Below are 72,089 nucleotides of genomic sequence, written 5' to 3' on the forward strand. Positions count from 1 at the left end.
GGTGCAACTTTCCATCAGAGGGATGTCTTTGGGACAAGATAGCTCCAGCTCCAACTTCAGAAGCATCCACCTCGATGAAGAAAGGTAACTCCGGATCAGGATGGCGGAGAACCAAAGCGGAAGTGAAGGCATCCTTCAGGGATTGAAAGGCTTCAATAGCAGACGGGGGGCCACAAGCTGGGTTTACCCCCTTTTCGGATGAGGGCCAGGATAGGAGCAATGCGAGAAGAGAACCCCTTAATGAATTGCCGGTAGTAATTGGCAAAACCAATGAATCTCTGGATTGCCTTAGTGCTCAGCGGTAGGGGCCACTCTTGGATTGCAGACACTTTCACAGGATCCATCTCGAAACCCTCTGGGGAGATGATATAGCCCAGAAAAGGAATCTTGGACACTTCAAACACACATTTCTCCAGTTTGGCAAAGAGAGAGTTCTTCCTCAAACGAGAGAGTACTTCCTTCACCTGGGAGCGATGGCTTGCAAGGTCCTTGGAGAAAATCAGGATGTCATCTAGGTACACGACCACAAACTTTCCCAAGAGATCCCGGAAAATGTCGTTCACGAATTCTTGAAAGACAGCGGGGGCATTGAAGAGACCAAAGGGCATTACGAGGTACTCATAGTGCCCATCACGGGTGTTGAATGCTGTCTTCCATTCGTCACCTTCACGGATGCGGATGAGGTTATACGCCCCACGGAGATCCAACTTAGTGAAGATTTTAGCCCCCTTCAGTTGGTCAAAAAGTTCTGCGATCAGAGGCAAGGGATACCGGTTCTTAACGGTGATTTTATTAAGACCCCGGTAGTCAATACAAGGACGTAGGCCTCCATCCTTCTTCTCCACGAAGAAGAATCCAGCCCCTGCAGGAGAAGTAGAAGGGCGAATAAACCCCCGCTGGAGATTTTCTTGGATATATTCCTTCATGGAAGCGGTCTCTGCTGGGGAGAGAGGATAAGTGCGACCTCTAGGAGGCATGGTTCCAGGCAGGAGTTCAACTGGACAATCGTAGTGACGATGAGGAGGGAGAAATTCTGCAGACTTTTTACAGAAGACATCAGAGAATTCCTTGTAGAAGGAGGGAAGCGTCTTCAAATCTGACGTAGAAATATTCACCCTCTGGATGGGTTCAGCAGGAAGGCAATGCTGTTGGCAGTATGGACTCCAACGGGAAACCTGCCCTGAGGACCAACCAATGATAGGGTTATGCAGGCGTAACCAGGGAAGCCCCAAGACGACTGGAACAGAAGGACAGGAAATAATCAGGAACGATAACTTTTCTTTGTGTAAAGTCCCAACCTGCACAGGCAATTCCCCAGTCGTCATAGAGATAAACTCGGTTCAAGGGGTCGGTCATCAATGGCGGTTACTCGAAGTGGAGGAGTCAATGGAAACAGGGGAACATTCATATGCTTGGCAAAGAGAGCGTCCATGAAATTTCCGGCAGCTCCAGAGTCAATAAAAGCTGAGCCAACAATGGTCTTAGTGGACAGACGGATCTGTAAAGGCAGAAGAAACCTGTGTAGTAACGCCCCCTACATGAGTCTTTCCAAGGTTACCTTGAAGAGAGGAACTCTGAGGCTTCACAGGACAGGAGTTGGCAAAGTGAGATTGACCCCCACAGTGGAGACAAAGTCCAGCCGTACGTCTCCGGAGTTTCTCCTGTTCAGAGAGACGAGCTCTTCCGACTTGCATAGGTTCCTCCGGAGGAATAACAGAAGGCTGCAGGGGGGTAGGAGGTAATAGAGGTCTTTGAAAGCGAGGAGCCAACATGGGTTGAAATTTCTTGACTCGGTCCCTATCAGCTTGATGTTCTCTCTGACGGGTGTCCACCTTGACAGACAAATAGTGATGGGCGAATTTGCAGCGTTTCGCTTCGCCGAAAAATATGCGAATTTCGCGCGAAATTCGCGAAACGGCGAAAAATTCGCGAAACGGTGCCGCCGTCTCGTTTTTGACGCCGGCGCCCGTTTTTCCGACGCCGGCGCCCGTTTTTGACGCCGGCGTCCGTTTTTTGAACAAATTTTTTTGACGCCGGCGAATTTTTTCCGCGAATTTTCGCGGGAGTTTCGCGAATTTATTTGCTGGCGGCGAATCGCGCAAATTCGCGCCTGGCGAATAAATTCGCCCATCACTACAGACAAAGCAATGAGGTCTTCAACCTGCGTGGGTAATTCACGAGAGACCAGGTCATCTTTGAGGCGGATAGAGAGACCATTGTAGAAGGCAGCATGATAGGCATCATTGTTCCAACAAGTCTCTGCAGCGAGAGTACGGAATTCAATGGCATATTCTGCAACACTGCGATTTCCTTGGCGGATCTGGAACAGACGTGAAGCAGCGGTCGCCACCCGACCGGGAGCATCGAACACAGTCCGGAATTCTTGAAGGAAGGCTTTGGAATCATCAATTAAAGGAGACTCCTTCTCCCAGTGCGGAGATGCCCATTCGAGCGCTTTCCCTGCCAGACGAGTGATCACGAAACCAACCTTTGCTCGCTCAGAGTTAAATTCTGCAGGTTGCAGGGCGAACCGAATCTGGCACTGATTCACAAAACCACGACAGGCTTGAGGGTCGCCACTGTAGAGAGGCGGTGCAGGAATACGTGGACCAGAAGTGGAGGACTGTGTAGCCATGTCGGCAGCAACTAGGGATGTCGCGGACTGTTCTGCGGCGAACTTGTTCGCGCGAACATCGGCTGTTCGCGTCCGCCGCAAGTTCGCGAACGTCGCGCGACGTTCGCCAATAGGCGTTCGCGTCAAAATCGTTCGACCATTCGACCATTCGGTCGCTAAAATCGAACGATTTTCGTTCGATTCGAACGAAAATCGTTTGATCGAACGATTAAAATCCTTCGATCGTTCGAATCGAACGATTTTCGGATGTTCGAAGTTCGCGAACTGTTCGCGAACTGTTCGCATTTTTTGCCGGTGTTCGCGAACGGCGTTCGCGAACACATTATCGGCGGTTCGCTACATCCCTAGCAGCAACTAGCGTGGGCGTTGTCGGCGTTGGAGTAGTCGGCGTCAGCATAGATAACTTTTCCAATATCGCCTCCAGCGTGCGTCCGACATAATTTTGCCGAGCTTCATACGCCTCCATGCGAGTATGCAGACCTCGAAAGGCCCTGCCGAAATCTGGCTGAGCTTCCTCAGTGGGATCCATGGCCCAAGAATAATGTCAGGGAGCCAGGAGCTCCCTCCAGGGAGGTAGTCTGGATCAAGGAGGAAGCCCTCTTGAGGGAGCAAGGTCGCGGTATCCAAAGGGTTAAGCAGAATCAGTAGTAGTGGTCACAGGCAGGAGTTAACGAGGGCAGGCAGATCAGATGCAAATATCAAGAGTTCAGGCAGGGGGTCAGAACCAAGGTAGGAGCTAGAAACAGACTGGGAGCAGGATTCAGGCTGGCAGCTGGAAACAGGCTGGAAACAGGCTGGAATAAAGCTGGAATCAGGAATCAGGAAATACAAACAGGAACCCAGGATTAATGGCAGCAAATCCTATTCTTGGGCGCCGTCACAGTGTTTTGGGCGCCCTTTTATGATGAGATCCCGGCACCAGAGATGACATCATCATACAGCGACGCTGCAGCCATGTGTTCAGCATGGGCGCCGCCATCTTGGATCTTCACTGTGACCGCCGGGAATGTAAACAGCGCCGTCGGATACTTCTGGGTCGGGTACGTCTGGCAGTCCTGACACCTATGCACACATGGTAAACAAACTAAAGCATGGACCATAGAAATGAGTGCTAACTAATAAAAACATAAAGAAGGATATTAAGTGCTGTAATTTACAGTGGTTGCATTGTATGTGCCAGAACATAAAGAGTCACAAATGAACGTTCTGAATCCCTGAAACAGAAGATACCTCAGAAATCCAATAAATATTAAATGCACCATACTCTCTTGGAAGCAGAGAAGGGAAAATTTACATCAAGAGGAATTCTCCACTATCACCAACCCAAGGTAGCATCCTTCTACCTCTTGGTGTGATGGGGCATATGGATACCTGGATTTTCCAGAGGCCCAATTCACTCAGAGCCAAGGCATAATCAGTATGGTGGTGGGATATATTGTAGCTGTTATTATAAAACAGCTAGCATGCAGCTAGCTAGCTTGATTCTAATGAATATATTGTAGTGTGTTCATCTTAAAATATCTCTAACTGTAGTTGAAGGTTTTTTATCATATTTATATCACTTTTTATCATTGTTTGCCTCTTAATCTGTTGTGATATCTAATTTATTTTGGCAAATACAGCAGAACCGTTTGGGAGAACACCACTGCAACTCTGTATGTGGTTCAGCACCTTGGACAGTGGCCTTTGAGTTCAGCACCACAAAGTTTAACAACTTATTTCTCCTAAACCAGCAAATATAATACTGACTGAACTAGCAACTTGTAAGGGTTGTCCTCCGTAATATACCTGTGTGATTGTTTTTTTACTTCAGATAGTTTCAGGTGAATAAAAAAGGCAAAATAAAACCCCTAACACTTTGGGGCCCTAACTTAAACCAGGATTTTTAGTCTCTCATTAGGATAGCCCCGCTACTGGGATTCTTGACTTGCTAGCAGAACACATCACTATGCTGATCACACCCCAGGTAAGTATATTCAGGTAAATTAACCATCTCATGACTTCTGTACATGCAGCAACATACAGTATAGTGTATGTCCCTTCAAAGTCTTTTCCAGTTACCAGCATACAGTATCAGCATATCAAGCAAATGTCCATATTATCCTCAAGTGGATCTTATAAATTCATGTTCATTCCCATCTACAGTAACTCTAACATGCAGTAATTTCCTTTGATAATTGGGAAACATGATGAAAGAGCAAGGCAAGTCAAATCTTCCATCTGAAAATTTTTTCAGTCTATAAATCTCTCCCAGAGGCAGGGTTCAGGATTCTCTAAAATGTGATAATCTATCTTGGAAATTTGGAATATCATATGGTAATGTGTTCATGGAAATAACACTTTTTCTTCAAGATCGCAACATCTTACTATACCCATGATTTATAATCCCTGTGACAGTGTATTTAGAAAACCCATTTGTATAGCATGAAAATGTAGAGAAAAACATGCCCTTATGAGCTGTATGATATGGCCTGAAGGGGGTTGCCTACTCCAGATAGGATTAATATTCTCTCCCAATCAAGTAATTAGATGGCAGCTGGGAGCAGAGATGCTACTGCAGGTAAAAGGGTGCTCTTACATACATATGGGCTCTTCCCTGGATGTCTGGAAGAGACACAATCCTGGGTGTTCCTGGAGGGAACCAAGGGGCCCATGGTGCCTGAGACACAGAGAGCATCTGATAAAGAGACACAGAGTGCCTGAGCTTGAGAGAAAGCAAATGCCAAGGGACCTGTGACTGTGCGTGAAGAGAGACTGAGTGTTTTGATGAAAGTGCAGCAGCGAAGCCGACTTGGAACTATGTAACAGGTGCTGACCTTGTAGTAGACTAGAGTCTGGAAGAGGCCCTTGGGTAGTCAGAAAGACTACATTTTCATATATGAGAGACTGCTACATTTTGGTGCTATATTTCCATATGAAGACAAACACCCTTTTAATGTGTTTTTTTGTTTAACAATTAAAGGAAACATCTTTATTGTTCTGCATTTTTGTGTGTCCCTCTCTCTTTCTTTTCAACATTTTTATTGGGTTTTCCAAAACATACAGAATTACTTTTACGCAGCATAAATTGAGTATGATTAAACTATCCCTCTCTCTTCTCTGCACAAGATTCCAATTTGCCTAAGATTACAAAAGCTTATCTTCCCACATCCCCTAAAAAATGTAGGTTCTGGAAATATCAAACTGGAGGAGCTGTTGTTCATCAACCTCTTGGAGGAATATTTAGGTGGGAATGAAAGGTTAAGAAGCTTGAAGGAGAGATTTGTACCAAAGCATTGAGCATATATTAGTTGGTACTGGGTCGTGATGCTAAAAGGAATATCAAAGGTGACGAGATGTGTCTAAAAGCATAATTCATAGTTTTTGATGGCCATAAATTAAGTTGTTACTAAAAAAGAAGATGTACACATCTTAATGGTTCTTGGATATGACATTTAAAAGATTAATAGGCATTAGGAAGCCTTTTTATGTTTAAAAAAATTAGAGGTATTTATGGACAATATTTTAAATAAGGCTGAAAAAGAAAGAGATAGATCAAAGAGGATGATGGTTCATTCCAGAAGTAAAAAGAAATGGCAGAGGTGGGATACATGTTGATGTTACTGCATTTTCAAGTAACTTGCAATAAACAAAACTGACAAGCATTATATTTATAAAGGAAGTGAAAATTAAAATACTCATTCACTTAATATGAAATTTGCAATTATACCTCTACAGTAAACAATTGCAGCTTATCAGCAGGTAATACAGGATGCACACAAGCTTATAATTTAAAATGCCATGAACAAAATAATGTCACCATGCAGGGAACCTTTAGTATTAGCCAGAGGGTAATAAAATGCACCTGGTAACATTTAAAGCAGAAACAAAATAAAGAAAGAAAAAGTTTAGTACTCTCTGAGCATTGTGGGCAAAAACGCTGATCTTAGGAGAGACAGCTGAAAAAAAGCACAGATGTATCCCTAGCACAGCGATTTAGTATCAATAGGCTTCTTACAAACAAAGTTGTTCATGCTAAACAAGAGATGAAGCCAACTCTAACTAGACAAAATTGAATTCAAAATTGGGTAAATCAAGTTTCACAGATGTGCAGAAAGATACAATTAATACTGGGAAAAACTATTCACATCTGTCAAGTCATTTTCTGTTTTTCAAAAAATACAAATTGTGCATATAAAAGATGAGAGACATCTGTGAAGTAATACCAACCATGCAAGGTAATGAAACAGAGAGAAGCCAAGAAAGATCAATTTGCTTATTGTACTATCACTGTTATTATTTGAGATATGCAGAGATCAAGCAACAAAACTAGTCGGAGAAAAGCGGCATGAGGATAAAATCAAACATGAATGTGTTACAGGCCTTTTTGGCCATTTCACTAAGGAACACATTAAAGATGACACTCTATAGCAGTGCTACCCCAAATATATCTTAGTGTTTCCTGTTACATCTGCAGTTATGTTTGGGAATCTAGTTTTGGAGAGCTAGGGGTGCAGAAGAGGTTCTTTTATGTAAGGGTTTTATTGCCTTCAAACATAGCTTTGTCCATTTTAAAGTAGATTACTAGTTTCAACATTCTCTAACATATTGTCAAGGATTAAAGCATGCTGAGAACTAACATCCCAACATTAAGTTTTATTCTTTTAGTAGCACTGGTTCTTCCAAGCTATTGTACAATTGAGTTACTGGTTCTTTGTTTCCATAATCATTGCCAGAGCATTAAAGAGTAGAGTTGCACTTGAGAAAGAATAAAATCCCCCCCAGAGCCCAACTGACTTGGATGGATTCTGTTCTGAAGCTAGCCTTGGTAATTGTACCATGATCTTGAGGAAGAACCATTTCATTGGTTATATACACAGTTCTTTGTTTCCTTGTGTTATAAAGAGGTATTTTTATGATCTCACAATGGTAATGCCCTTTTATGCCAGTAAGTTCTTATGTCATAGGTTCCCAAGTTTATAAAAACTCTATGATTTCTTTGTTTGGGGGTTCTGACTCTTTGTGAGTTCAGAATCCACAAAGCTTACGTCAAATCTGCTTTAACTTTTCACCTCAAGTGGTCTCCAGTATGTGAAATTTCATAACACACTGAATCCACTTTTTTGGGATGCTCCCAAATCCCAAACCGATTCCAAACCCTAATTTGCATATGCATATTAGGTGCTGTAAGGGTTAAAGAGAGCTGGATGTGCAGTTAAAAATGTTCCACTTCCTGGTTTGACACAAAGTCATGTGACTATAATGATTTGGATTTGGTTTGTCAAGTCACTTCGACCACTGAATCTGAATCCTGCAGAAAAAGGCTAAATCAGGGCTAAATCCCAAAATAAATCATGGATTTCTTGCATCCCTATTGAAGAGGTCATTAACATTCCCTAAAAATGGCCATTTGTGCTGTAGTTCTCCAAAGTAAGCATTCCAAATCAAAAATACTTTGCTTGGTATATTAGATGTTAATAAACCATCAGAAAGGGGGACCCAGGGTTGTTTAGGTGTTTTAGCTAATATGTAGAATACAGTAGGAAGGGGCGGGACCCTTAATTTTGGAAGGGGGTCAGCTGGTTGAAGAGAACAGAAAAAAAGCAGAGATTCTGAACTGTGAGGAAACAGTTAATGAAAGCTTCCTTTTTAATAGTCTCAATTATAGTAATGCAACCAATGTTGCATGGTTCACACATGAGGAAATATCCAAAAAGGGTTCCAGTTCTCAGCCTCAAAACTATAGGCCGTTTAGTCTGACATCAGTGGTAGGAAAGCTTTTCATAGGGGTATTAAGGGATAAGTTACTGGACTTCATTGCAAATCATAATACTATGAGTTTGTGCCAGCATGGTTTTTTGAGTAATAGATCTTGCCAGACTAATTTAAGGTGAGCAGGAACCTTGATTCTAAAAAGGCAGTGAATGTGTTCTACTTAGAATTTGCTAAAGCATTAGATACAGTGCCACACAGAACGTTACTAATTAAATTAAGGAATGTTGTAATGTTGGCCTGGGACATAGTATTTGTACCCGGACAGAGAACTGGCTAAAATATACTGTAGATTACAAAGAATGTTTTTAGTGAAGTACCACAGGGCTCTGTCCTTTGCTTTTCAACTTGTTTATAAATGACCTGGAGTTGAGCATTGAAAGTATTGTTTCTATTTTTGCTGATAATATAAAACAGTGCTGAACTATAGGTTCCATGCAGGATGCTGCCACTTTGCAGAGTGATTTGACCAAATTGGAAAACTGGACAGCAAACTGGAAAATGAGGTTCAGTGTTGATAAATGCAAGGTTATGCACTTTGGCAAAAATAATATAAATGCAAGTTATGACAGTGTGGTGGGAGTTTCCTTAACTAAGAAGGATCAAGGATTTTTTTGTAGATAACAAGTTGTCCAATTATGTGGCCACTAAAGCAAATAAAGTACTGTCTTGCATAAAAAAGAGCATAAACTCAAGGGATGAAGGAAGTAGTGTTCTGGCTATTATATTAGACATCCAGTCACTCCAGCCTTTATACATTACATTTTTGGCTAACTAACTATATTAGAAACATTTTTTATTTTGCACAATTATCCATCTTTTATTTTTACACTGAACAATTCCTTTAACAAGTACATTAGGGGACATTATAGACAAATACCAGGGGACCTTTTTACCCATGAAGATGATCACCGCACCAGAGGCCACCCCTTTAGACTAGAGGAAAAGAACTTTCATTTGATGCAGCGTAGTCATTCTTCATAGTGAGAGCAGTGAGGTTGTGGAATGCACTGCCGGGTGATGCTGAGATGGCTGATTCTCTTAATTCTTTTAAGAGTGGATTGGATGATTTCTTGGACAAGCATAATATCCAAGGCTATTGTGATACAAACATATATAGTTAATATAGATATGTGTATATATAGTTTATGTGAATGTATGGAGGAGTCAGTGTGAATGTTGTATATATGGATGCTGGTTTTCATTTGGAGTGGTTGAACTTGATGAATTCGGTATTTTTAAAACCTGTTATAACTATGTAACTATGTAAATATCCTAATTACAGATTTAAGGGGATTCTCCAGCAAAAATCACCCCTTCTAGTGTTACACTGTTATCTGCATATAGAAATGACTGGCTGGTTCTTGGTTGTTAGCATTACATTTCTAGGTTAAACAGATGTGGTAGGATATTCATTGGAGGGTCCTCTTGCATCCACTACACAACTGACCCAAAAGCACTTGGAAAAATATTATAATTCTGTGCTGCTTTTATGATTTTAAAATTCTGTAGTTTCTTGTCTTCCTCATCATCATACTTTTACCCTTGATTATTTACTGGAGGATATAGTACTGCTACTTGTGTGTGCTATGGATAGCACCAACTGCTATGTAGTACTTCTGTGGGTGGTTTATGTCCCATTTAATTACCAATGCCTGAATTTAGCAGTGTTGCTTTATGCAAATATAATTATAATGTGTTTAACTGTTGCTAGGCAATAATACAAAATAAGAAAGCTGTTGGTATTTTCAGGTTCAAAGTAATTTCTTGGATATCAGCACAATACCAAAATCAATCTTTAGGGTAGGCGTGAACTTACGTGCTTCATCGGCTGCTGTCAAAACAGAAAATATTGCATTTATAATCCAAGAACTAAGAATGTCTTGAAGAGTCAGTTTCCAGAACTAATTGAATCAAAAAGGAAGCATTAAATGTGAAGCTAGTTTGCCCAGATTACATAGACAACTAGTCCATTTCTAAAGTAAATAAGAAATAACAGAGTGATTAGGAAATATGCAGAAATCTTTAGTGGGAAAATGAAGAGTCAATTGAATATCAATGAAGCACTAATGCAAGTTGATCAGCAAGTAATGCTTCTTCTACATGAAATTCAGTTTCTGTGTTATTACAGTCTATAGTATATCAGAGTCACTGATGTTTGTACTGAACTAGGGTTTCAGTGGAGACACATAGGGGGTTATTTATCAAAGTCTGAATTTATCTCAATATTTTCTGCTACAAAATTCAATCAAATCCTCTCAGGTTTCTTGCTCGTATTTATTATTACATTTTCCCGAAAATAAGCTTTGCGGGAAAAAAAATTGATTTTCACGATTTTTTCGAATTTTTCATCCAATTTTCATGATTTTTTCGGATTTTTCACCCGAAAACACAGATTTTGCCCAAAAACTTTCCTGGTATTGCACGAAACCCAGCGCACATCAAAAAATCATTGGGACTTCTAACATTGACTTATATGCAACCACGACAAGTCTGAGATGCTGTATTTTCTGATTCAGACTTTTCCAACCTCAGGGTTTAGAAAATTCTGAAAAATTTGCGATTTTTTAAAATTCTGATTTTATAAAAAAAAATCACACATTTCTCGTGATTTTTGCATTCAGAATTTAGAAAATAACCCCCATAATGTATGTATGATTTGTTCTGACTCTACCTTGTGCTCAGTATGCCTTTAACATCCTTCTCTGTATGACCCTGTTTTTTCTTCTGCTGGTTATTTTCTATTTGAACCTGCCATGGCATTATGAATAAATTGTTGGGGTTGCAGCATTCAACTTTTAGCAAAAGTGCAATTATTTTGTACAATTACAAAAAGTACAGTACAAAGTAGAGTTAGTTTGATGCCATTTATAGTAGATTTATGACCTTACACATAGGGGCAGATTTATAAAAGTTCTAGGTAAATTTTCGAAATCAAAAAATTTGCAAAAATTCAAATATCAAAATTTAAATTTGAATTCTAAAATCTAAAACCTGCTGAATTGCTGTTTTAGCCTCCTAGAACCTATTTGGAGTCAATTGATGGACTTTTTGGGAAAACTTCTAATCAAATTCAATTGATTGCACTATTAATGCGAGTCATACGATTCTAATTCGGCTGAATACAGACCAATTCGATCAAAAAACAGATGTATTTGACAAAAAAAAACTTCAACTTAATTTCAGTTGGTCTTTTTGAATTCGAATTTCAAAGTTCTTTCAATTCGAAATTCGACCCTTGATAAATATACCCCATACAGTAACTTTCGATTTCAAAAAATAACTTCAAATGATCAAGAAGCCTGTGTACTGTATCTTTACCTGTAGATAATTCTCTAATTTTACAGAGATGACCTTAAATCTATAATGGTTGTCATTCTGATTGGAAAAGAACACAGGACTTACAGAAAAGGAAAAAGTTACATGGGTAAACTGGGTCTTGCATGAGGTCTGCATAGCTAAACTACCAAAAGATTTTGAACACAAATGCATGCAGTAGTAGTCAAACCAATGCAGTTCATTACTGCAGGGGTCCGCAACCTCAGGTCTGCGGACCAGTGCCGGGCTGTGTTACTCAAAAGTTACTTTATTGCTGTGTCTTTTTCTGCTCTGAATACATTGAAGTCTGTGGACTTTTTTGCTTGGTGACTTTTTTTGTGGCATAATTTTGCAGCGGTTTCATGAAAATATCAGACAATAGCAAAATTAGGAATTTAACCACAAATCCATACCTTGTGAAAATTTGTGTTTCTCATTAAAAAGGGATCATTTATGAATTAAAGTGGAGTGTATATGATCTTTTTTTAATTCTATTTTTTTAAATACAGTATTTAGTGTTTTACTATAGAGAGTGTGGTATATAAGTGACAAAGTTGTAACATACAGGGGGTTATTAATTTAGGCGTGATTTTTTGCGGCATTCGTTTTGACGAAAAAAACTTCTTATTATGCCCTAAATCGTTTCCAAGCCAGAATTCAAAAATACCCGAAATAATCTAATACAGTACCTGTCAAATTCATGTAAAAGTAAATGGCAGATGTCCCCTCAACCAATTGAAGATATTTAAACCCTCAGAAAATGTTCAGAGTTTGATGCTGTTTTTTCTGCAAAAACTAAAATTTTTAGTGGTTTTTGGCCATCAAACTCGAAAAATTAGTTTTTTGCGCGACAATCTAAAGAAGTTGCATTTTTTCCCCATCTGATTTTTTTTTGATAAATAAGGGAAAATCATGGATTCTAATTTGGTTGGTCTTTTTTCAGAAAAATTCCCCCCTAAGGGTCAGATTTGCTAACATTTGGTTCTTTATTTTTTTTCACTAATCGTATTTTTTTTAAAAAAAAAAAATTACGTATTTTTATTTCTCTAAAACTCCAAATTTTTTTGTTCATGATTTATATATTTGAATCTTTAAATAACTTTAATGGCAGTTGTGGTTTTAGAGAAATAGAGTTTAATTGTGGTTTCAAAAACCTCTAAAATTTTACCTTAAGCAAATAGGCCTTTAATAGTTATAATATGGTCACACTTTTAACTTTGATTAATTTAGCAGGAGGAACTTGAGTGTAACTATTTACTAAATCATTTAGCCCAGAAACTATTAATCCATGGATATTATCTGGCAGGTAAAACAAAAGGATTGCTTCAGAGCACCACCTAAGCTAGAAGCTTGCAACAGGACTTCATTAGGGGGCACATTTACTAAGGGTCGAATATCGATGGTTAATTAACCTTCGATATTCGACCATCAAAGTAAAATCCTTTGACTTCGAATATTGAAGTCGAAGGATTTACCGCAAATACTTCAAAGGATTTGAAGGATTTTAATCCATCAATCGAAGGATTTTCCTTTGATCAAAAAAATCCTAGAAACCTTATGGGGAAGGTCTAAAGGTTTAATGTGGCGAAGTAAGTAGTCGAAGTTTTTTTTAAAGAGACGTACTTCGACTATCGAATGGTCGAACGATTTTTAGTTCGAATCGTTCGATTCAAAGTCGTAGTCGAAGGTTGAAGTAGCCTATTCGATGGTCGAAGTACCCCAAAAAAACCTTTGAAATTCAAAGTTTTTTTTACTTCGAATCCATCACCCGAGCTTAGTAAATGTGCCCCTAGGTGTTTAGTTAGTGGAGCACAGAGGAGGAAACTTTGCATCTGTGTGTACATGACTGATAGCCTGAACTGTGAAAATAATTGTGTGCACTAGAGATTGGTTTATAAAAAAATTCAATCTATGGATAATATTTAATTGATTATTTGGGGTATGATGAATCTTGAATGTGAGTCTAGGATGTGTCTAACAGTTCAAGTACACAAACTTCATCCATTTAATTGTATCTGGCCTTGTATTTCAAAAAATAATTGCTTGGTATTGCTGACACAATTTTGACGCCCTTTCAAAACTTCTTCTCAAAATATAACCACACAATTAGAATTGATATCTCTTTTTTCCCAGGTAACTTTCATTTTCCACCAATATCAAAAGTGAGAAATGGTGAGAATTCCAATAGTATAGTCAAGTCAATTGATGTGTAGACATATTATCATTACAGACTGAGTATTGCTCGTATTGAACTTGGTTTGCTACTTTAATACTGTTAAGAAAGATGGGCATATATTGAGCTCCCACATCTATGTTAAGGATGTAAATTGAATAGCCATCAAATTCAAAGCTGGTATTTTATCAAAAAAGCGACACAAAATTGTAGTTCCATTATTGGAGTTGTAAACCTAAAAAAAGGCATTTTACCTAATGAAAGGAACTATAATTCTAAGCTATATACATTCATTACAATTCCAGTAATTTTGCAATTATTTATGAATAAAATCACTATTGCCAGCAGATGGACATTTGCCTGTTTATTGCTATTCTTTACACTTCTAGACTATTTTGAAACATCTGAGCAGAAGCAGATACCCCTTTAATTATATTCATGAAAAAACCCTGAGTGGGTAACATTTAAAAACTACTCTATTAGAATATTATTACCTCTAAATAAAATGTATTTTAATATTATGTACAGGTATGGGATTTTTATTGTCTGGAAATTCATTTTCCAGAAAGCTCAGAATTACAGAAAGGAGCTCTCCCATTAGAATGAAATAATCCAAATTTTTAAATATGATTTTCTTTTTCTCTGAAATACCAAAACAATACTTTGTACACGAAGTAAGATAGAATTAATCCTTATTGGAATCAAAACCAGCTTATTGGTTTTATTTAACGCTTACATGTAGGGGCACATTTACTAAGGGTCGAATTTTGAAGTTAAAAAACTTGATACTTCGAAAATATTTTTTCGATTGAAAATGGCCGTTTTCAATCGAAGTAAAAATCGTTCGATCAATTAAATCATTCGATTTGAATTATTAGATTGATTTTACAAAAAAACTACTTTGACTACTCAAAACTTAGCCAAACACTCAGAAAGGTTATAGGAGGTCCCCTATAGGCTAAAACAGCAATTCGGCAGGTTTTAGATGGCGACTGTTGGTCTAATTTTTAAAGAGACCGTACATGATAAATTTCAATATTCGAATTTTCAATTTTTTTTCAAATTCAAATCGAATTTGGAATATTCCCTAGTCGAAGTACACAAAAAATAGCTTGAAATTAAAAATTTTTCATTAGAAAATTCACCTCGACCTTTGATAAAGCTGCCCCTGTGTTTGAACTGTGCAGAAACGGGTTGTGCGCCTTTGAGTTAACTTTTAGTATGGTGTAAAGATTGATATTCTGAGACAGTCTGCATTTGGTTTTCATTTTTATTATTTGTTGTTTTTGTGCTATTAGTTTGCATTTCAGCAATCTGGTTGCTTGGGTCTAAATCATAGGTATAATAAATTGTATTATAAAATAAATTGTATTTCATTTAGTTATGCAGTGTGGAAATGGGCTTGCCTTCTCCAGTACCCCTATAACATGGTTATTTTCTAGTCTAGTAGAGTTATGGACATCAAATTTCCCATCATTAAAACTGCAATAGAGTCATAAAAGCTAACTGCTAACCTGTTGCTTATGATTACCGGACCAGCAAGCTTTGCCCACGTTACTGCATAACATTCTAAGAAATGACATTATAACAACTATGCTACATATCTCATGCATATACAGAAAGGAACTTCAACCTTCTAAATGCTAGCAGGTCATGCAATTTTCTCATTTAGCCATCAAATTGAAATCACTTTATCAGTATTGTATTTATAAAACTATGTTGATGGCTTAGATTGGCTTTTCACAAGCACACAATTATTTAAAAAAAACTGCAATATTGAGGATTGTCTGCTTTAAAATGAGAAATGCTTAAAAGCTAAAATTACATAATAGCTGTTAATATAAGGTTTCAAAAGAGTAAGGCTGGATGCCGACAGATTGATGTAAATCTGTGAGGAAATGGGTGTTCATCCAACAACATACCTTCCGGACATAAGGGAATAAGCTCCTACGTGTCTTATTGTGGAAGCAGCAAAACACTTTTTTAATACATCATGGGATTTTTTTTTTACCTTTTTTGTGATAAATGTGAAAGGATTAAATGAATATCCCTGCATGCCTGGATAATTGTTTTTAAAAGAGAGCTAGTTGTCAATAATAGCCTGTGGAGTGAAGAGAATCTCATAAGTCGAGTTCCTACAGCGAAACGTCTCATTTTATTCACACAAAAAAAGATTAAACTTGAAGATGAGAAACAGAAAGATTCTAATTCTTTGGATGGAATCAAAAACAAGTTAATTTAGTATCGCTAATAGAAGTTCAGCCTTTCCTCTAGGACTTTTACCCACAAAAAGAGATAAGGGGTCTCTGGGGGGTCAATTATTTTGACCTGGGGTAGAATGCCTTAGTGTTTATTAATGGAGCACTTCTTCGCTGGGTCTTGCTGCATTCTATGCCTTATGCTGGATAAAAAAAAAAATCATACAAGGTTAGTTTTTACCACCTGCCTAGGGCTGCTGCTGCCTGTGCCAATTGCTTCGGAACAGGGGGCATCTGCCAAATGCAGATAGTGTAAGGCAATGTGCGAAGAGTTGTGATGTGCGAATACGTCCCATTTCAAAATTTGAAAACTGTTAACAAATTTGCAAAATGGCAAAAAATTTGCAAAACGCATTGAAGTCAATAGATGACAACATTTTTTTTTATGTGCAACAATTTTATAAGCGATCAATTCTTTTTTTATCACTCCAAATGCATTAAAGTCAATGGGCGTTTTTTCTTATGGTGACTTTTTTTGTCTTGGTGACCTTTTTATGACGGCAAATTTTCTCTGCAGTTTTGTAAAAAAAAATTAGCAGATGGTGAAATACGTAATTTCGTTGCTAATCCAAATTTGGATTGTACTCTTTTTTTGCAATTTTGCACACTGTCTTGTTAATTGGAAGTTACCCCCTAAAAACAACAGCAACATCTATCAGCCATATAATTTATAATCTGAATATATGCTTAATGAATTTGCAGTTTAGCTAAACAATATTCTGAAGTCTTTTTTATAACTTTTATTTGGCAAAGTATTGCATTAGAGGTTTTTGTGGGTTTTACACTAAGGGGTAGATTTATTAAGGTTTGAATTGTAAATTCGAATTTAAATTTTCAAGTTGGATTTTGGGTCAAAACTCTCAAATTTGAATTGGGAATAATCCAAACTGAAATTTGAATTCGGGATTTATCATATCTGGACCCTGGGATCAACTTGAATTCAAGTATTCGCCACCTAAAACCTGCAGAGTTCACATAGAAGTCAATGGCAGAGGTCCAGTGAACCATTTGAAGATGTTAAAAGCCTTCGAGTTTTTTTCAGAGAAAAAACTTGATTCACGTTTAGTCGAATTTGATTCAAATTCGATTCGAGTTTTCAGATCGGGAATATTAGCTTGAGTTTTTGTCTTAAAGGAGATTTAAACCTGTGGTGAAAAACCTGGACCCTCCACCCCAGGTAGACCTCCTTCCCTCCCCCCCCCAGGCTAGCTGCCCCCCCCCCGTGAAATGCCCCACACTTTATAATTACCCCTCGGCGCAGATTCTTCCAGCGAAGTTCCACGCATCCATCTTCTGGCTCCTCTGTAAGCTGACTGGGAGATCGGCAATTTCTGTGTAATTCTGGGCATTCGCAGTTGTCGCAAACCGGCAAACTGCTCCAACTGCGCATGCGCAGAAATACAGATCTCCCAGTCAGCTTGCTGAGGAGCCGTAAGATGGATACATGGAACTCCACTGGAAGAATCTGCGCTAAGGGGTAAGTATAAAGTATGGGGCATTTCCCCGGGGAGGGAGATCTACCTAGGGTGTGGGGTACGGGGTTTTTTTCCCCACAGGTTGAATTCTCCTTTAAATAAAATACTTCATTCAAGGTCATTCGATTTCATTTGATGTAAAAAAAACTCAACATTCGACCTTTGATAAATCAGCCCCGTAATAAATCTCGAATTTTTAGTACTTTTTAGAAATACAGGAAACCACACATTTTTCAAGATTCGTAGAAAAAAAAGGAAATCCGATTGTTAGTAAATGGGCCCCATCGTGTTGCATCTGGAAGTAGGAGATTTTTCCTTTTAAGGCACATTTAACTATTAAAAACACTAATTGATCAACTTCATTTTGTGTTTAACAATAACATTTTCTTATATGTGCATATGCATGTATTCTTGTAAGAATTTAAAATTTTGGAAACTTTAAAAAAAAAAAAACTTCAAAGACATGATCTTGCTTAATAAAATGGTCCAGCCAATTTTCTGTTCAGCAATTTATACCATTATGTATCGCATTAGCATTGATAATTCTGGCAGCTTCGTTTATTAAACACGTCTTTGTTCGCTGAGGCATAGTAAGACATTTATGAAGTCCAGGTACTGTGAAATGCAAAACAGGTCATTGGACACCTCAGATGTATGGCACAAAATAACTTTTGTTGAAAGTAATCAGAAAAAGCAATATATTTCTTGATTCGGTAGTGACTTTCAATGCAAAAATACAATTTACGATGGAATGAAACAGACTTCTGAAAAAGAGACACATGCGGCTCAATTTTCTACTTAAGTATTGTATTGTGATCATGGCAGGAGTGAAACAGGAATATCTTCACTTCAGGTGGTTGTGTAAAATATGTTACTAGCTGGAAAAATAAAAGCACAGATACCGAAATGTTTAATTACATTTATGCATACTTTTTTGCTTTAAAGCTGTTTTGATTCTCAAACCATAGGGAAATATTTCTGCTAATGGCCTGATAAAAGCAAAATGACGTTGAGTGTTATTTCAAAGGCAACTTCAACCTTGATTTATAGGCAGCAGGAAATACAGTATTACAGAATTGGCTATAGTAAAATGTGTTTTTCTCTTCTTTGATTTTAAATGTTCTGAGATAAATGGGAGAAATAAAAAGAAATCAAAGTGAAAAACAGGAATGCTGACATATCCCATTATTAATTATCAGCTAATAATAGAGCAATGTTCTGCCTGGCTGTCACAAAACCATAGGCCATGCAGGAGAGTTTGTGCAAATTCTCTGTGTGTTAAGTGGATGAGGGAAGCGAAGGGTGAGAAGGTGCACTGAAGGGAGAATCACTGCAAGTAATAAATCAATGTGATTGTTGTGCTTAGAGGAAAAGGCTTTGATTGCTGTCATTGGCATAGGATTGTTATATGTTCAAACATTCAGGAGATATACACCTTACTGTTGGGAGTTTAGGCTCTGTCTGAGTTATATCTACCTCCCCGTGATGCCAAATTTCTATTCCCCAGCTGTTCTTTTGCTTGTTTCTATTTTTTAACAAGAACTTCCCCAGCCTGCCCTGCTTCTGTCTCATTTCTGGCAGCTATTCTATTCTCTATTGTTGATGAGACACCATGGATGGCTCTAAGAGGCTGGGAGAAGCATTATGTACCCACCTAACGCAGTCTGAACATCCTGTGCATATTACATCGCAAGAAAGAGCTTTTGTACAGCGAACAATAACTACCAAGAAGGATGTCCTTGTTGGACCAGTGAAAGATATCACAGAGCAGAGATCTAATTTTCTGTAAACACACAGCCGGCAGCTGAAGCTTAGCATGACAGTAAAAAGATTTCAGAGAAAAAAATGGAGATTTCCAGGGCAAGAGCATGCAGTGGTTAGTAAAATTATAACCACACCCAGTAACAGAGAGCAAACTATACAATAATATATAAAGAGAGATGGGTAGAAGGGTGTTAGTGTGTTTGTGCAATGTTAGTAGGTAAGGGTCCAGATTTTAAAATAAATAAATAAATTATCTAGTAAACTTACCAGTAGAATGATCTAGCAAACTTTATTTTTAGTTTAGGATGTACCTCTTTTTTGTTCAGGTTCACATATTAAAGAAAATTGAATATAAAGTAACTATAGGTTCTATAGAATGTTGGTAAATACTGCATCTGTCCCTAGGTTTATGAATATTTCTTTTGCTCTGCCATATTCCACTCTACTCTTCCTTCCATCATAATCTGTTCTCTCTCCTGCCACTTAATTTAGTGCTGTATGTTGGTGTGTCCATGTAATGTACAATGTATTTATTTTTCAGAAGCCTGCTTGCAAGGTCAGTATGAGCCCATGTGATTTGTTGTGGGCCTGAACAGGCATATGGCATAAATAAACATGTGAAATAAAGATTCTGTTTGGTTTAAAGACAAGGAATTAAGTTGACTTCATATAAACTGATGAAAAAGTTACAGTGATAGATTTAAGAGAAAAAAAATAGTTTTTCACATTTAAAAAAAACAAAAGCTAGTTCACATTAAGGGACAGATTTATCAAAAGTCAAGGCGAATTCAAAAAAATTCTAATTTCGAGCAATTTTTTGTGTACTTCGACTAGGGAATAGTCCAAATTCGAATTTGAAAAAAAATAAATAAACGAAAATTTAAATTTATCATGAACTCTTAAAAATTCAACTTTGACCATTCACCATCTAAAACCTGCTGAATTGCTGTTTTAGCCTATGGAAGTTTTTTTGGGAAAATTATATAACGATTACCAGAGCTGGGCCAACCAGGCCAGGCGCCCTAGGCAACCTGGCGGGCCATGTCGCCGGCTCTGTGCGCGCTAGACTGCGCATGCGCGAAATTTGGCTTCACCGCGCATGCGCGAAATTTGACTCCACTGCGCATGCGCAGAAGACCATTATGCGCAAGAAGTCGGGGAGAGACGGGAACGGACACGGGGTAGGCGACAGAGCAGGTACGTGCCTGGCGCCCCCTCAGCTTTGCGCCCTAGGCACGTGCCTACTCTGCCTACCCCTAGTTCCGGCCCTGTCGATTACGATTCGAATTCAGCCGAATACGGACCTATTCGATCGAAAACGGATCTATTCGGAAAATGCTTCATACTAAGGACTTAAGGAAACTTGAAGGTCATCCATGACAAAATACATTCAACCTATGGGCTTTTATACTGGTATATACATAACTCATACCCCACTGTATATGTGGCTAACATCTGACACAAAAAGACAGACTAAGAGAATGCAGGTACTCACATTTATGGCAGATGAAGATACCTCAGTGCATTGATTTTTAATGGAAATAGTATACAAGAATTTCATTCATGCATTCATGCATGGCATATAGTATAGGAGTTATAAAAATCCTTCAGGATGAAAGAATACAGAGGTAGAATATTGATTGTACATAGTCCTTGGGATATAATGTCATGTTGATTAATGCAAGGCTTTATTTTTTTTCTTATAGAGAAAGTGGGCCCCTAAGCAATGTCACAATGTGAAGTAAGAAATCTGAGAATAAAGAATTAAAATCCAATAGCAAAATAGAAAACTCAATTGATACTAAACATGGTCTATGTATATATATAATATAATATATATATATATATATATATATATATATATATATATATATATATATATATATATATATATATATATATCCACAAACCGGTGCACTCAAAAATCCTCGTTGGTCACTGCCCAGGTGCTGGTTAGAAATAATACACAAAGCTGCAAAAGAACCGCACTCACAGGACTTGTCCAAAGTGTACAAAAATAGAAAATCTTTATGTCGACGTTTCGGCTCTAAACTCAAGCAGTCTTCAGGAAGACGGCTTGAGTTTAGAGCCGAAACGTCGAAATAAAGATTTTCTATTTTTGTACACTTTGGACAAGTCCTGTGAGTGCGGTTCTTTTGCAGCTTTGTATATATATATATATATATATATACATGGCAATAATTTAAAAAAGTCTTATTGTAATATCTAAAAGTTGTATGCAAATTAGTATTTTCAATCAACCAACAAGTTCAAAATATAACCCTCTTTTTTGTAAATCTGTATCCAAGATTATGCTATTTAGAGCATGCAACACCAAGCAGTTTATGCATTACATTAATAAATTAGTTATGGCACATTTGATGGAGGCAACATCATTAATCAAGCACCCATTGAGACTGAGCTTTGTTATATTTTAACCCATTAACATACCTATTTGTTTTAGAACTATTAAAAATATTTTTTTTGCTTTAAATGATTGCTTAGTTATCAAAATGAATGCAAAGGGGCACATTTACTAAGGGTCGAATGTGCTAATGTGTTTTGTCTATACAGAGCTGGGGAAATTCATATATACTCTCTAAGGGCTGTTTTCATAACACTGTGTAAAAATTATGTGAAATAAAAGGTGTGCTTTAAAAATGGTTTTATCAAACTTTCAGCTTTTTCCTGAATAGCTAGAACTTTGGGGATTTTTGCCTGAAAAGTCTGATAGAGTCAGATTTTTGGGTTAGTTCCAGCGCACACCACTGAAACTTCCAAATCGGAACTTCTCCCATTGACGTATATACAACCTCCTTAGGTCTGAGATGCCGGATTTTCAGATTCAGACTTATTACATCCTCTGGGTTTTATGAATCTCCAAAAAGACTTTTTAAACTAAAAATTCAGATTTTATAGTAAAAAAATCTTGAATTTTTTGAGATTTTGGCATTCATACCTTAATAAATACCCTTTCCTGGCCCTATAACTTTGTTTCATAATACAGCACTCTAGACTGCTATCCTTCTTTGATTCTTTATTATACTTACTCAACACCTGTTTCTGCTGATTTGCTGCATGCCCTGCCAGTGCCTCACCTTCACTACAGTTTTGCCAAATCCCTTTAGTACCTTGCTATTAGCCTGAAGTCTGCATCTCCCAGTACCCCACTTACTGCTTAGTCCACATTTCCTGGTAACGAAGGCTTTGCAGATCAGACAAGTAGTGATGGGCGAATTTGGCTGTTTTGCTTTGCTGAAAATAATAATAATTTACAAAAAAAATAATAATAATAATTACTAAATAATTTAAAAACCAAATAATAATTTACAAAATGCATAGGTGTTTTTTTCCCACACTTTTTCCAAACTATAAAAATAGTAATTTACAAAATGCATAGGTGTTTTTTTCCCAGACTTTTTCCAAACTATAAACATAACTTTTTTTTCCCTATCCTTTATAGGCTTGGGTGTAATAGGTGGGGAAACATAGTGAAAAATGTCAACAACCGCTACTGACAAGCACAGTTTCTTTCTACCAGGTAACAATGAAAGAGATTAAGTTCTGTACATAACCATTTTTTGAGGTCAATCTCAAATTTTCCCCATGAAATACATTTCATGTTGTATGTCATCCTACCTTTACTTTATTGTATGGAATAATAATGAATTGGCCCTACGGCATTTTCATCCTTTAGGTCACTATGTTAGCATATACAGTAGCTACATTTTGGGACTAGTTTCTTTTACTAGACAAGATCTGATTATCTGGCATGAAAACACACTGCTGATGAATAAAGAGGAGAGGGTATACACTACAGAAAAAGTGAAAGTTATGAGGCCAGTGGTGATGCAAGATGGTGACTGTGCTTGATCTTTTGATTTTTGATTCAGAAGAATGATGATACAGAATACAAGAAAATGTTGTTTAACATCAGTGGTAGGAAAGGTTTGGATGGGGTAATACATGATGAGATACTGGAATACATTGCAAATAACAATACTATGAGATTATGCCTGTACAGTTGTATTCATAATAGATCTTGCCAGACTAATTTCATTGCCTTTTAAGAAGTGGGGAGAAGGAACCTAGATCCTGGGATGGCAGTGGGTGTGATCTACTTAGATTTTGCTAAAACATGAAATACACTACCACACAGTAAGTTACTGGTTAAATTAAGGCATTTGACATGGATACATATTATTTGTACTTGAATAGAGAACTAGCTGAAGGATAGAGTGATGGTGAATGGATAATTTTTCCATTGAACCAGTGTTTTTAGGGGAGTACTTCAATGGCCTGTGCTTGCTTCCTAGTTTTGAATTTGTCTTTTAATGACCTTGAGGTGGGCATTGAAATTACTGTCTATATTTTTGCTGTAGATACTAATTAGTAAAAAACTGTAATTTCCATTTAGGATGCTGACATTTTTTTAAGTGATTTGACTATATTAAAAAACATGGGTAGCAAACTGGCAAATGAGATTTAATGGTGATAAGTTTAAAGTATTATGCACTTTGGTAGAAAAAATAGAGTCCTATTTATCAAAATTCAAATTTGTAATTTAAAAACTATCCAAACTTTAATATGCACTTATTTATGAAAAAAAACCTCAAATCTTGAAAACTTGTTGGCTTAAAAATATGAAAAAAAACTTTATAAAAAAAATCAATATGAAATAATTTGCTTGTACAATTTACTTCCAATCTTGCAAGTTAACCACTATACCATTTAGGGCTACAAAGCTTGGCCTGAAGTTAAAATATTTAAAGGTGCCACGGCCTAATTCCCATTGCCCAATGTAGGTCTATTGTTAAATAGTTCCTGGGTGTGCTTATTGTCTGGTTTTATGTTCTTGACCCTTGCCTGTCCCTGACCTCTGCTGATTTGCTGTGACCATTCTTCTGGATCCTGACTTTGTACTGCGTTACTGACTGGTTTGACCCCAGCCTGTGTCCTCAACTCCTCAACTACATTTCTGGTTCCTGGGTTCATACGGCACTGCCTTTTTGGTATTTGCATGGAGAAAAAATATATATATATATATATATATATATATATATATATATATATATATATATATATATATATATATATATATATATATATATATATATATATATATATATATATATATATATATACAGTGGTGTGAAAAACTATTTGCCCCCTTCCTGATTTCTTATTCTTTTGCATGTTTGTCACACTTAAATGTTTCTGCTCATCAAAAACCGTTAACTATTAGTCAAAGATAACATAATTGAACACAAAATGCAGTTTTTAAATGAAGGTTTACGTTATTAAGGGAGAAAAAAAACTCCAAATCTACATGGGCCTGTGTGAAAAAGTGATTGCCCCCCTTGTTAAAAAATAACTTAACTGTGGTTTATCACACCTGAGTTCAATTTCAAAGGTTATAAAGCCATTTCTAAAGCTTTGGGACTCCAGCGAACCACAGTGAGAGCCATTATCCATAAATGGCAAAAACATGGAACAGTGGTGAACCTTCCCAGGAGTGGCCGGCCGACCAAAATTACCCCAAGAGCGCAAAGACAACTCATCCGAGAGGCCACAAAAGACCCCAGGACAACATCTAAAGAACTGCAGGCCTCACTTGGCTCAATTAAGGTCAGTGTTCACGACTCCACCATAAGAAAGAGACTGGGCAAAAATGGCCTGCATGGCAGATTTCCAAGGCGCAAACCACTTTTAAGCAAAAAGAACATTAAGGCTCGTCTCAATTTTGCTAAAAAACATCTCAATGATTGCCAAGACTTTTGGGAAAATACCTTGTGGACCGACGAGACAAAAGTTGAACTTTTTGGAAGGTGCGCGTCCCGTTACATCTGGCGTAAAAGTAACACAGCATTTCAGAAAAAGAACATCATACCAACGGTAAAATATGGTGGTGGTGTGATGGTCTGGGGTTGTTTTGCTGCTTCAGGACCTGGAAGACTTGCTGTGATAGATGGAACCATGAATTCTACTGTCTACCAAAAAATCCTGAAGGAGAATGTCCGGCCATCTGTTCGTCAACTCAAGCTGAAGCGATCTTGGGTGCTGCAGCAGGACAATGACCCAAAACACACCAGCAAATCCACCTCTGAATGGCTGAAGAAAAACAAAATGAAGACTTTGGAGTGGCCTAGTCAAAGTCCTGACCTGAATCCTATTGAGATGTTGTGGCATGACCTTAAAAAGGCGGTTCATGCTAGAAAACCCTCAAATAAAGCTGAATTACAACAATTCTGCAAAGATGAGTGGGCCAAAATTCCTCCAGAGCGCTGTAAAAGACTCGTTGCAAGTTATCGCAAACGCTTGATTGCAGTTATTGCTGCTAAGGGTGGCCCAACCAGTTATTAGGTTCAGGGGGCAATTACTTTTTCACACAGGTTTGGATTTCTTTTCTCCCTAAATAATAAAAACCATCATTTAAAAACTGCATTTTGTGTTTACTTGTGTTATCTTTGACTAATAGTTAAATGTGTTTGATGATCAGAAACATTTTGCGTGACAAACATGCAAAAGAATAAGAAATCAGGAAGGGGGCAAATAGTTTTTCACACCACTGTACCTCTCCACAGTCCGCACTCCTCTAATTCTTCAAACTTTTCCCAACCTTGCCTGGGTGCTGCTCCTGGGGTTCAGTAAAACATGCGGAAAAGTAGTAGCGCACTCCAAGGTCTTCTTTTAGTTAAAATTAATTTTTATTAAATTAGTGGCATAAAAATCAACGTTTCGGCTCCTATCTAGAGCCTTTCTCAAGATCAAATGGCTTATTTGATCTTGAGAAAGGCTCTAGATAGGAGCCGAAACGTTGATTTTTATGCCACTAATTTAATAAAAATTAATTTTAACTAAAAGAAGACCTTGGAGTGCGCTACTACTTTTCCGCATATATATATATATATATATATGTGTGTGTGTGTGTGTGTGTACACACATACAGTACATGCACTGGGGTTCGAGTTGAACTTGATGGACTTTTCAACCCAATTTAGCTATGTGAACAAGGGACCATTTTATGAAATAGAAATGTAAAATATTGAGATAACTGAGCAAATGTACTATTAAATATAGTACTGTTTAAACATCAGAAGACAGGATATGGGACTATTCACATTAAGAAAATATTTCTTAATGCTTTTGTCAATGGCATGAAACATAAAAGAAAGAGTAAAGTGTCAACAGTTCAAATAGGATATTTATTGGAAGGTTTCTGGCTTTCAGTACTTTTTTCTAAGTTAATAAATAGAGTAACAGCAACTGAAGGGCACTTGGGGATTTGTGAAGCACCGAACCACTTGTTAGCATTTTTGGAGGCTTTCATAATTTACATTCACCAAATATAAAGTATTCTGTAATGCAAATAGTGTGATCCTAGGAGACTGAATGGGTGCTCAACTTATATTACTAAAAAGATGACACCAGAAAAGTGGTTAATCAATGTAAAATAGTAATTTCTTAATTGGTGTGTAAAAAAACAGATTGCTAAATTTTACACTTTATTCCATTGATCAGCTGCTATAATTCAAGATTTTCATCCAAAATTGTCTTCTGTTTTAGTTCCATGATAAATAAGTGGTTTATCCAATGAGAGCGCTAAAAGTTATCAGGAAAAGATTCATGTTATCTCTGTACTTCCAACACATAAAATAATAATATCCTGTCGATGTGAATGGCCTGTGAACATGATATTACACACAAGGCACCATGGGAAGACAAGAAAGCAGATTTGGAGGTCAGGAATAAGCTGCTGTTCAATGCTCTGACATTTGTGTGTGGAATAGTATAGTTTTACATAGTTGATGGATGATTGAATGTCAGAGGAAGGAAAGCGAGGTGAAGGGTATTGCAGTGTAATTCTAAAGCAGGCAGCCATTTCCAAGAAATTATATTGAAAAGCAGCACAATTTCAAATCTTTCTCCCACCTGCTCTCACTCTCTCTTCTACTACTACTAGCTGCAGGCGATATCTCTCCTAACCCGAGTCCCTGTCATTGCCCACGTTATGGACCCCCTCTGCTCAAACCTACAAACACTGATAACCCTTCCAACCTTATCCAAATTCCCACTCTCCCTTCTGTTTATCTCCCTACTACTGTGCACGTCTTAATACCCGTTCTGTTACTAACAAATCCACTTTAATTCATGATGTCTTCTGCTCTAAAGCTGGCCATAGATGCAAAGATCCGATCGTACGAATTATCGTACGATCGGACTTCCCCATCTCCCGACCTGCCACTAACCATTCCGATCAAATAAAGTAGAAAAGAACAGATCAGCCGATGTTGTACCCCTGACAGCAATCGTACGAAAGTTATGTCCGACAAAAGCTAGTGACAGTCTCCCACTGAAAATTGTCTGATCAGCAATACATGCAGAGATATTATTGGCAGCCGACAGAAATCTTTTAACCTGTCCGATCGACTAAACGACCGATCTCCAAAAAAATGTCGGGACTCTCCACACATGGTCTGAAAATTGTGCAAATCCTCGATTCATACAATCAGATGTTTGCGTCTATGGCCATCTTAAGTCTCTTCAGCTCTTTGCCATAACTGAGACCTTGCTCTCTCAGAATGACAATGCTATTGAGGCAGCTCTCTCTTATGGTGGTCTCTTCTTCACACTACTGGCCGTGGGGGTGGAGTACGCATTCTGCTCTCACCTCGTTGCCGTTATAATCTTTACACCTTCTTCCTTCTTGTTTCCTTCTTTTGAGGTGCATGCAGTTCAACTGTTCTACCCTCTTGCTGTATGGGTAGCTGTTTACAGATCTCCTGCTAAATCTGCTGCCACAATTCTCTCTGACTTTGAATCTTGGCTCTCTTTTTTTCTATGCTCTGACATCCTGGCAATTATTCTGGGTGAGTTCAATTGTCACATTGATAACCCCTCCCAGTCCTGGCCATCACGTTTCTCCATTTAACCACCTCCTTTGATCTGCAGCAGTGGACAAATACACCACCCATAAGGATGGTCTTTACCTCGCACACTCCCCCCTCTGCAAACCCTCAACCAAGAATTCTGGTTCGTAACACCAGCGCTGTTGATGGAACTGCTCTATCTGACAGTCTCTCAGTTCTAGCTTCTCCTCCATCACTACTTCCTTTGATCCTGATTCACTGGTAAATACCTACAACTCGGTTCTGTCTGCTGCTATCAATGCCCATGCCCCTCTGTAGCCACAACGCAGTGGAGCCCACAATCCCTGTCCCTGGATGAATGGCCAGACACAATTTCTGCAGTCCTGTACGCAAGTGGCAGAGCGCATGTGGAGGATCCCATACAAAATCTGACTTCCTCTACTATAAATTTCTCATGGCCTGCCTTGGTACTGCTCTATCCCAGGCTAAACACACCGCAATACACACATAAATAACAACAAATCCAACCCACGACACTTGTTTTCAATATTTAACTCGCTACTTCATCCCTCTACAAATAATACAAACATACCCCCCAGGACTTTGCTGACTTCTTTGAAAGCAAAGTTAACTCTATCCACAAACAATTTTCCCACCCCTCAGATACCAATATTCCCATTCCCCCTAAAGCTTCTGTTTCCATTTTCAATTCTTTTGTATCTGAGCCTGAAGTCGCTAAACTTCTCCTATCCTCTCCATCAACAACTTGATCACTTGATCCTATCCCATCACCTCTACTAAAACAGTATGCTCCTGTCCTTACTCCAGTACTTATTCATATATTCAATTACTCATTAACGTCTGCTACTTTCCCCTCTTTATTCAAACAAGCCTGTTTCAAGCCCATTCTGAAAAAGGATACACTGGATCCATCCTGTTTGTCTAACTACCATCCCGTCTATCTCTTACCGCTAGCCTCTAAACTTCTGGAACTTCTCGTCTTCTCCCGTATTACTAACTTTCTCTATACCAATAACCTGCTTGACCCTATGCAGTCTGGCTTTCGACCTGCACACTCCAGTGAGATTATGTAGAGTTGCCAATGATCTCCAGACTGCTAAAGCCAATGGGCATTACTCTATTCTCATTCTCCTGGACTTATCTTCTGCTTTTGATACTGTTAACCATTCTATTCTAATGCAAGTTCTCCATTCAATTGGTATCCGTGATCAAGCTGCATACTGGTTTTCTTCCTACCTTTCTGACTGCTCCTTCTCTTTAACTTTTGCACAAATGCTCTCCTCCTGTTCATCTTAATGTGGGGGTGCCACAAGGTTCTGTACTTGGTCCTCTGTTGTTCTCCTTGTACATTCTCTCTTTAGGAGACCTTATATCTTCATTTGGCCTTAAATATCACCAGTATGCCTATGACATTCAGATATATTTAGACACTCCCTCACTAACCGATGATGATCAAACCCAGATAGCAGACTGCTTAGTAGCTATCTCTTCCTGGATGAACCAACGCCACCTCAAGCTCAACTTGGCCAAGACTGAGCTCATGGTCTTTCCACCCAAACCCCACGCTGCTTGGGGTCATCTTTGAACAGTCCCTCTCCTTCTCTAATCATATTAATAATACTGCCAAAACCTGTTTTTTCTTCCTCTGTAATATAGCCAAGATATGCCCCTTTATTTCACAAACAACAGCCAAAACATGCCCTTATCTTATCCCATTTACACTATTGCAATCTCCTCCTAGCCGGTTTTCCTGACTCCGATCTCTCTCCCCTCCAATCAATCTTAAACTCTGCTACCAGGATCCTTCTGCTATCTCCTAAAAGGGAACATGCTCAACCCAAACTAAAATCCTTAGCGTGGCTGTCTGTTAAAGGAACAGTAACACCAAAAATTGAAAGTGCTTTAAAGTAATGAAAATATCATGTAGTGTTGCCATGCACTGGTAAAACTGATCTGTTTGCTTCAGAAACACTACTATAGTTCATATAAACAAGCTGCTGTGGAGCAATGGTGGAAATTGAAATACGGCTATATGGCACAGGTAAACTAATGGATAACAGATAATACCATTAGACAGACAGAGCTTATTTGATATCTGATGTGAAACCTGAGCCTTTTCTCATTTGAATGGCTGCCCCATTGCTACACAGCAGCTTATTTATATAAACACTATATAGTAGTGTTTCTTAAGCAAACACAGCAGTTTTACCAGTGCAGGGCAACACTGCATTATATTTTCATTACTTTAAAACACTTTTATTTTTTGACGTTACTGTTCCTTTAAGCAAAGGATAGCATATAAAACCCTTCTACTAACATTCAAAGTCCTTCACTCCTCTGCTCCTCACTACATTTCTTCTCTTTTCTCGCTATACGTTCCTGGTAGTCTTCTCCACTCTTCTCAGAGCCACCTTCTCTTCACACCATCCACATCCACTGCCACCTCTAGTCTCAAACCCTTCTATCTTGCTGCTCCTTACCTCTGGAATTCCATCACTGAATTCCTCCGTAAGGAATCCTCTCTCAATCTCTTCAAGAAAAAACTAAGAGCCTACCTTTTAGAGCACTGGAACAGTAGCATAGTCCTGTGCCTACTGACTATGCCTTACCTTGTGCACTTTTTCATCTACAATTTGTGCCTGTATGTTAGCCTCCCATCCACTTAAACTGTAGGCTCTACAGGGCAGGGACCTCCTTCCCACTGTCTCTTACCACATAGCACTTGAGCTCTTTGTCCTGATATTATTCTGTATATATTTATTATGTGATGTGTCTTCCCTGTGTATACTTTTTTTATATATATATATATATATATATATATATATATATATATATATATATATATATATATATATATATATATATATATATACAGATGAAGCCACTTGGATTTGTGAGATAAATGCGTCATGACTCATGGTTAATTGAAGAAACTGCGTTATCTAAAGTCATCTTAACTCATTTAATGCATTTAACCTTTCCATTAGCATACCAAAGCACCATTGTGAACAATGGTGAATGCCTTAATTAGATGGGATGTTGTGACGCAGTTTTCTGTGTTAAATGAGATAAATGGGATATCTGTGTTTAGTTATTCTGTGTCAAACAGACAAACCAAAGTGGCTGCATCTGTATATATATATATATATATATATATATATATTTTTATATATATATATATATATATATATATATATATATATATATATATATATATATATATATATATATATATATATATATATATATATATATTATGCACTGTACAGTGCTGTGGCTCCTTAACAGCGCTTTACAAATAAAGTTATACATACATACTCAGGACCTTGCCATGTTTTTGCTACTAAAGGAAACTGGGCGATTGCTGTTGTGCTTTACACCCAAGTAAAAACTTACACTAACTACATGGAGGGTGATTTTTGTTCTTGGGAAGGGTACTTAACCCATTCCTTGCCAGCATGCTTTGGTTTTACCTCGCTGCTTATATCCTGTAAACACAGAGCCCATGTACCCTCCTATTTATCCTTTTGCTCTCTTACTAGTTTCTCTTCTGCTGGTGCCACTACTGTATTCCTCATTTTTAATTTGTCTCTCTCTCTCTCTCTTACATCTTCGCTTCTATCTCTTCTATTTCAATGCTCTAACTTCATGTTCATGGAGTTTCAGTAAGCTATTTCTTAATAAAGGCTTTGCAATTTAAAAGTTTAATATGTCTTGGTGTTTTTCGTAGTATACTAAAAAAAATATTTTGATGTTACTGGTCCTTTAAATGATTTGAATACTAAACATTCTATATTAGTATGTAATCTGTTTTCTAGAAACACGGCCATCTCCCATAGACTACACTTTATCCAAACAATTAAAAAAAAAAGTATTTCCCTTTTCTCTGCAATAATAAAACAGTATGTTATAAGTGATCCAAACTAAGATATAATCAATCCTTTTTGGAAGCAGAACCAGCCTTTTGGGTTTATTTAGTGTTCACAAGATTTTTTACTAGAATTAAGGTATAAAAATTTAAATATCGGAAAGGCCCATTGGGCCAGATTCAATTCAATTCCAGATTTCCCCATAGACTTTAATGTTTTCTCATGATAAACCATGAAATAAAGTTATCTCATCAAACTGACCTAATCTTGCCTATTATGTCCTATTATACCATAATAATTATACCATAATCATATAATAAGTGAGAGTCTGATGGTTCTGAGTTAAAATCTGCCCTTTCACAGGCTTATATTGAATGCCAACTCAGTTACCCACAACTGAGTTAGTATCTTAGTGTACCAGAATATCTAATCCGTGCTCTATCAGATATTGATCATGGAGGATGATATATATGATTGGGCAATGACCACAGAGGACGTGGAAGTCAACATTAGTAAAGAATGCAAGACAATCTACTAATTACCTGTGAGTAGTTCTCAAGCGCATATTACCCTTTACCTAAAGGATAGTACACTATCAGGTTTTTTTCTTCTTTAGGCATTTTTGACATTCCAAATAGCGCACCTACCCTTGCTCTTATGATTAAGCAGAGAATGGCACACACAAGCAGCACTGAGTAAGCAGAGAATGGCACACACAAGCAGCACTGGGCAAGCAGAGAATGGCACACACAAGCAGCACTGGGCAAGCAGAGAATGGCATACACAGGGAGGGAAGGCAGAACAGAGCAGGAGACAGGGAAAGCTATCAGTCTAATATGTACTACATACAGTGACACAGTGCTGATGCCCCATTAGCATTTTGAATAAGGTGTGAACAGGTGAACAATGTGGGCAGTTTCAGGCTGGGTCTCAGGTGTGAACAGTACAGGCCTTTAGGATAGAAACAATAGAGGTGTCACAAGTGTGAACAATACAGGGGATTAGTCTGAATTTGAGGTTTAAACAATGCAGGGGCTAGTTAATCTCTGTAGTGATACCTTTTAAATTTTACATATGGTAAGAAGACACAGCATGTGGGGGGCCACAGAAGGGGGGGGTCACGGGCCACGACTGATATACATGTTAATTGTTAATAGAGTATCTTCCATCTGAAGATTCGTTTATCAAAAGATAACTGTCCCAAGGCTTTTTTCAGTAAAAAAAAAATATCATTTTATTTAAATTAGCGTTAAAACTCAGATACATACTGACCCCACCAGGCCCACCTTACGCGTTTCGCACCCTCCGGCGCTTAGTCATATGACGACGACTCTATGAGAGTCGAAACGCGTTGATGCACCATGCATGAATAAATACACTTTGAATCACACCTGATGGGCAATGCCGTGAGTGCTTTCTTTGAACTTTTATTGATTTACTGGTTAGCACCCGGCGAGAATACTTTTGAATGGTGAGTGCCGTTTGATCCTGCTTATATATATATATATATATATATATATATATATATATATATATATATATATATATATATATATATATATATATAGTCTTTGTGTGTATTCATTCTTACCAGATTTTTAGTTACTTCGGGTGCGTTAGTCAATTTTAGTTATACAAGAAGATAAAGGACTCGCACATCATTTTCCAGTGACTAAAACAGTGTACTCACTGTATCAGTGTTTTATTCACTGGAAAATGGTGTGCGAGTCCTTCTATCTTCTTCTATATATATATATATATATATATATATATATATATATATATATATATATATATATATATATATATATATCTATATATAGATAGATAGATAGATAGATAGATAGATAGATAGATAGATAGATAGATAGATAGATAGATAGATAGATATAGATATAAAATGCACATGCTTACTGTAAATATTGCCGCTGAAACACGTACTGGTGTGCATGTGCTAAGTTTGTTTTCCCTTCTTTGACTGAGAAAAATAAAAGAATGAGAAAATTCTTGATTGATCAGAGACAAGTGAGCATACAACAGTCCAGGGCTAGTGGGTTAAATTAATAAACGAAAATGCATATGCTTTAAGTAAAGGGTAACATTTCCTTTTAATCTCTGTGCTAATGTAAAGCAACTGAAGGAGATTTTAGAAGGCACCATTTATGCATTCCAGACAAGATTTTCAATTTACAGTATGTAATTTCACTAAAATGGTCAAATGCAATTGATACTCGGTACAACTATATTAAAGGCAAGCACTTTTATAAAATATATGAAAAAGTAAACTTGGAAAAGTTTTATTTCTGGAATGAAGGCTATAAGTGACTTGTCTCCTTAGTGCCAGAAAATAGCTCTTCCTTATAATGCTTTAGTACTTGGGTTTTAAATATGTTTCTTGACCTTCACTGTTGCAGGGGTTATCAAAACGGATGAACACCACCAATGGCTATTTGTCACTGTAACTTCAGTAAAAACCTTATATTCCATAACTACATTTTCTGAGACTGAGTTCTGGGGTCAGCAAGTCCCTGCAATTCATCTTGTGATACAACGAAAGAAGAGTATATAGAAACCACTTGCAAGTACTAGAATGGGCTGGTAAAGCTGATTAATTCAAGACAAAAAAAATCACACATTGAGATGGTATATTACCCCAACGGTAAACATTATCAGCTCTTCCATGTTAAAATACCATTTTAGCATATGATATTCTGTTCAGAAATCTTGATTTAAGATTAGCACTACATTAGTGCCTGTATTTAAGATCACTATGGGGGTTATGGAATAAAGAATAGAATACTGGTGTGCTGCATTAAAGGCTAACCACTGCAGAAAAGCATAAGCTTTATCCCTGCAGAGCAAAAAACAAAATGACAAATTCTTGGTTTACTGGCTTAAACAACTAGAGCATGCTTTATATTCATTCATAAAAGGGCTGAATAATGATTAAACTTTCTGTTTGTGATTCATCCTTAACTTACTTGTTGTTTGATCCCTGTTTATCTTGCCAGACTTTACAGACATACATGCAACTGAGTAAATCCCTTCCCAGAAGTTAGAATCAAAGGAAGATGGTGGTGCTCAATCAGTTGCCTCCAAGATTTAATCCGCTGACCTATGCCATGTAGCAGGGCATCAAGGCTATCACAAACTACAGGTCAACAGCATCTGCCTGTGAAAGTTACGCCTCCGTTGCAGATACGCTGAATGACTTCTATGCAAGTTTTGAAGTACAGAACAACACAGGAATGAGGAAGACCATCACTCTGCCTAGTGACTAGGCACTGCATCTGATGGTGACTGACGTGAGGATGACTCTAGAAAGAGTAAACCCACAGAAGGCTGCAGGACCAGACAATATCCCTGGCAGAGTGCTAAGAGAATGTGCAGACCAGCTGGCAGATGTTTTCACTGACATCTTTAACATCTCCTTGATCACCTCCCCTGTCCCTAAAGTGCTTTAAAACCACCACCATTGTCCCGTGCCAAAGAAGTTATCAGTGTCCTGCCTCAACAACTATCGTCCTGTGGCACTTCCCCATCATCATGAAGTGTTTTGAGAAGCCTGTCAAGAAACACATCAAAACCCTGCTGCCACCAGCACTGGACCCCCTACAGTTCGCATACCATCAAAATCGCTCAAAAGACGATGCAATAGCCACCCTCCATCTGGCCCTCTCTCATCTGGACAAAAAAAGACACCTACTTTCGAATGCTGTTCATAGACTTCAGCATTCAACACTATCATTCATCAGCATCTGATAGAAAAGCTGACCCTGCTTAGATTGAACACCTCCCTCTGCATTTGGATTCTGGAGTTCCTGACCGACAGACCTCAGTCATTCAGGATTGGAAACACCAGAACCACCACACTGAGCACCGGAGTCCCTCAAGGCTGTGTGCTTAGTCCTCTACTGACGCATGCCACGCACAACACAATCACATCATAAAGTTCGCTGATGACACGACCGTGGTGGGTCTCATCAGCAATAATAACAAGTCACCATACAGAGAGGAGGTGCAGCGGTTAACAGACTGGTACAGAGCCAACAACCTGTCTCTCAATGTAGACAAAACAAAGGAGACGGTTGTTGACTTTAGGAAGACTAGGAGTGACCACCTGCCACTGTACATCGACGGCTTTAATGTGGAGATCGTTAAAAGCACCAAATTCCTTGGTGTCCACCTGGCTGAGAACCTCACCTGGTCCCACAACACCATCTACTTAGCCAAGAAAGCCCAACAGCGCCTCTACTTCCTGCACAAGCTGAGGAAATCCCAGCTCCCACCATCCATACTCAAAACCTTCTACAGAGGGACTATCGCGAGCATCCTGAGCAGCTGTATCACTGTCTGGGCTGGGAACTGCACTGTCATGGAGAGCAAGACCCTACAGAGGATAGTAAAGACAGCAGAGATCATAGGTGTCTCTCTTCCTTCCATCACGGACATTTACACCACTCGCTGCATCCATAAAGCCACCAGCATTGTGGCTGATCCAATACACCCCTCACACTCACTGTTCACACTCCTGCCATCTGGGAAAAGGTACCGAAGCATTAGGGCCCTCACTACCAGACTGTGTAACAGTTTCTTCCCCCAAGCCGTAAGGCTCCTGAATACTCAGGGACCGAACAGATCTCTCTCACACACACTGTCTGGTCCCAACAGGTCAGGCTCAGGTTGAGCCGACGTCTCCTCTGGCCAATGTCCCCACGCTGGCGCCTGTTACTAGTGCGGGCGCATGTCCTAATGCGCGCGTGCGTTTTAGCGTGGGCGCACGTTCACATGCGCACGCGCGTCCAGACGCAGGCGCGAGTTTTGACGCAAGCGCGCATTCACGTTCTGACGCAAACATGCGGTCACTCAGGCCAAGGCTCAATGCGAGGTGTTCGTCTCTATTGACACTAAGCGTATTTACTTCTGATGATTATTCTGATTACGACTACGGCTTGTTCCTGACTAGAGATGTCGCGAACTGTTCGCCGGCGAACTTGTTCGCGCGAACATCAGGTGTTCGCGCTCGCCGGAAGTTCGCGAACGTCGCGCGACGTTCGCCATTTTGGGTTCGCCATTGTTGGCGCTTTTTTTTGCCCTCTCACCCCAGACCAGCAGGTACATGGCAGCCAATCAGGAAGCTCTCCCCTGGACCACTCCCCTTCCCTATAAAAACCGAAGCCCTGCAGCGTTTTTTCACTCTGCCTGTGTGTGCTGAAGAGATAGTGTAGGGAGAGAGCTGCTGCCTGTTAGTGATTTCAGGGACAGTTGAAAGTTTGCTGGCTAGTAATCGTTTTGATACTGCTCTGTTATTGGAGGGACAGAAGTCTGCAGGGGTTTGAGGGACATTTAAGCTTAGGTAGCTTTGCTGGCTAGTAATCTACCTTCTACTGCAGTGCTCTGTATGTAGCTGCAGTGGGCAGCTGTCCTGCTTCTGATCTCATCTGCTGACTGCTGCAATAACAGTAGTCCTTGTAAGGACTGCTTTTATTTATTTTTTTGTTGTTTTACTACTACTACTACTACTACTACTATAAGAGCCCAGTGCTATTAGTCTAGCAGTGTTGGGGAGTGGGACTGGTGTGCTAATCTGCTGCTCCTAGTAGTTCAGCAGCACCAACTTTAATTTTTTTTTTCATCTGTCCCTGAAATCACTAACAGCTCTCCCCCTACACTATCTCTTCCAAGCACACACAGGCAGATTTTTCAGATACATTTTTGCCCTTGATCCCCCTCTGGCATGCCACTGTCCAGGTCGTTGCACCCTTTAAACAACTTTAAAATCATTTTTCTGGCCAGAAATGTCTTTTCTAGATGTTAAAGTTCGCCTTCCCATTGAAGTCTATGGGGTTCGCGAACCGTTCGCGAACCGCTCGCGTTTTTGCGCAAGTTCGCGAATATGTTCGCGAACTTTTTTTCCGACGTTCGCTACATCCCTATTCCTGACTACTCTTCTGATTATCCCTGGATTCCTGTGTTTGCTATTCCTGATCTCGACCTTGGCTTCCCTGACTACTCTGCTGGATTTCCCTCAATTGGCACCTGTTTCCTGATCATTTCTGTGTATGACCCGGCCTGTTCCTGACTTCGTTCTTCAACTGCAGTTGCTGAGTCCTTATTACGAACTGTTATTTCTGCGGGCTCACCTAGCACTCCTGCTATTCCTTATCTGGGACCGTCCTGTACCAACCTTCAGGGCGCAATTCGGGAAGCGTGGGGGAGGCTCATACCTTCAGACTCGCCTTGATACCTGACAGTATCACCTCGCCATGGAGTCTGAAGAACCAGCCCCTTCCCCTTTGGAAATCGTTGCTCAGCAATTGGCTGGCCTTACTCGGGCTGTTCGAGATTTACAGGGAGGATATCAACAATTGCAGAATCAGATGCAAGATATGACTGTTGCTGCTGCTCTTCCTCCTGGACCCCCAGTTTTGCCTGCTTTCCCTGCCTCAGCATCTTCTTCCACACATCCGACGCCCGAGCCCAAGATACCACTTCCTGAACGCTTTTCAGGAGATTGGGCTAAGTTCAGAGCTTTCGAAAATGACTGTCGACTTATGTTTTCCCTGAAAAGTCAATCCTATGCTACAGAACAAATCAGGGTGGGAGTGATTATGTCCCTATTGTCCGGAGAACCCAAGACTTGGGCTCATCGTCTTTTCGAAACCCAAAGTCCATTACTGGCTAGTGTGGATATATTCTTTTCAGCTATGGCTCAGATCTATGACGATCCTAAGAGGTCCGACACTGCTGAAACTATGATCAGGACTCTTTGTCAGGGCAAACGCCCAGTAGAAGACTATGTGACGGATTTCCGTACTTATGCTACCGACACCGAGTGGAATGACAAGGCCCTCAGACATCAATTCCGCTTGGGTTTGAGTCCCACTCTGAAGGATGAATTAGCCAGAGTGGGAATACCTAACTCATTGGAATCCTTGATTGACTTGTGTGTCCAGATCGATCGTCGTCTAAGGGAAAGACGCGCAGAGAGAGCTGCAACACCCTCTTTTGGAGCATCCTGAGTATTACCTAAGGCCCCTCTGTCTCCACATGTTTCTGCAACTTCGTCGTTCATCTCCTCTCCTGCTTCAATGACAAGTGCCCCTAAACCTATGCAGATTGGTCTCATTAGAACAGCCATCTCAGCCCAGGAGAGGTCTCGAAGAAGGGAGAACAATTTATGCCTTTACTGCGGTCTGTCTGGTCATTTTCTGAGGAACTGTCCTACCCGGCCAGGGGGTAAGCATATTCACCCAACTTGTCTTCCATCCTCATCTTCCATCTCTCGAGAATTGCCTATGCTCATTGTTCCTATTTCTCTACAGTGGCCCCAAGGGTTCCTAGAGAGTAAGGTCGTCATAGACTCGGGAGCCTGTGGTTATTTTGTCGATACGGAGTTTATTAAAACTCACAATATTCCGACCCGACCCAAGACTTAGCCGTTTCTTGTAAGGACAGCAGATGGCTCTCAACTTTCCTCTGGACCAGTGATGTTAGAGACTACACCACTTATCGTTATTGTTGACTCTAATCATATTGAGACTTTATCTTTTGATGTGGTGTCTTCTCCGCTTTTCCCTTTAATTCTCGGTTTCCCATGGTTGAAATCACACAATCCCTCAATAAATTGGAGCACTGGGTTATTGCAATTTTTGTCTGTGGCTTGTATTTCTCACTCCATCATGCCCAGAACCACTTCTAAAGCATTTGCCTTGTGTTCACCCCAAGATCCTCGTTTTCAGGCTATTCCTACATTTCTTCAGGACTACATGGATGTCTTTGATCAAATGGGAGCTGACACATTACCTCCTCATCGAATTTATGATTGTCCTGTAGATTTGTTTCCTGGAGCTCCTATTCCTTTCAGACGCATCTACCCTCTGTCTGAACCTGAACTGTTGGTCCTGAAAGATTATGTCAACGAGAATTTGAAGAAAGGGTTTATTCGTCCTTCCACTTCACCTGCAGGGGCGGGTATTTTCTTTGTGGAAAAGAAGGACCATTCCTTACGTCCCTGCATTGATTACAGACACTTAAATCAGATTACTGTAAAAAATCGTTATCCGTTACCTCTTATTCCTGAATTATTCCAGAACCTTCGTGGAGCTAAGATTTTTTCTAAATTAGACTTGCGGGGGGCATATAATTTGGTAAGGATTCGCCAAGGAGATGAGTGGAAGACAGCTTTCCGAACACGTTTTGGACATTATGAGTACCTCGTTATGCCATTTGGTTTATGCAACACTCCCGCTACTTTTCAGCATTTTGTTAACAATATTTTCAGAGATTTTTTGGATCAATTTTTGATTGTTTATCTAGACCAGTGATCCCCAACCAGTAGCTCGCGAGCAACATGTTGCTCTCCAACCCCTTGGGTGTTGCTCTCAGTGTCTTCAAAGCAGGTAGTTATTTCTGAATTCCAGGCTTGGAAGCAAGTTTTATTTACATAAAAAAAGTTATTGTGCCAAGTAGAGCCTCCTGTAGACTGCTAGTCCACATCGGGGCTACCAAATAACCAATTACAACCCTTATTTGGCACCTCAAGGGACTTTTTCATGCTTGTGTTGCTCCCCAACTCTTTTTACATTTGAATGTTGCTCACGTGTGAAAAAGGTTGGGGACCCCTGATCTAGACGATATCTTAATTTTTTCTTCCTCCGAACAGGACCATGAGGTTCAATTAAGAAAGGTTTTTAACCGGCTGCGAACTCATCGTTTGTACGCTAAATTGGAGAAGTGCGAATTTTGCAAATCTTCAGTGGAGTTCCTTGGGTTTGTAATCTCATCTGAGGGAGTCTGCATGGACAAGAAGAAGGTGTCCGCTATTCTTGATTAGCCTGTTCCTTCTTCCTGGAAAGCAGTACAAAGTTTTGTCGGATTTGCCAATTTCTATAGGAAATTTATTAAGGACTTTTCTAAAATCATCGCTCCTATCACAGATTTAACTAGTTCCACTAAACATTTTCGGTGGACTACACAAGCACAAGAGGCGTTCGATCAATTGAAACATCTTTTCACATCTGCTGCTGTCTTAAAACATCCTAACCCTGTACTGCCATACATTTTGGAAGTTGATGCTTCTGAAACTGCGATTGGTGCTATCTTATCTCAGAGGACCGGCAATAACAACGCTCTTCATCCTGTGGCTTTCTTTTCTAAGAAACTCTCCCTTTCGGAAAAGAATTATGACGTTTCTGACCGGGAACTCTTGGCCATTAAGTCAGCATTTGAAGAATGGCGTCATTTGTTGGAAGGAGCCTTGCATCCGATCATTATTTTTTCAGACCATAAAAATTTGTAATATTTATGAACCGCCAAACGTCTTAAGCCAAGACAAGCCAGGTGGGCATTGTTTTTTTCTCGTTTTAATTTCCATATAACCTATAGGCCTGGTTCTAAGAACAAAAAAGCTGATGTCCTTTCACAGTTACACAGTCAGGAAGAGGATCCTTTTCCTCCGGATACGATACTACATCCTCAGAATTTCTTTCTTTTACAGAGTGAACTTTTGTCAAAGATCAAGGAGGCGTCCTCTTCTTTATCTCCACACGGGGATTTACAAGTTTGTGACGGATTATTTTTTTTGAAAGATAAAGTCTTCATTCTGGAAGCTCTTCGTTTGGAGACTCTAAAGCTGCTTCATAATCACCCATTGGTGGGTCATATGGGATATGTCAAAACTTTGGATCTTGCTCAGAGATTTTTCTTCTGGCCTCACATGGCTAAGGACTGCAAAGATTATGTATCCTCTTGTGAGACTTGTGCTCGGTTTAAGGATTCACATGTTAAGCCTCTGGGTTTGCTACGTCCTTTACCAGTGCCTACTCGATTGTGGGGTTCCATCTCTGTTGATTTCATTGTAGAGCTTCCTCCCTCGCAAGGTTACAATACAATTTTTGTAATTGTGGATCGACTCTCCAAGATGGCACATTTTGTTCCCCTCTCCGGAGTACCTTCTGCATCTTCTACGGCTGAGGTGTTTATTAGAGAAATTGTCAGGCTCCATGGAGTCCCAGACGAGATTGTGTCGGATCGGGGGGTGCAGTTTACGTCCAAATTTTGGAGAGCATTGTGCAAGGCTCTAAAGATCAAGTTGGCCTTTTCCACGGCCTTTCATCCACAATCCAATGGGCAGACAGAGAGGACTAACCAGACGTTGGAACAGTACCTCCGTTGTTTCTCGTCCTTTCTTCAGGACAATTGGAGTGAACTTTTACCATTGGCAGAGTTCTCCTACAATAATGCTCTTCATTCTTCCACCAAGCAAACTCCTTTTTTCGCAAACTATGGTTTCCATCCTCATGTGCTTCCTAACCTTCCTAAGGGAATAGAGGTGCCAGCAGTACAAGAGAGACTTTCTTTTCTTCTTGATAATACTCTGAGAATTCAACAAGCAATGTCTCAAGCACAGAACAATTTTAAGGTTTTTGCTGATCGCAAGAGGAGGAAGGGTTCTGAGTTTCAAGTTGGAGACCTGGTGTCGTTGTCTACTCGGCACATCAAACTTCTGTGCCCATCTAAGAAGTTGGGTCAATGATTTTTGGGTCCTTTCTCCATTATTCAACGCGTGAACGAGGTAACTTTCAAACTCAAATTGCCAGCTACTTACAGAATTCATCCTGTTTTCCATGTAGCCTTGTTAAAACCGGTGGTGAAGAAAACTTTTTCGGGGAGAGATCACAATCCTCCAGCTCTGGTATCTATTGAGGGTGTAGAGGAATTTGAAGTGGAGGCTGTCTTGGACTCTAGATTCCGGCGAGGTCGGCTTCAATATTTGATCCAGTGGAAAGGTTTTCCTCCAGAAGAAAATTCCTGGGAACCCATGAGTAATTTGCATGCTCCTCAACTTATTGAGTTGTTTCATAAGTCTCATCCTGACAGGCCGGCTCCCACATGCACCCGGAGGTTGCATATTGAGGGGGGGCAATGTCAGGTCCCAACAGGTCAGGCTCAGGTTGAGCCGACGTCTCCTCTGGCCAATGTCCCCACGCTGGCGCCTGTTACTAGTGCGGGCGCATGTTCTAATGCGCGCGCACGTTTTAGCGCGGGCGCTTTCACATGCGCGCACGCGTCCAGACGCAGGCGCGCGTTTTGACGCAAGCGCGCATTCACGTGCGCGCACGCATCCAGACGCAGGCGCATTCTGACGCAGGCGCACGTTCTGACGCAAAAATGCGCCCTGGGGTTAAAAGGTCACTCAGGCCTAGGCTCAATGCGAGGTGATCGTCTCTACTGACACTAAGCGTATTTACTTCTGATGATTATTCTGATTACGACTACGGCTTGTTCCTGACTACTCTTCTGATTATCCCTGGATTCCTGTGTTTGCTATTCCTGATCTCGACCTTGGCTTCCCTGACTACTCTGCTGGATTTCCCTCAATTGACACCTGTTTCCTGATCATTTCTGTGTATGACCCGGCCTGTTCCTGACTTCGTTCTTCAACTGCAGATAAGTGCTGAGTCCTTATTACGAACTGTTATTTCTGCGGGCTCACCTAGCACTCCTGCTATTCCTTATCTGGGACCGTCCTGTACCAACCTTCAGGGCGCAACTCAGTGGGAAGCGTGGGGGAGGCTCATACCTTCAGACTCGCCTTGATACCTGACACACACACTCCATCTGACCTTACTATAACCACAACGTTACACAGGCACTGTACGCCATTGTTAAATAATTAGCCATTGGATACAATTGTTCTCTCTGAGCACATCGCACTTTATCATGTTCTTTATCATGTTCTTACTACTATCATATAACAATGATACACCCATCATGTCTGACGTTTAGCATTATTTACTTAACATATTACATCAGCTGAGTGTGCACTGTCTTGTCCTGTCCCTGCACTCTGCTGTCCTGTCTTGCAGGAGTTGCTTATTTTTGCACTTGCACTTTTTGTCTGTTGTCCAGTACATCTATGTTGTGTGTAGCACCATGGTCCTAGAGGAACGGTGTTTTGTTTCACTGTGTACTGTACAAACGGATATGGATGAAATGGCAATAAACTCACTCTTGTTTCAAAATATGAGTTCTCTACAAGAACTCGTTGAAATCCCCTTGCTGCTGTCTCTTCTTCCAGATCATCTGCTTCCTTTAAATTTATTCCCTAGAAACTCCCCCCACAAAAACAGACACATAACGATTTAATATTTATATTAATATATGTTCTGTACTTGTAATAAAATTACCTGCACGGCGGGGTCGGCCGCCGCTCCACCGACGGGGACGCCCGCCGCGTGTCTCCTAGGCGCCATCTTTGTTATTAGGGCGTGCGCGGCGCGCCTGCGCGCCTCTTAAAGGCGCAGGCGCGCTGCCGTGTTTGCGCCAGCGCGTTTTTGAGCACGTTTTGGCGCGAATTTTGAATACTATTTAAGTCCCATTCAGTGTACTGTTCCTTGCCCGTGATAGAACTTGTTTCTTGTGGTTTCCTGAGCCTAGTGCATCTGATCTGAATCTTGTCTATCTGATAACCTGTGTTTGACCCTGCCTGTATCCTGACTACTCTGAACTCTGTATCCTGACCTTAGCCTGCCTACGACAACTCTCCTGCTTAACCCCTTGATTGACAACCCGGTTTGACCCTTGCCTGCCTGACGATTCTGATATCCGCCTGCCTCGACCCAGCCTGTCTGACCATCCTTCTGCCTAATCCTTTTGTACCGTGACCTTCGGCCCAAAAGACTTTGCTAACAGCCGTGCCCCTTCGCCAGCCAGAACATCTCGCCTTGCACCCCTCGTAAAGTCCAGGTGGCACCCAAGTAAGCTGAGGGCTCCTCCCGAAGCCCAACGGTGGTCACACTACTGGTGAAGCAGAGTCGAGACCAGGGTGCTTTGCATTTGTTCTGGTATCGGGTGCCGGCCGTGACAGTACTCCGTGCATTTCAATTTTATCAGCAACCACATGCATATGCCTCTATCTTTATGTAAGTGGATTTCCTATTTGTGTGTCACCATTTTTTTCTTGGTCAAACATTTTTGATTACTGTTATTTAAAGTACAAGTAAATGGATTAATTTAGAATGTTATTCCATGCAATTGCCATGCCATTTCGTATATGCAACACTGCAAACTGAGCAGCAGCCTCCCTTGGTATAAGAAATTAATAGAGAAAATAAGACTGTGCATTTCTTGTCAGAGAACAAAACTTATGATGAGTACAATCATCAAAACTCAGAGCAGCATGGTATTTTTGGGCTGTATGTAACAGGTAATCCCCATTCTCAAATTCATTATATTGTTTGCTGGACGACAAAGTCAAACTTTACTGATGATGCCAGAAGATCATACCTGCCTGGTGTTTTCTGCAATCCACCAGAATTTCATTATGTCTCCATATAATAATAAAGATACAATAGAATTAAATTAAAATTAGAATAACTTTAACAACATCTCAAAACTTACATTACACCATTTATTATATGAACAGGAACTTGAAATTAAATGCAGGAACTCCAAGCATTATGATGCTGAGGGGGTGATTTATCAAAATCCCAAATTTTCTGAAAACCACTCCACCAAATCCTCATGGACATTCCTCCCTATTTATCAACAGAATTTTACAAAAATTTCCTGAGCTGGAAAAGACTCAATAAAATCGGAAAATATCCAAATCATATTATTTTTTCGATTTGATGCCCGAAACCTGCAACTTTTTCAGATTTGGATTACTGAACAAAACCCAGTACAGATCTGGATATCTTCAAAATATCAATGATGTATCTGCCATTGACGTCTACATGAATTTGGCAGGTCTGAGATGGAGTACTTTTTTATTCTGACTTTTAGCACCATCGGGGTTTATTAAATCTCAAAAAAGTTTTTTTCTTTTTAGAAAAAATGGTGTTTCTTGCCTTTAAAAGTCTGGACAGAAAAAATTGGACTTTCATAAATAACCCCCTAAATGTTCAAATCCCAATAATTTGACACCAATACAGTCATTGGAAGGATTCTTATTTATGAATAATAAAAGATGCCCAATCGCATTTTGATATATATAGTCAACTAGTGCAAAGGTTTTTTTTAAATTGAATTAAATTCTTCTATTCTCATCACAATTATTTACAATTTTTTGGCACTACAATATGCCACAGGGTATCGCTAAGTTATAGGGTTATTGGGAACCAGTTATGTTTACCATGGAAAGGTAAGTAAAATGGTTGAGTGGCACTACTGTTATTCCCCAGACATTTTTCCCCTGTAACAAGCACAGGAGAAAATAAACAATTTAGTTTACTTTTTGGTTCCACCCAGAGAATTGGGATTCCATGTCCTTTAAATACCAATTGCAACTGCTCTATGAATAACTTAATCCAAGTGTCAGTAGAAAGAACACTTTGAAACAGTAATGCTCTAGCACTAATCAGAAAGAAACGAGAAATAGGGAAATATAGACTGGTTACCAGAACTAGGGATTCACTATTTAGGGATTTGGCTGACCCCCAAACTTTTTGTGAAATATTTGACCAAATGCCAAACCAAATCGGAACCGTAATTTGTAAATGCAAATCAGGTGTGGGAAGGGAAAAAGGGAACCACACATGCAGCGCCTGGTTAAGTCTCTATCATTAAAAAGTTTTTGAATTACATAGAAAAGATGCATAATGTGATTTGTAACAAAAATAGTCTACTTAAAGGATTGATTTGCTGTACCTTTTACCATATGTCCTCAAAGAGCCCTAAAGCCCAAACCTAAACTGTTTAGGTGAATTGCAGTAGCTGAATATATACATATTAAGCAAGCATACAAAAGGCAACCAGAAAAAAGTTGCAAGGCCAAGCAAGTCAAACAGCTGAGTAATGAACAAACATACAAAAGAGAGGGGTTTGATCAATAAACATTTCCTGGTCCCATGTTTCATAGAGAATTTAGTATCTGTGCAAGTGTGGATACTTCTAGTTAGATTAGAGTTATGATCATAAATAGGGATGGGTGAATTTTTTTGCCTTGTTTCGCCTAAAAAATGACACTCACAGACTTCTATGGCGTCGTACATCAAAATAAAAAGACGTGCATCAAAAAAGATTTGCTGCGTGACAAAATGTTTTTGACGCCCATATACTTTAATGGGCGTCGGCGACATTTTGCGAATTTTTGACGAAACTAAATGGGTCAAATTTGCCCATCCCTAATTATAAATTTGACAAACTACCATTCGACGTCAAGGTAGGTAGGCAGGCAACACAATGCATAGTAGCATTTCTTAGGATAAGTGTCTCCTAGACAAGGTATTGCTCTCACAGGGCTTCATTTGCTTTTAAAGGAAGCCGACTGCCAAGACCAAAACACTGGTTTCTCAATCCTACCCTGCTTGCAGCTTTTAAGAGAGAGAGAAAGAGTGCCCAGACCAGCACCCATTGTTAAAAGATATTAGACCACCATTAAAGGAATGGCTATTGGGGTGCTACAACTACATGGAAGAGCAACACTGCTAAAGTACAAAAGTACAGCTGGGTAATAAACATGGAAACAAAAACATTTAGAAAGTGTTTTGAATGGCTGTGTTGCTGGAAGGACACAGTGCTTAGGTTGAAACCAAGAACTGAATCAAAACTGTATTGATTTTCACTCTTCCCTCCTGAAACAGATGTATTTCCTTTGGCAACTCAGTTTAAGAAACACATTTCCCCTGAGATATTTGCATGTCTGTTAGTAGTTTACATATAAAATTATCTATAATGCACTTTGGGTAATAATTTACTTTAGGTGGTCTTATATGTAGTTTCTTAATTTATAACACTTATGGCACTAATTTCAGTACTCTGGTATTAAACTGCTTTAGTGCCTTGAGGCTTATACGCCAGGTGCTGGAGTGTTGAAGATGCGGTGTTAGAGAGTTTACTTAATCAGAAAATCTTTTATTCAAAGGATATGAATTATGCACTGCAGGAGGCAATCCGATTGTTTTTATGTCCTTGGATCAGAGCTGATATACTCCCGGCAATCTTACCTTGCATCCTTCTAATGTGAACCATTACAGCTCTTGTCTTAGTGAAATAACTTGACTGCTCCTGCGAGCCTATTTACTGTACACAGCTTTGGTTGAAAGCTAGGCAGTTTTCCCCTAAGCCAAAAATAAGCTCACATGGGGAATGTAAGCATAGTAAAAAATCTCAAAGATAGACTTCTCCAGAATCATAAATAAAATGGCTATATAGCATTATATGAAAAGTAATTCTAAGATATAGTCTATAGAGGAGCAGAATATAGATAAAAAAGGTGCATGCAAGTAGTACATTCACAGAGATAAGCATTTACAGAAAAAAAATGCTTCCATCTAGCACAGATATGTAAAATGCTTTTGAAATAACAATTCGAGTATGTTTTAGACTATATGCCCTTCATCAGCTGTACTTTTTCTTTGGACAGAAGCTATTATTATGCAGTCCCAGAAATAGCAAGACCGTTCTCTAATGTGTGTTTTTATTAACTGCTTTGGAAGCAACCTTTTAACATTTTCAGCACTGAACATCCTTTTGTTGCTTTCTGGTTTTCTCCTGAAATTCTTCTTCCCATGTAATTTGTGAGGGTAACATTTTATATATAATATAAGCTAAATAACAATCACTTCATCTCATTGATATAAGGACAGGGGATTATTTATATAGCACTTTTCTCCTGTGGGACTTAAAGTGATTTATTAGGTGCACTAATTAACCCGGGGCACCTGGAGATTAAGTGACTTGTCTAGGATCACAAGGAATTGCTACAGGGTCTCTAGAATGAAATCTCAAATTAAAGGCTGATTTCTTAACCTCTAGTCTAATGGATGCACCATTGGCCTAGAGGTTAAATAAGGGGTTTACTTTGTTTTGGACATAAAATTAAAAGGACCATTCGTGAAATAATCAACTTACTCTTCACTTTAGCCCCCTCTTAACAATCGGTCCCTACAAAAAGGCCTTGTAAAAGAGGGTTTTTTTGGGGGCTTCACCATTTTATAACCCTCAGACACATAAAATAGGGACAAACTGTATGTGCATGTGGTCTGTTGTTGTTCACAGCCACTACCTCTTTATCTTAGGTAAGTCTGCAAAATTAAATCATATATGCTGGCAAAGCACTTCACAGTCCACTCATCGAGTAAAATTTTCAAGTTTATATCAGTAGATTAAAAACATATTAATCCTGACGCGTTTCGTATCACAGATATGTAGTGCAAAAGTGAGCTACTGTTGTGCAAAAACTATTCCTAGCAGATTGGAGGTAGTTTGGATTTTCAAGTGATTTTAGGGCGTCCCGGAAAGCATAAGTGGACAGAGGAAAGTTATTGACCAGGTTTGGCAGGTCAGAAAAGGTAAAGGGTTAAGGCTTCCCTAGGAGTAGAAACAGGGAGGACATACCAGGCAGGGAGAAGTCATTTGGGCCAGAATTCCTCCAGTCTGCATGATCAGCAAGGTGGGAGCAGCATCCCACCCTTGTGCTACGGAACCCTTGAAAGTTGTAAAGTTTGTAAGTATGCTGCTATGGCAGCCGGGTATGCTGGGGAAAGCTTGTCAGAGTGGGGTAATGGGGCAGTAGTGGCCTATCTGTGGAGTGTCCTGGGAGGTAAGGTTTTGAGTGAGGCCATTCACTCCTACTTGTCTATCCAGGTGCAGCACATTTTGGTGGCCAGCATGGCGGTGGCCCATTCACTCGGTAGAGTAATTGGTTAGGCAAGCATTCCTATTGGGTTGTTGTTATGTTACAATTACATGTTGTTTCTATTGATGTGGTTAATACATCTGCACAGCCTTTAAACTCCATCCTGATCTCCAAGTGTCGTTATTGTAAGCATTACGGTATATACAAGGTTAAGTTCAGAGGGTAAGACTGGCGGCCTTAACGCTGCCCCAGATCAAATATTATGAAAAAAGTTTGCCCACCTCAAGTAAACCATAGCAATAAATTACATGTCAATCAACAAATTCTTTCTGCTAATTGGCTGCTTATGGGTTACTAGACAAGTAGGAAACTTGTTTATTATATTCTCAGCCTCCAAACAGTTAGGATGAGTATTCAAGGAGCTTCCATCATTACTGCTCAATAAAGCAGCTAGCTGGCGTATACTAATTTGGTATTTTGGGGTGACATTGTCAGATTGCTGGTCAAAACCGATAAATCAATAAATTTGTATAACTCAGATCTCAAAATGTTTTCTTTAACATTCTTAAAAAAAACAAACTCTCTGCTGTTCATTTCTCAGTGGTAGACTGACAGTGTGTACAGTATGTTGTGCTAAATATTAAATCATAAACCTTTGTGACATTTCTCTCTAAATAATGATATCTTTGATACAGCTCATCCGCCGTATACATTGCGTTTACAGAAGAAAAAAATCAGCTGGGATGACTCTCTGCTCTTTCCAAGTGTCTGTGAATTTAAATCCCAGTGGTTCATTTTTCATGTTAGATGTTTATAATTGAACATTGGAAATTGCCCAGCAAAACTCCAGTCACCCCTAATAAACATCAATACATTGTCATATATCATTTCTTACGCACAGCAGAGACAATATTTCATCTTCAGACTGTGTTTAGAGTTCATTCATGTGAAAGCTCATTCAGATTGGATAATCCCAGCTATAAAGCTCTCTCAGAAATCTGTTTGACTTCTATCCCATTGGAAATTTACAGTAAAACAACCCCACAACACCTTGCCTTTTCCTCACCTTCGTCCTTACAGTTATACCCTCTGGTGTTGTTTCAGTTACATCTACAGTCTCTGTCTCCTGATTTTCTCTTGTTTTTATATTTTTTAATTGTCAAAGCAGCTTGTAGAAACAAATTGAAGCATTTTAATTTTTAAAAGAAATGATCCATTTAGCCAGCTGCCCTGCTTCCATCATTTCATCAAAAAATCTCTGACAGATGGTGAAGTACACAGAAGCTGTTTTCGTTTTTAGTGTTTCTATCTAATCCCTGGCTTGAGTGCCAAATGCTTTAACACTGCTATTTGTTCTTAGACTATTGTAACTTGTTCCAGTCCAACCAAGTCAATAATCCTGCAGAAACTCCATCAAACTGGTCAAGCAATAGGAGAAATATAAATAAAGAAACCAGCTTCAATATCCACTGAAAATACAAAAGTGACCTTTGGCCCCTGGAAAAACAGATGTTACTCATCATTGATGATGTTCTGCTTTTTCACATTTCTCTTTTCCTCTTGAAAATGCAATATAGTAACCTTGCATTTCAGCTTGTTAAACTGCCCTGTGTTGGCTTTTAGAATATTTCTTGTACATATAATGAGATCTATACACCTGATTAACACAAAAACATATCATAGAGCATTCTACATCCATTCTTTCTTAAAGAAAAGACTAAAAGAAGCCTTAAACTTGCCACATACATTTCATCTATGTAACTTTTTAACATTTTCCAGAATTGACAGAACTCTCAGACTTCCCTGAACCAAGCCTGCTTCCCACCAGCCCAGATGCTCTACACTGGGTGTTGAGCTTTGAGGATGGGTCTTGGTATGATGCACACCCTCTAGGATGGGTTTAAATGGTTGTCTTGTGATTACTAGGCAGCTCGAGAAAGGGCATGGAAATGCCTGGAACATTGCCAGGTGTTTGACCATAATAAGACACTTTTTCACTTTTGCAGCCTGTTTTTTACTATATGACTTGATACCCTTGGCAAAGGTTGAGCTGCTGTAGCACCCATCCAACAAAGATACTGCAACGTGGTTGATGCTTTCTCAACTACCAAATTTGCTCTGCATAGGGATCTGCAGGTGCTTCTCTAGATGGGAGAGGGAATGTGCTTGTGAAAGCAGCGAGGACTTTGTATGGGGGTTTCTTGAGGAATCTCAAGAGAGCATACGGGTTAGTGAGTATCAGTTAGACCCCTTAATAGTCTCTCTAAGAGAACAATCAGAAGTAGGGCTTCTTATATTGGGCAGTTCTGGACTCTATCGAGAAGATTAGCAGGGTTAAGAGTTAAAAGAGCATTGTGTCCTAGACAGGGAACAAGAGACAGGTTATAGGGACTAAGTTTGATTCCACATCAGATGCGTCCCCAAGAGAACAGGAGAGGACAGTGTGATAATCCCCGCTCAAGTGCTACAAGAGGGAAGACTCTTGTACTGTTCTGTATTGTAAGTATATTTGATTATAATACACAAAAGCTATGAATATCTTGTAAATTATATCCTTATAAACAGTGAGTTCTGATGTCATCAGTTATAAACGGTGAGTTCTGATGTCATTTCTGTCACATGACTCACTGAAATTTGTATATTATAATAAATAAAGTACCCACAGTTGCAAAATATGGGGATATTAGAAGTTACCACGGAGTTCGGCCTCGTGTTTTTATATGGTCATGAAACTCCTCGGTAACTTATAATATCCTTATATTTTACAAGAAGGGGTACTTTATTCACTATATCTATTAATTTTGCATCCTATAATTGTATTATTCTGCCTTGTGGATTTGTTATATTTCCAACTGAATTCACTCCGATCAAGTTAGAGATTTTGAGAGTTGGCTGATAAAGGAGTTATTGGGCTTATAAGATATTGCCAAAAGTCACACCACACCTTATTCTAACCTTGTGGATTTGTTATAATAAACAAGTTTGGTTATTGTTCAAGAACCACTGGCACCCATTTTTTAACTGTACAGTGATATTGCACCCTGTCTCCACACCATTGAGAGGGCTCACCCCTGAGGATAAAAGGTATGATCTGGAGCACAATTTGGGATACAGCTAATGGTGTAGAGCAACAAGGCCACTCATTTCACTATAAGCTTACAGTAGTATATGTGGGTGATATTCAAAGAAATTTCTAGTGGGATCTAGAAAGAGATCTCTTTCTACAGACGTTCAAATCCTTCACCACTAAAATATACACAGGCTGCATGGTATTTCAACCAAGATAACTACTTTTCCCAAAAGATTTAAAGTGGACCTTTAAAAGTCCTTTTCAAATTAAACATGAAATCCAAATTATTTTTTTTTATTAAAACATCCATACCTGTTGTAAACGTATTTAAAAATCTCAGCTGTCAATCATATATTGCCTGCCTTAGGCATACTTGGGCATAGAGGAGGAGCAGGCAATTACTTCACTTTCCATTCAGCAGTTCCGAGATGTCACTGCACTCCCTACATTCCCCCCCCTCCTTACCATCCAATAATGTAGCCTGTGCATGGGGATTGGCATCAGGTCCCCCATTCTGGAAGAGAAATAAGATTTTTAGATAATGCAAGGCTTGCATTAATAACAGTGTTCACAAAATGGCAGCTGCCTTCTTGCTATAATTATGAATTACCTGGCTGAAAGAAACACGATTTAAATAAATTATATAGTATAAGAAAAGTATATTTTGCTTGACTAACAAGATAAAATAGGATTTGGAATTATTTCTTAAGGTCCCCTCTAAATGCATTGTTGCCTGGAAACATACTTTAAGGCCTTTAAGTCTGAAAGTAAGTATAAAGAAAGTTGTTTAATGGCTGTAACATTCCCATGGTTTGGTCTTTTAGATATATTTTATATTTTAGACACATATTTTGTGATTTCATTAATGAAATTGCTGTTTTTTATTCACAGACCAATTTGCAACCTCTTGACACACCACACTTTAGGCTAATTATTTTGGCCCCATTAAAAATGCAATAGGCAAAACACTGTGTGCCACTGCTCTTAGCTTTCTTATCTCTATCACTGTGCTGAATAATACTGTTGAGAACTTAGTGAATGTAAGGAAGATAAAGTAACCATTTCATAGCTTTTCCCTAGGCAAGTACAAAAAATATATATCTTTTAATACTGTGTGCAAATCAGTTTTATCAAAATGATTCTACTTTACTGAGCAGTGTACATTATATTCAAGGAAAACTTGCAAATGAGTCTTTGATGATAATGTTCCTTAAATGCTGCTGCAAAATGATGAATTCCTGGTATATGTTTTCTCTGCTCCACTTTTTAGAGCATTTTGATCATTCATTATGCTTCTGCACTATAATCTGGGCAACAGATTTGATGTTGGAATTGCACAAATGCTGGAGTATTTAAGCAACCACCCGCACTATATGTCATAGTGTAAAGAATTACTGATATTTTTACTTTAAATTGCATAGTAAGACATCATTTTTCACTTTTGCAAACACTGTCTATTTTTTATTAAATATATTCCTGGCCTATCTTTCATATAACTCTTTCCAAGGTTCAGATATGATGGGTATTTTTAATGTTTTACGTCAGTATAGGCACTTATTGCTAGGGAAAGGCTTAAATAAATGAAGTAACCATGCACTCAAAAGCTTATATATTCTGAACTAAGGTTGCAAAGAGAATTAAAAAAAATATTCATTTCGTTGGTTCCTAAAGACAAAATAGAACCTCAAAGCCACTGTGTGTAAATTAGTACAGGTATAGGATCCATTATCCGGAAACCAGTTATCCAGAAAGCTCCGAATTACAGAAAGGCTGTCTCCCATAGACTCCATGTTATCCAAATAATCCAAATTTTAAAAAATGATTTCCTATTTCGCTGTAATAATAAAACAGTACCCTGTACTTGATCAAAACAAAACTATAATTAATCCTTATTGGAAGTATAACCAGCCTATTGGGTATATTTCATGTTTACATGCTTTTCTAGTAGACAAGGTATGAAAATTCAAATTATGTAAAGATCTGTTATCCAGACAACCCCAGGTCCCAAGCATTCTGGATAACAGGTCCAATACCTGTACTGCTATGTCACTGAAGGCACAATTATTGATCTGAGCTGCACAAGCACTGTAACAGTTATGGAGATTTACACACTCAGTTTTCAGAGAATCCCTCTAACTAGTGGAATTAGCTTTTCAAGACACACATATTACACACACACAGGTTTATATTTAAAGGGAAGGTATAAGCACTGCACATCTCTGTAAAAATATATTACATAATACAGCCTACATGTATATAAATGAATTAATTAAATTTAGCCGGTCCAGAGCATTAAAATATAAATTGTCTGTTGGTTATTCATTCTGAAGATTTAGTTTTCTTATCCTGAAAATCCCAGTGGCTTACAAGGTAGCACCAATAAAAGATATCTTACTCGTTAATGTTATTTCTGCTCTGCTAAGTAAAGTGACAGCAAAACTAGATGTGTTTACTAACACTTTAATTGTGAGGTGGCAGGTCACACAAACTCACAAAAAAAGAAAGAATATGAAAAAAAGAATATGATCTCATTTGGAACTTTCTAGCAAGTTCCATAATATCTCTGAAAGCAAAACTGCACAAGTATTTGTCAGAAACTTAAGAGCATGGGTTTCCGTGAGAGAGAAGCCACATTAACATGCACAATGGTGGCTGGAGTAGTATACAGTTAAATGCCAGTAGACTCCAGATTAGTGTAAACACATACTCTGGAGTATGCATTAATGCTACTTCACTATGTGGCAGTAAAATTTAAAAGTGTATGGCAGAGACCAGATTAATTCTCCTCCAAGAACACTTCTCAAAGGTGGAGTATTCAGTGGTCAATTCTCATGATCTAGGCACCTGGCTTACGTAAACTCAATGCCGTATTTCCTAATTTATGGCAAAAAAATCTTACTTTATGGTAAGAAATTGTCCTCATTCAATTGAACACCTGTGGGAAGAATTGTAGTGCTAATTTTCTAGACTGCTATTATTTCCTAACAATGTTGCCTAAACTCACTCATGTTCCCAGAGTCGGACTGGGGGGCCCTGGGCCCACCGGGACCGCTGTCCAGGGCCGCCTCGGCCCCCCCTACTGTTAAGCGCTGATCGGGCCACATGCATGAATGCATGCGCAAACGGCATCTGTGCCGCACAGAATTATTTTTTTGTACCATTCCTATATCGGAAGAGGGTTCTGGCCCGGGCCAGTCTAACACTGCATGTTCTTGTGGCTGAATGGAAGCAAATCCCAGCAACAATGTTCCCAAAACCAACTGAAAGGAGATGAGAAGATAATATTAATAGCCTTGCTTTGAGAATTAGATTTTGAATATTATTTTTTACTATTATTAACATATATTAATTAAATGCCAACATATTTCACAGCATTGGACAATAAATGGTTTTATATATTAAACATACAAAAATAAAACAAACAAAAATAACCAATACAAGAAGTAAAGCAGGCCCTGCCCAAAAGAGATTGCAATCTAAAAGGAGAAGGCATTATTAAAATGGCCTGATACTTCTAAACATATATAGTAGGCAATACAATATCATGGTTCTGTGGTGTAAAGTATATAAACTATACTAATAAGCTATAGTAAAATATTAAGCAACAAAAAAACATAAAATTGCAAAGTCTGATGATAAGATAAACCTTCAGTAATTAAGGTTCCCCAAATAGGTATATGAGGTTACGCAGACACTATTCAGATACTGAGCAATAAGGAATATCATTGCCATATTCATAAATTATCTAGTAAGGTATATATAGCTTTACTTTCTGCAACTCATTGGTACACCTGTTATGCTGATTCTAATTGCTTGGAATTTTTATTCATAGTGTGGAATGGTGGCAGAAATTCTGTATCCTATAACATAGGTTCCTAATAATGAATTCCTGTATTGTTCATTCAATCACTTTGATTAGTTGTATAAAATATTTCCTGCCCTGCACTATTGACTTTCATTGGCACAATGTGGTGTAAGTCAGCCAGGACTTCACAGGGTCCTCAATACCCTTTGGCCACCAACATCTTCTGGATCTCTAATTATTAAACCCTTTGAGCCATGAAGAAATATATATTAAGATCACATTCCAATGTGTTCATCGGTTTGACATTACAGTGGGCAAGTCCAGATTTGAACTGATAGCATCAGGTTTGGCAATTAATGTATCAGACTGAAAAAACTTGAGATACAGGTATAGGATCCGTTATCCAGAAACCCATTATCCAGAAAGCTCCGAATTACGGAAATGCCATGTCCCATAGACTCCATTTTATCCAAATAATTCAAATTTTTAAAAATTATTTTGTTTTTCTGTGTAATAATAAAACAGTACCTTATACTTGTTTATATAATTTTCTAGAATACTTAAGGTATGAAGATCGAAATTACAGAAAAAACTAAGGTCCTGAGCATTCTGGATAATAGGTCCAATACCTGTACTATTATCCATGAGCACATGCAGTGTAGCAGAGAAAAAGCCAATAATACAGAATGTGCACCAAACTAACCAAACTACTTCAATCACTTTGTGACTGGTGGTATTGCTCTCTATAAATTACTGTCACAAACAAAACTCCCTTAAAGGGGACTGGTCACCCAGCCATAAAAATCTGTATAACAAAAGTCCTTTTCAAATTAAACATGAAACCCCCAATTATTTTTTATTAAAACATCCATACCTGTTATAAACTTTTTAAAAGTCTCAACTGTCATATATAGTGATGGGCGAAAAATGTTGCCATTGTTGAATTTGAGGTGATTTTGGCATTTTCATCATAGGCAAATTTGTTTGCGAAATCACAGGAAAAATTTGCCACGCGTCTTGTTTCGCCGTGCATAAAAAAAAAAGATGTGCGGCAAAATAAAATGATAAATCGCAGCAAAACTTTTTTTTTTTTGCCAGAAGCTGAGGGTGATGGGTACATGTGGAAAGGTGTCCAAACTGGCAATGCTGGGGAGATAGCGAGTGCGGAATGAGAAGGGGATCGACACACAGAAACTGACTGGGAGAGAAAATCCCAACAAAGCAGCACCAGGGATCTGACACCATGAGATGCAAATGCAGGGCAACGAAACCGGCCACAAGTAGGTGCAGAATGCTTCTCCTTGCCGCAAGTTGCACAGGGGGATTTGCTCTGTAGGGGTGACCAGCATTGTCTGCCTGCCTGGGCGCCAACTCCAGCCTTGGGTCATCAGGGAGCCAGGAAAGATGGAGCAGCAGCAATGCCAAGTCTGGGGCTTTGCTCACACTCCGGCTCAGCAGGACTTTGGGAATGTTAATGTTGCTCTGGGAGCCTGCTCAGCTGACAGAGTTGCGGCGCCGCTAGAGTCTGCCAATGGGCGCTGTGGGAGCAGCAGCTGGCTGGCATTCCGAAGCAGAGTGAAACGGAACAGGTCCGGAAATGTTACAACGTAATTGCCGGGCATTGTCAGCCTCATTCCACATTAAGTAGGAGACTTAACAGTTGCTATTCATCATTGCCTAACCCCCTGAGCTCTAATAGTGGAGGTGCAGAACCCAGGACCCACAATTATTGCATGGCACAACTCCCGACATCTTCGGAATGCCGGGGTATATATCAGCCAGGAATGTGAGCATAGGACAGACACTGGACATTTAATAGTTTGACTTTTATTCAAGGGATAAAATCACCTTTGGATCTTTAGGTTTCACAACTAAAACTGTCTGTAAGCAAATATGTCTGGCAATGTGCGGATCAAAAAAAACCTGACGCGCGTCAAAAATTATGCGCGACAAAATTGAAGCACGAGGCAAACCAGTTTCGTGAATTTTTTGCCATTTCTCTAGAAATTCGCAAATTATTTGGCAAAAAAAACGCAGCATTTTCGCTCATCACTAGTCATATATTACTGCCCCTCCTCTAAGCCAAGTCTGTGTCCTCTGTGGGTTCATGCAGTATGGTTTCTAAGATTCATCAGGCGCATGTGGCCCAGAAACTTTGTCTCCCATAGTTCATAGTTCTTTTCATCTCCATCAAATATCAGCCTGCTCTGTCTGTCTTATTTGTCTGCACACCCACTGTTTGTGTCGCACTGTATGCAGAAATAAGCCGCACTGATATCGTAACAGGCGTCTTTGGTATGATTTGGCCAGCGCTCTGTATGCGATTTATTTGCTTTCATTATCAGAGCTGAAGTCTCGAGAGAGCTAGCGACCAACAATGAGACGCCGTGCCGTGGTGAGCTCCGCCATCGGCGCCTCGTATTACCAAGAAACGCTCTGTCTGTTTCTGATCTGTTTCCTCCCTCTCTCCTGGGCCCATAACCTGTTGACATTCTGCTTAAAGTGGACCTGTCACACAGACATAAAAAACTGTATAATAAATGTTCTTTTCAATCAAGTATTGCAGCCCCTCCTCTATGCCTTATAAAATGTATAGAAACTTTCATTTTCCATTTGTATTTCCTAGATGTCACTGCACTCCTCACATTCCCCCTCCATTCTCACCATTTGATTGTGTAGCCAGTTTTTGGGCATAGACATCAGATCGCCTATCCCGGAGCATAAACAAGATTTTGGCACATAATGGCAACCTCTTGTTGAGATTGTGAATTCCAAGATAAGAAAAAAAACAAGATTTAAATAATTTGCATAGTGTCTGTGGAGTTTATTTTGGATTTGGATATATTTCTCAATTCTTCAATAAATGGATATTACATTTGGGCAGTAAGAAAACACTGGCACAGCATGGGTTGCTTCTAGCAGGGAAATCCCTTGCTCATTTATTGCGGATGCAACGTTTCGGGGTGTAACCCCTTTTGATGCTTGACAAAGGGGTTACGCCCCGAAACGTTGCATCCGCAATAAATGAGCAAGGGATTTCCCTGCTAGAAGCAACCCATGCTGTGCCAGTGTTTTCTTACTTTTCATGTGGATCTTGAGGTAGCCAAACGCCTCCTTCACTGAGCACCTGGGATTCGATTTGATTGGGAAGGCCAGAGTGTGCTAGGGTAATTTCTTTTATTACATTTGGGCTGCATCAATCTTCCAATGGTTTCATGGCACACATATCCTATTACGTCTCAGAAAATTTGCTAGTATGACCCAAATGTTGTGAAGAATCAAACAATGATAATTTAAGAAATAAGAGTGAAGAGTATGACAATGTAATTAAAAGCTTAGCTCATACTGAACCCTCCTTTCATGGCATATATGTGCACAAATGTGGTTTAGGAAGAAATGCAGCTTGTTTCAACCACATCAAATGAAAAATAAATATGTGCATATATCAAACCCCAAGGTACACAGAATTATTATGTGTGAAGATGCAAATCTCTTACCAACCACAAAGTCTCGAAGAAAGAGGAAGAAAATGCCCTGGGTAACCTATGCTGGGAATAGCCTGATGACCAGGATTCATTCAAGAACAGGCACTAAGAGAAAACTGTGACAGGCTTTGCAAGCAGCAGATGCTTTCGGCATGATGAAAACTATTTGAAGACTTGTCAAGTCACTCTGATTTAAGCCCCTTACCCAGGCACTGGCAGTAACAGGTCTGTCACCATTTCAGTATTCGCACCCAAAACCTAACTTACCCACTTGAAATACATAGAATCATCACATGAAGTCCTAGGATATCTGTCCAAAGCAATAAAACAGGAAGTATGGCAGGGTGATGAGGCCACACAGAATGGGACAGAGCCAGAGATGGGGCAGCTATAGCCAAGGTGCACCCAGATCCCATTGGATCCAGGCATCTTTGTATTTGCACTGGAAAAATGTCATTATTTTCTGCCCCATGCCTTTCATATCAGCCTGTGGGATCTGAGCCTGATTTGTGACAGAGGGGAGGGAGGGGAGATTGACAAAGGGGAGGGTGGCAGAGAGAGCAAGGACTAGGGGTAGACAGAAGACCCTTTTTAACAGGTACCTGCCCAGTGCCCCCCCCCCCCTGTCGTTGTGCCCTAGGCAGGTGCCTCTTCTATCTACCTCTAGTTCCAGCCCTGTTAAAAGATCAAACTCTTTAATAGGGCACAAGGGTTGTTTGGTCATAAAACCCCTCATATTTTCCATTTAAATAACTGTTGTTTTTCTCCCATCAACTATTACAATTTAAATTGGACCTGTCAAGCAGACACAAAAATCTGTATAAAAAAAGTCCTTTTTAAATTAAACATGAAATCCAATTTGTTTTTTATTAAAACATTCATAGCTGTTGTAAGCTCATTTAAAAATCTCAATTGTCAATCAAATATAGTCATCCCCTCCCATCTGTCTTAGGCATAGAGACGGGGCAGACAATTACTTTCACTTTCCATTCAGCACTTCCTAGATGTCACTGCTCTCCACACATTCCCCCGTTCTCTTCACCGTTTAATTGTGTAGCCAGGTCATGGGAATGGACATTGGGTTCCCCATTCTGGTGCACAAACAAGATTCTGAGATGATACAAGACTTGCCTTAATAACAGTGTCCACAAAATGGCTCCTGCCTGCTTGCTATAATTATGAATTCCCAGACTTAAGGAAACAAGATTCAAATAATTTATATTGTGTAATTAAAATTCATTTTGCTTGACTAATGTGATAAAATAGGATTTTGAATTATGTTTTTAGGTGACGGGTCCCCTTTAGGCAAAACTATGCAGTGTATATTTATTGATAAAGAGGAAATGTGGCCTGCATGCATGCATACTGTATAATTGTAATGGCATTCATTTAAAAGCAGATACAAATAAAATCTACATACTCTATTGACAAATAAATATTTTTGATGGCTGCACTCGTTTGTATAAACCATGCAGTATGACTTCTAGAAGCCAACTTTTAAGCACAGATTCCTGTGAATTAAAAAAAAAAAACCTTATGCAGGGCTATAACAACATTAAGGTTTTGGATTAAAGGAACATAAAAAATAAAAGTTTTTGAAGTAATGAAAATATAATGTATTGTTGCCCTGCACTGGTACAACTGGTATTTTTGCTTCAGAAACTCTACTATAGTTTTTATAAATAAGGGGGCAGCCATTCAAATCTGATAATTAGAACAGGCACAGGATACACAGCAGATAATAGACAAGTTCTGAAAAATCCCATTGTATACAACAGAACTTATCTATTATCTACTGTGTATCCTGTGTTGGAATGGCTGCCCTTATGGATACACAGCAACTTCTTTATATAAATAGGGATGTCGCGAACTGTTCGCCCGCGAACTAATTCGCGCGAACATCGGCTGTTCGCGTCCGCCGAATGTTCGCGAACGTCGCGCGACGTTCGCCAATTTGGGTTCGCCTTAGCTGGCGCTTATTTTTGACCTCTCACCCCAGACCAGCAGATACATGGCAGCCAATCAGGAAGCTCTCCCTCCTGGACCACCCCACACCCCCTGGACCACTCCCCTTCCATATATAAACTGAAGCCCTGCAGCGTTTTTTCATTCTGCCTGTGTGTGCTTGGAAGAGCTAGTGTAGGGAGAGAGCTGTTTAGTGATTTGAGGGACAGTTGATGTAACTTTGCTGGCTAGTAATCTACTTGATACTGCTCTGTATTGTAGGGACAGAACTCTGCAGGGATTTGAGGGACAGTGAGTTTAGGTTAGTTAGCTTTGCTGACTAGTAATCTACCTTCTACTGCAGTGCTCTGTATGTAGCTGCTGTGGGCACTGCTTCTGATCTCATCTGCTGACTGCTGTAATAACCCAATAGTCCTTGTAAGGACTGCTTTTATTTTCTTTTTTGTTTTTTTACTTTGCTACTATAAGAGCCCAGTGCTATTAGTCTAGCTGTGTTGGGGAGTGGGACTGGTGTGCTGCTCCTAGTAGTTCAGCACCAACCAGAGTATTTTTTTTTTTTAATATATATATATTTTTTTTTATTTTACTTATCTTACTGTTCTTTAACGTGTCCAGTGCTGTTTGCTGTTCTTCATAGTAGTGCACCAATAGTAGTGCACTTGCAGGCATTGTTTGCCCAGTGTGTGCTTCAAACAACTGCCACCTAGCTGTGTGAGCTTTTTCACATTCTGTCTAAATATCAATAATAATACCGTCTCCAGAAACACCACCTGAGTGACGTTTTCCAAGCAGCAATAATATATTCCGTATCCACTGCTGTAGTGTATACGTTGACCTTGCAGGCATTGTTTGCCCAGTGTGTTCTTCAAACAACTGCCACCTAGCTGTGTGAGCTTTTTCACATTCTGTCTAAATATCAATAATAATACCGTCTCCAGAAACACCACCTGAGTGACGTTTTTCAAGCAGCAATAATATATTCCGTATCCACTGCTGTAGTGTATACGTTGACCTTGCAGGCATTGTTTGCCCAGTGTGTTCTTCAAACAACTGCCACCTAGCTGTGTGAGCTTTTTCACATTCTGTCTAAATATCAATAATAATACCGTCTCCAGAAACACCACCTGAGTGACGTTTTCCAAGCAGCAATAATATATTCCGTATCCACTGCTGTAGTGTATACGTTGACCTTGCAGGCATTGTTTGCCCAGTGTGTTCTTCAAACAACTGCCACCTAGCTGTGTGAGCTTTTTCACATTCTGTCTAAATATCAATAATAATACCGTCTCCAGAAACACCACCTGAGTGACGTTTTCCAAGCAGCAATAATATATTCCGTATCCACTGCTGTAGTGTATACGTTGACCTTGCAGGCATTGTTTGCCCAGTGTGTTCTTCAAACAACTGCCACCTAGCTGTGTGAGCTTTTTCACATTCTGTCTAAATATCAATAATAATACCGTCTCCAGAAACACCACCTGAGTGACGTTTTCCAAGCAGCAATAATATATTCCGTATCCACTGCTGTAGTGTATACGTTGACCTTGCAGGCATTGTTTGCCCAGTGTGTTCTTCAAACAACTGCCACCTAGCTGTGTGAGCGTTTTCACATTCTGTCTAAATATCAATAATAATACCGTCTCCAGAAACATCACCTGAGTTGTTGTTGTTGGTTGTTTTAAAAAAAATGCCAGGCAAAGGCAGGCCGCCATGCAGAGGCACTAGGGGCCGTGCTGCTATGCTATCCTGTGGCCCTAGGAAATTGCCCGGTTTTACAAAGGCAATTACCCTGAACTCCCAAAATGCTGAAAAGGTAGTTGACTGGCTTACACAGCACACCCCATCCTCTACCGTTTCTAACTTTGCCACAACATCCTCATCCTCCTCTGCTATGGGCACCCCACGTAACACTTCCTCCACCACCGGCGCCCCTTCTTTACTGGAGTCAGAGGAGTTATTTACACATGAGTTTCTTGAACTGAGTGATGCGCAACCATTATTGGCAGAAGAAGATGAAGGAGATGAGGACGTTAAACCAGATATAATTCTGGCAGACAACACAACAGAGATGGACATAATGAGTGATGAGGAGGTCCCCGCTGCTGCTTCCTTCTGTGAGCTGTTAGAAGAAATTGATGCATCTGAGGAGAATGATGATGAGGAGATTGATGTTTTGTGGGTGCCCAGTAGAAGAGAGCAAGAGGAGGATAGTTCAGATGGAGAGACGGAGAGTCAGAGAGGCAGGAGGAGAATAAGACTTAGAAGAAGCAGGGAGGACAGCTCGCAGGGAACAGTAGGGCAACAACATGTATCGGCACCTGTGGTCAGCCGCCAACGCACCCGCCATTGCCGCCAACTTCTACTGTTACCGCCAGATTGCCAGCTTCAAAAAGGTCATCAGTGTGGGATTTTTTTAATGTGTGTGCCTCGGACAAAAGCGTTGTAATTTGCAATGAGTGCAGTCAGAAACGGAGTCTTGGGAAGCCCAACACCCACATAGGTACAACTTCAATGCGAAGGCACATGAACGGCAAGCACAAAGCACTATGGGAGCAACACCTCAAAGGCAGCAGACAAACTAAAAGCCACCCTCCTTCTGGTCCAGCATGTTACTGCTCTACCTCTGCTGTCCTTGACCCGTCTGAACCACCCTCCACTCCGCCTTCCACCTTGACCACCAGTTCCCAGTCATCTGCCCCCAGCCAAGTTTCTGTGAGGGCCATGTTTGAGCGTAAGAAGCTAATGTCTGCGAGTCACCCCCTTGCCTTGTCTGCACTCTTAGCCCGCCAGCTTTTACCATACCAGCTGGTGGACTCTGAGGCCTTCCGCAAATTTGTAGCAATTGGGACACCGCAGTGGAAGGTACCCAGCCGCAATTTTTTTTCCAAGAAGGGAATACCACACCTGTACCACCATGTGCAGAGCCAAGTCACCGCATCTCTGTCACTTAGTGTTGGGGCAAAGGTCCATATGACTACTGACGCATGGTCCTCCAAGCATGGTCAGGGCAGGTATGTCACCTACACTGCTCACTGGGTGAACTTGGTTATGGCTGGGAAGCAGGGAATGCGTGGCTCAACAACAACAGTGGAGTTGGTGTCACCGCCACGGATTGCACGCGGTTCTGCCACCACCTCTACTCCTCCTTCGCTCTCTACCTCGTCTTCTTCCTCTGCTTCCTCCTCCTCTGCTGCTGGGTCCTCCTCCTCCACACCTGTGCACCCCCAGCTCCCCCTAGGCTATTCGACGTGCCAGGTACGCCGTTGTCATGCTGTCTTGGGGATGACGTGCCTGGAAAGCAGAAACCATACCGGATCTGTACTCCTGTCATCTCTGCAGTCACAGGCCGATCGGTGGCTGACCCCACACCAACTGAAGATCGGAAAAGTGGTGTGTGACAACGGAAGCAATCTGTTGGCAGCACTGAGACTGGGCAATTTAACACATGTGCCCTGCATGGCACATGTTCTGAATTTAATAGTCCAACGTTTTGTCTCGAAGTACCCAGGATTCCAGGACATTCTCAGGCAGTCCAGGAAGGTGTCGGCCCATTTCAGACGTTCCTACACAGCCATTGCACGCCTTGCTGACATTCAGCAGCGGTACAACATGCCAGTCAGGCGTTTAATTTGCGACAGCCAGACTCGCTGGAATTCAACGCTCCTCATGTTTGAACGTCTGCTGCAACAACAAAGAGCCGTCAATGAATACCTGTTTGAACTGGGTGGTAGGACTGGATCTGCAGAGCTGGGGATTTTTTTCCCCCGTTACTGGGTGCTTATGCGCGATGCCTGCAGGCTCATGCGCCCTTTTGAAGAGGTTACAAACATGGTCAGTCGCACCGAAGGCACCATCAGCGACCTAATACCCTTTGCTTTCTTCCTGGAGTGTGCCGTGCGACGAGTGACAGATGAGGCTGTAGACCAGCGTGACGAGGAGCAGGAAGCGCACGATTTCTGGTCGGAATCACCAGAACGAGCCCAGGCACCTGCTGCAACGCAGGGAGAGGTGTCAGAAGTGGAGTCAGAGGAGGAAGGTGGCTTTGTGGAGGAGGAGGACCAACAGGAGCAGGCTTCCCAGGGGGCTTGTGGTGACCTTTTGGGGACCCCTGGTCTTGTACGTGGCTGGGGGGAGGAGACCGTGGATGATATAGTCCTTGATAACGAGGAAGCGGAGATGGATACCTCTGCATCCAACCTTGTGAGAATGGGGTCTTTCATGCTGTCATGCCTGTTGAAGGACCCCCGTATCAAGAGGCTTAAGGAGAAGGACCTGTACTGGGTCGCAACGCTACTAGACCCTCGGTAAAAGCATAAAGTGGCAGAAATGTTACCAACGTACCACAAGTCCGAAAGGATGCTGCATTTACAAACCAGCCTGCAAAACATGTTGTACAATGCTTTTAAGGGTGATGTCACTTCAGGAACTCATCAACATTCCAGGGGCAGAGGTGCCAGTAATCCTGCCACGAGCGCACCTGCAAGGACAATGCACTTTGGCCACTCTGTAACGTCAGACATGCAAAGGTTTTTCAGTCCAAGGCAGCGCCAGAACACTTCTGGATCCACCCTCAAAGAACGCCTCGACCGGCAGGTAGCGGACTACCTGGCATTAACTGCAGATATCGACACTCTGAGGAGCGATGAACCCCTGGACTACTGGGTGCGCAGGCTTGATCTGTGGCCAGAGCTGTCACAATTTGCCATGAACCTCTTGTCTTGCCCCGCCTCAAGTGTCCTCTCAGAAAGGACCTTCAGTGCAGCAGGAGGGATTGTAACTGAGAAGAGAACTCGCCTAGGTCACAAAAGTGTGGATTACCTGACCTTTATTAAAATGAACGAGGCATGGATCTCGGAGGGTTACTGCACGCCGGAAGACTTGTTCTGACTCCCCATGCAGCTGTCCTTCTCTGCACGCCGCATGACTCCACACACAGCTGTCCATTAGCGTCCTCCTCCCTCCGCCACCGTTACAAACTAGGGTGCAAACCCTACTGGTTTCATTTTAAGCAAAACTTTTTGGACAGGTAAATCTTGAGTTTTTCTGGCCTCTGTGCTTCAGTGGCTGCAACCAAAAAAATATATATTTTCAGCATTTATATGGCATATTTTTTCTGGCCTCTGTGCTTCAGTGGCTGCGACAAATTTTTTTATATTTTTAGCATTTATATGGCATATTTTTTCTGGCCTCTGTGCTTCAGTGGCTGCGACAAAAAAAATTAATATTTTCAGCATTTATATGGCATATTTTTTCTGGCCTCTGTGCTTCAGTGGCTGCGACAAAAAAAACATAATTTTTCAGGAAAGTACACATGCCTAATTTTTCAGGGTTCTGCAACAGTGGCAAAATCGCATCTTTTATGGTCACCGCAGGTGATCAATAAAGTAGACCAAAACTGGGCCCACACTGCAGAATCAGTGTTTTTGGTTCACTTCACTGTACATTGAATTACCTCTGCCTGACCGTGCACGTGCGCACAAGCACGGTGACTGCTAAACACATCACTACAGAAATATTGCCACCAACAGGACGAACATCCTGGAGGTGACAAGCAACTAGTAATTAAAAACTATTATTTGCTCACTTGACGGTATCATTCATTAAAGCTCTTTGCGTTTTTTTTGCGTTGCAGTAAGCGCCGCGTTTTGTCTTTGCGTGTGAACAGGCTGTAACCTTTACACGACTTGATTGGCATGTAGACGCCAGACGTTTTAAAGCAGTTTATTACACAAGTTTAGAAATGTAGTGTGATTTCTGCCCTTTACAGAACTCTGCAAGGATTTGATGGACATTTTAGGTTAGGTAGCTTTGCTGGCTAGTAATCTACCTTCTACTGCAGTGCTCTGTATGTAGCTGCTGTGGGCAGCTGTCCTGATGCTGATCTCTCATCTGCTGACTGCTGCCTGTAACCCAATAGTCCTTGTAAGGACTGCTTTTATTTTCTTTTTTGTTTTTTTTACTTTGCTACTGTAAGAGCCCAGTGCTATTAGTCTAGCTGTGTTGGGGAGTGGGACTGGTGTGCTGCTCCTCCTAGTAGTTCACCACTGCCAGCACCAACCAGAGTCAAAATTGTTACAAAGTATCTTATTTGCACCTGTTAGCTGTTCTGAGCTCTCTGCCAAAAGCTAATTAAGTTAGAAACTGGTTTTTTTCTGGCTGTTCAGTGCAGAGAAAAGAGGGACTGGTGTGCTGCTCCTCCTAGTAGTTCACCACCACCAGCACCAACCAGAGTCAAAATTGTTACAAAGTATCTTATTTGCACCTGTTAGCTGTTCTGAGCTCTCTGCCAAAAGCCAATTAAGTTAGAAACTGGTTTTTTTCTGGCTGTTCAATGCAGAGAAAAGAGGGACTTTCCAGTACAAAAGAGGGACAGGGGGTTGAGTGGTCAAAAGAGGGACAGTTGGGAGGTATGCAAGTGCCACCTAGCTGTGTGAGCTTTTTCACATTCTGTCTAAATAACAATAATAATTCCGTGTCCGTAAACATCACTTGAGTGATGTTTTTACAGCAGCAATAATATATTCCGTATCCACTACTGTATACGTTGCCCTTGCAGGCATTGTTTGCCCAGTCTTTAACCAAGTGCCACCTAGCTGTGTGAGCTTTTTCACATACCGTGTCCAGAAACATCACCTGAGTGACGTAGTGTGATTTCTGCCCTTTACAGCACAAAACGCAGCGCTGTGTCAACAATGTATTTTTCAGATACATTTTTGCCCTTGATCCCCCTCTGGCATGCCACTGTCCAGGTCGTTGCACCCTTTAAACAACTTTAAAATCATTTTTCTGGCCAGAAATGTCTTTTCTAGCTTTTAAAATTCGCCTTCCCATTGAAGTCTATGGGGTTTGCGACGTTCGCGAACCGTTCGCATTTTTGGACGCAAGTTCGCGAATATGTTCGCGAACATTTTTTCCGCCGTTCGCTACATCCCTATATATAAACTATAGTAGTGTTTCTGAAGCAAACACTCCAGTTGTGCCAGTGCAGGACAACGGTACATTATATTGTCATTAAACCACTTTCATTTGTTGGTGTTACTTTTCCTTTAAATAGCTATATAGATGATTTCCATTTTCTGAATTAAATATGGCTGTTGGAAGGGAAGGCAATTCAAATAACTGGGTTTTATGCAGTTACTAAGGATGACTATGTGAAGGTGAATATCTTGCCATGATGATTGTGCTGACAGGAATAATGAATGTGCTTATCTGAAGCAGTAGCCCTAATATCTGATTGTGCTGCGGGTACCTGGCACTGCATTAAATTGTACAGGAAAAACACTGCTGAGACTTGTAAGAGAGGAAATAAATAAGCCAGGCATCCATTCCCAAGGTTAGGCAATATTCATGGTGCCTGGGTGTTACTGGCTGTGATGCTGTACTATTATTATGTCAGATTATAACACCGCAGTAGGAACTGATCTCCGTGTACAGAGTCTATAAAGTGCTTAAACTAATGTACTCTCTGCAGAGCTTTTTGTGTAAAGCCTGAACATGCACCACTTGACTATATGATTGTTGGGAGTCTAAAGACAGAGTATAATGTCTTTCCAAACAGAAGTTGCACTAAAACACACACACACACAAACACACACTCCCAGCATACAATAATGTGCATCTTACAGTCTGCATGGCCAATGACAGGAAATGTTTCAGCATAATTCTATGTTTCAAAACAGTCCATCTGTGCTCAGTTTTAAAAGATCTCAGAATAATAAAAAATAACCATTTCTTTGTGATGTCATTGAAATAGATTCATTTGGTTAAAATTATAATGAATGCTGGTTACTTTGCTGGTACTTGTATGTATTACAAGGGTTATGAACATGTCAGAAGTGTTAGGGTGAGTAATGCAACACTTTCTCTTGCTAATAGCAGCAGATTGGCATAAAAACTCTCTTTATCTTCTTGTGCTCTAAGCACCTAAAGGCGTGCACAGCTTTAACAGCAGGCAGCTCATTATGTTTGTTTCTGCCTGTGTCAAACTGACATGACCCCCACTGTCTGCCAGTAAAACCCACTGACTTCTGAGAATGCTGCGGAGTCGCATAAAAAGTGCCGACTGTCTATTTTTCCTAGGGATTCATTCAAATCAAGAGAAATCTAAAACCACTGGCAGCCAACACTGTAATTAGTTTTGCTATTATTATAATCACTAATCAGTAACAGGAATTCCTATAGCATCTAACAGTGTTTTAAAAGATGCTGAGAAAACAAATCTATAAAATATCCTGTATATCCGCAAACACATACAGGGATAAACGTATACAGACAGACATTCAGCCTAGGTGTTTTCAGTTGGCCATAATCAAATCAACTAATATTACATATGCTAAAGATAAACATTTTATCCGTCTCTTAAAATAAGCACCTGACACTTTTCCTGAGATACAGCTGAAGATCAGGGGGAGGAGCTGTGTATTTTTGGAATTATATGGCCCCAGGCTGAGGGGCTCTAACATCAATTCCAGGCCTGCAGGTTCAATCGTAAAGAATACACTAAAATCCATCATTGTTAATATTATCATTTGTGCTGAACATTTTTCCATAAGTATCTCCCGTAATGCTGGGGGCACAATGCAAATAATCATTTTTTATAACACTAAACCCAATCCAGCGCTGTTCCCAATTCGGAGGTTATTCTGCACATGTGGAAGTAGCCATAATAACACAATGCACATGAAGGAATAAGTCTTCTAAAAGTTTAAGCCTCAGTTTATGGCAGAAAACGATTCTCACATTCCAAGAGACCAAAAAAAAATAGCACATTAATCATTCTATGTTGCAGGACAATAAACAAGGGGACAGAGAAGAATCCTCACTAAACTCCATACATACACAGCCTCTGCAGACACCAAATGAAATTGCCTATAAAACGGTATTTATTATATCCACATACTGGAAGCATTACATATACAGTCGATCTATCAGCAAAACTAGGATAGAATATGAAATGCATTAGTACTGGTAAAGAAAACAACACAAGACATGAACAGCAAGCAATGAACAGATATATGAACACTAACCAAACCATGCTTTGATTTTCAAGCGAGTATAAATCTATGATTTTTGAAAGATTAGAAATGCTTAAAAGAAAAAAAAAAAAGAGAGAGATTACCCAGAACAACACTTACCCTTGCATTGATCTGTGTCGGTGGGCTAAGGGGATTGCATAAAGCAGTACAAATCCTCATAAATAAAGTTTCAGCCTTTATATTTTACAATGTTTCCGCTTAGGATAAAAACAGTGCATATTAATCCCATGCAAGTATATATACACAATTTGCCTGTCTCTAGCATGATACTGTTAATTCTTCCAAACAAAACAAAAGGGTTTATTGGACCACACCACATTGTTAACACTCACAGATTCGATTGAAATAGTATTATATGCAATCAGATACAGTTGTGAGCAGAGCAGGGTTCTGTGACACTGTGGAGATGGCTTGGTAGGTTTAATATACACCTTTAGATTACCAGCTAGTGGTCCAGATCTCATATATCACAAATGGTTCAGAGTGTACCGAGTATGAATTTAAGGAGTACTAAACCTGAATTCCTCTTCTGCACTGCATCCCCTTCACTTTAGGCCAGTTATGTTTAAATGAGAGCTACAGTACCTCCAGCTATGAATCCTTAGGTGGAGCACAATGCTCCTTTTACTATCTTGCCTTACTATCTTACATTCCTAGAATATACTCCTGAAATCTGACTAAAGCTTGTCCATGGGCTCCCTAAATTTATGGCCCAACTCTCTACTGGGCCTTGTTTACACTAGGCTCCCTAAACACATTCATCTGGACGGAAGGCCAAAGAAAAAGAACCACTCCTTTCCAATCACTATATTACAGTGTGACAGGAAGTGATCACTAACTTTATGGGCCAATAACATAAATAAGAGAGCTTAGATACAAAATGCTTCTGCTAAGCAACTGGGGGAAAACACTTGAAGGGTTTTAACATCCACAGGTACTGTTGACCCTAGGCATCCCTACAATAAAAAAGCTGATGTTTAATGCTATTTCATTCTGGATTTTAAATGAATT

The sequence above is a fragment of the Xenopus laevis genome, chromosome 7S, assembly GCF_017654675.1.
Source record: "Xenopus laevis strain J_2021 chromosome 7S, Xenopus_laevis_v10.1, whole genome shotgun sequence".
Lineage (NCBI taxonomy): Eukaryota > Metazoa > Chordata > Amphibia > Anura > Pipidae > Xenopus > Xenopus laevis.